Genomic DNA, 69,760 nt, shown 5'->3' with positions numbered 1-69,760 from the left:
CCACTCAGAAGGTAAACCAGTGGAAGGGTTGGTCTTTGACCCTTCGGGAAAGAGTTAGCCTGATCAAAACATACCTGCTCCCTTTATTCATCTACCTGGGCAGCGTATGCATTTTGCCAGAACCTCTCTGGACTCGGGTCTACAACCTGTTCTTCCTAATGTTGTGGGGGAATAGGTTGAACCTGATCAGGAGAGATGTTACATACCGCACGAGGAGACTAGGGGGGTTATCTATGGTCAACCCCGTGGTGTTTCTTGTAGACACCTTTTTTAAGATCAACATAGGCAGCCTCTGGCAAGAGAGGGCTCCTCTGTGGGTCTACTCCTGCCGGGGATGGTTTTGGCCCTTCTTCCAGGAATGGGAGACAGGAGGGCGAGTGAAGGACCTTCGCACGCAGCATGGATATCTCCCGGCTTACGCTACCTTGGTTCTGAAGGTGATACGCCGGTGGGGTCTGGGGATGTGGGAGATCAGGACTCTGACGAGGAGGCTCCTCGACGAAAGAGTCCTGTTGACCCGTTTCCAGAAGCCCCTGGCGCTCAAGGACTGCCCAAGTCGGGACCTGGAGGGAGGGTTACGTTTACTGAATTCAACCCGGGTCCCCGTGAAGTTTTGGGACTTGGCTTGGCGCTGCTTTCACGGGAGACTGTATGTAAGGGGTAACTTGAAGAGCAGGCCTCTGATTGACAGGGGTTGCCCCCGTCAGGAGTGCAGCGACGTGCTGGAAAGCATGGAGCATTTCCTGCTTCAGTGCCCCTTTAATACAGAGGTATACCAACGGGTAGGGGTCTCCATAGGCTGGCCTCAGCTGGCCAACCTCTCCTATGCGGAGTGGGCTTATGGAGCCTTCAGAGGTCTTGGTGGCAGGGACCGCTGCACTTTATTTCTAGTTAGCCTAGTGGTCAGGTTCCACATCTGGAGTGCACGGTGTTTAATCTCGACGGAACTGAAAGTCCTCCCCGTGGATACGGTATGTAGGAACATCCTGGGTGACCTGGTGAAGGTGCGTTCTTTGGAGTATGAGAGGCTGGGCACATCTAAGGCTTCTCTCCTATGGAGAGGGCTTGTATTTCGTTAGGGACAGTCTTTTCTTAATTTTCTAGGGGAAGAGTAGGGAGAGAATAGGGACAGGATAGGGAGAGAGGAGGGATAGGGCAGGGACAGGTTTCCATGAAGGGTCAGACTGAGGGGCAGACTAAGGACAGTCTAGGGCAAATTAGGGAGAGAATAGGGAGACCTGTTTTTAAATTCAAGGGATAGTACATTGTGATGTCTGTGCCCGGCTTATCACCTCCAATCCTGGTGGGGGGCTGTGAGTGCACCATGAAGCTTTTTGTTTTGATTTGGGCAAAATGAAATGAAGTAGGGCTGCAGGAGAGCTGACCTTAGGCTTTCGGGTTATGTATATAGTATATATTATGTATGTTGGTATTGGAGTGTATTATGGTTTGTATATATTGTATATATTCACGTTTTGGGTGGTAGGTAGGTTGGGTGGGGGAGTTGGGGGGAGTGGGATTCACGCCTTGAGCCGTAGCCTGGCACGTCTTGAACAATGAACTCTGGGCACGGACTGGTGGAGCGGGCATGGCCCCCAGGCTGCGGCGGGCACTGTGTGGTATTTATTTAAAAAAAAAAAACCCTGGTGTGGCTTGGCACGTCCTGAACTAAGAACTCTGGGCACGGACTGATGGAGCAGGCTTGGCCCCCAAGCTGCACTGGGGACCCAAAAAAAAAAAAAAAATTTTTTTAGTTAGTTTTATGCCAGTTGGCTCGGTCTTTCTGTTTGAATTTGGTTATTTATGTTGCTATTTCAGTTATTTATGCTGTTTGTTATTGTTTACATTTGTGTTGTGTGGGTGCAGTGCGGCACGGCTGGACCTGGAGGTGTAGTTTACAGGGTTTATGTAGTTATAGTTTCCTTAGTTTTATATTTAGGTATATACTTGTATATTGTGTTATATGTAGAGTGTGTATGTGTGTGGGTGTGTACGGCGGGGAGGAAACCCGGATATGGACATTTACTTTGTTTATGGATCACGGACTGTGGGGGAAGGGCCTTATATTGCTTTATACGGTTATTCTTATTGTTACAGTTTGTCTTTGTTGTGTTTTTTACTTTTATAATAAAAGATCTACAGGAAGTAACTCAAGATCAGTACAGGATAAGTAGTGTATGTACACAGTGACTCCACCAGCCGAACAGTGAGTGCAGCTCTGGAGTATAATACAGGACGTAACTCAGGATCGCTATGGAAAGCGGTCACTGCATTCCCCGCGGACGGATTATCGCTGTGGGGAATACAATGAAAATTCACCCGTGGACAAGCAGCCTAATACAGGATGTAACTCAGTATCAGTACAGGATAAGTAATGTATGTACACAGTGACTCCACCAGCAGAATAGTGAGTGCAGCTCTAGAGTATAATATAGAATGTAACTCAGGAGCAGTACAGGATAAGTAATGTATGTACATCGTGACTCCACCAGCAGAATAGTGAGTGCAGCTCTGAAGCATCGTATTCCGCACCTGTTTCATGGTCACTTGCTGCCATCATTACTAGTAGACATACGTGTTTTGCACGTGTCCTGCACTTATGACGATCTTGATCGCTGCAGATGGCTGGATCACCTCCAGTATCTGCTGGCCCCAGCGCCGGAGGAGCAGACACGGCATTGACGTCAGAGGACATTTCACTGCTGCAGGCTTGTCCTAATGACATTACACACTAATGAGCTAGGTGGCAATGTATACGAGGTCAGCGGGGGCCACGGGGCCACCAACCATTACTCATAAAAGATGACCTGAGAAGACATGGAGGCCTCATTTAAGGAGTGTCCTGAGTAGGGAATCTTCTTTATAGGACATGCGGACTGCACCATCCTGTACCGAGGCCACCACAAAACATAGGGTTTTTTATTCAATGACACCCTATAGATGACTTACGATACAGTATGGCTACGTAGGAGGTAATTGCCAGACTGACGCACTCCGCACTCCTGACTGTCAGATCTTGAACCATATACAACCTCATGAAGCGGCGCCACAGATCCACTCGCATCCTGTAATGTGCAGGACTTGTATGTTATAACGTGATACATGGTCTGTGATTAAGGGCAGAGGAAGGGGAAGGGGGTGGAGGCAAAAAACAAATCGGCAAATAAACCCAAACGCAGGAGCGACCCTCATCGTTCCAGGATATACTTGCTGATGACGGCACAACACAGGCGGAATAGACAGGAAATCAATGAGAACTTGACGAAGCCCTGGCAGGAGCTGTGCTCGCTGGTCACAGAAACCAAGTCAACAAGACTCTTGCAGCCTCATGAAGGTCTACATGCCGCACACAAGCAGACACTGGTGAGAGGGGCAGCATGGATTCTCACCAAGCAGGAGTGGAAACTGTCAGGGTGTAGAACACATAGGAGGGTGAACTGAAGTGAAGCAAGCATGAAGCTAAAAAAAGAGGTTACAGCATTAACACTAATACATTACCAGAACTACTTCTACTGAGCCGGAGTTAGATCCTGTATTATGCCCCAGAGCTACACTCACTATTCTGCTGGTGGAATTAATGTGTACAAATGTACATACATTTATGTATCCTGTACTGAATCTGAGTTCCAACCTGCATTATACTACAGAGCTGCAAGATGGGACATTAGCAGCTTATTACCTTAATTTGCATGTAAATGAGCCTCCCTTAGCTGTATGCGGAGAACAGCAAGTGGTCTGCTATCTGCATACAACCCCTTTGTTCTGCTACAGGACTGCAGCTGAATACAATGTTATCAGCACTCCCATGGAGAATCACAGTGTGCGGTCCCTGCTATCAGCTCTCCTGCCAAAGGATGAATTTAAACTCAACTAAAAATCATCATTCGGATGAAAAGCAAGCAATTGTAGTATTTACCCACAACGATTATTGCTCAAAATACATTGTGTGAGTGAATTTTGAGCGATAATCGTTGCGTGTAAATAGGACTTTAGTCTATCTGCAGCTCTCACTAGCTGAGTTTTTCTCTCTGCAGCAGCTCTTAATAACTATGCATCTCTCTATTAGCAATTTTCACCAGCTGAGTCTCTCCCTCTCTCTGCAGCATCCACTAGCTTAGCCTATCTCTCTCTCTGCAGCTCTCTGTAGCTGAATCTCTTTGTTTGCAGCTTCCAATAGCTTAGTTTCTCTCTCTTTCTGCAGCTCTCGCTAGCTGAGTCTCTATCTGCAGCTTGCACTAGCTTCATCTATCTCACTGCAGCTCCCACTGGCTGAGTCACTCTCTCTGCAGAAGCTCTTACTAACTGTGTCTCTGTCTCTTTTAGCAAGTCTCAGTAGCTAAGTCACCCTCTCTCTGTAGCTTCCACTAGCTGAGTGTCTCTCTGCAGTTCTCACTAGCTGAGTCTCTCTTTTTCTCTGCAGCTCCTACCAGCTAGTCTCTCTCTGCAGCTCTCGTTAGCTGAGTCTCTCTCTCTCTCTCTGCAGCTCTCGCTATTTGAGCCTCTCTCTCTATTTATATGCAGCTTCCACTTACTGAGTCTCTCTCTGCAGAAGCTATTACTGAGTTTCTGTCTTTCTTAGCAAGTCTCATTAGTTGAGTCTCTCTCTCTCTGTCTGCAGCTTCTACTAGCTGAGTGTCTCTTTCTCTCTGCAACTCTTACTAGCTGAGTCTCTCATTGCAGCTTCCAATAGCTTAGTCTCTCTCTCTGCAGCGCTCACTAGCTGAGTCTCTCTCTGCAGCAGCTCTTACTACCTGAGTTTTTCTCTTTCTTAGCAAGTCTTACTAGCTGAGTCTCTCTCTGCAACTTCCACTAGTTGAGTGTCTATCTCTCTAGCTGCAGATCTCTTTGCAGAAGCTCCTACTAATTGAGTCTCTTTCTCTCGGCAAGTATCATTAGCTTAGTCTGTCTCTCCATCTGCAGCTTCCACTAGCTGAGTCTCTTTTTCTGCAGCTCTCACTGACTGAGTCTCTCTCTGCAGCTCTCAGTAGCTCAGTCTCTCTCTGCTGAGTTTCTGCTACTCTCACTAGCTAAATGTCTCTCACTGCAGCTATCACGAGCTACTTTCAATCTCTGTAGCTCTCACTTGTTAAGTTTACTCTCTCAGCAGCTGTCAATTGCTGAATATCTCTCTTTGCAGCTATCAGTAGCTAAGTACATCTCCATCTCTTTGAAGCTCTCACTAGCTGAGTATCTCTCTCTGCACTTATCACTAGCTAAATCTTTCTCTTTGCAGCTCTCATTAGTTGTTTATCTAAAGCTATCATTAGCGGTATCTCTTTCTCTCTGCAGCTCTCACAAGCTGAGTTTCTCTCTTTCTCTAAAGCTCTCACCAGCTGGGTTTCTCTCTCTCTCTGCAGCTCTCACTAGCTGAGTCCCTCTCTGCAGTTCTCATTAGTTTAATTTTTTTTTCTCCGCAGCTCTCACAAGCTGAATCTCTTTCTCTGCAGCTCCCTCTAGCTGAGTCTTTCTCTATGCAGATCTCACTAGCTGAGTCTCTGACTCTCTCTGCAGCTCTCAGAGGCTGCAGGCTGCAACTCTCTCTGCAGCAGATTACACTAGCTAAGACTTTGTCTCTTATTGCCACTGTCACTAGTGTCAGTCTCTCTTTCTCTCAGCAAGTCTCACTAGCTGAATCTCTCTGATTCTCTGAAGCTGCCTATAGCTGAGTCTATCTCTCTGCAGCTCTCACTAGCTCAGTATCTCTCTGCAGCTCTCACCAGCTCAGTTTTTCTCTGCACCTCTCACTAGCAGAGTATCTTTCTCTCTCTGTAGCTCTCACTTGCTGAGTGTCTTTCTGCAGATCTCACTTGCTAATACTCTCTCTGTAGCTCTCACAAGCTGAGTTTCTCTCACTTTACAGCTCTCATCAGGTTAGTTTCTCACTCTGCAGCTTTCACTAATTGAGTGTCTGTCTCTGCAGCTCCCACTTGCTAAATATCTCTCTACAGCTCTCACTAGATGAGTCTCTCTCTTTGTAGCTTTCACTGGCTATGTATCTTTCTGTCTGCAGCTCTCTCTAGCTGAGTTCTCTCTCTGCAGCTCTTACTAGCTCAGTCTCTTTCGCTGCAGTACTTACTAGCTGAGTTTTTCCCTCTGAAGCTCTCACTAGCTGACTCTCTGCCTGCCGCTCATTCTAGCTGATTATTTCTCTCTGTGCTCCAACTTACTGAGTCTCTCTCTTTCTCTGCAGCACTTACTAGCTGAGTTTCTCTTTCTGCAGCTCTCACTAGCTGAAGATCTCTCTGCAGCTCTCAGAAGCTGAGTCTCTCATTGCAGCTCCCTGTAGCTGAGTCTATCTCTTTCTGCAGCTCTCACTAGTTGAGTATCTCTCTGCAGCTCTCACTAGTTGAATATCTCTCTGCAGCTCTCACTAGTTGAGTTTCGCTCTCTGCAGCTCCCACTCGCTGAATCTCTCTCTGCAGCTCCCTCTAAGGAATCTCACTCTCTGCAGCTCCCATTAGTTCATTGTTTCTCTATTTCTCTCCCTCTGCAGCTCTCACTAGTTGAGTTTCTCTTTCTGCAGCGCTCTCTAACTTAATCACTGTAGCTCTCACTAGCTGAATCTCTCTCTGCAGCTCTCACTAGTTGATTTTCTTTTTCTGCAGCTCTCACTAGCTGAATCTCTTTCTGCAGCTCTCACAAGCTGAGTCTCTCTCTTTCTGCAGTTCTCAGTAGCTGAGGATTTCTCTGCAGCTCTCAGAAGCTGAGTCTTTCTCTCGCTGCAGCTCCCACTAGCTGAGTTTATCTCTTTCTCTGCAGCTCTCACTAGCTGAATCTCTTTTTCTGCATCTCTCTAGCCAAGTCTCTCTTTGCAGCTCTCACTTGCTTAGTTTCTCTCTCTGCCTCGTCCACTTGTCAAATCTCTCTCTCCCTGCAGCGCCCTATAATGAGTTGCACTCTCTGCAGCTCCCATTAGCTGAGTGTCTGTGTGTGTCTCTCTCTCTCTGCAGCTCTTACTGGCTGAGTCTCTCTTGGCAGCTCTCACTAGTTGAGTTTCTATCTCTGCAGCTCTTTCTAACTTAATCTCTCTCTGCAGCTCTCTTTAGCTGATTCTCTCTCTTTCTGCAACTCCCTTTAGCTGATTCTCTCTCTCTGCAGCTCTCATTATCTGAGTCTTTGTCTCTGCAGCTCTCACTAGCTGATGCTCTTTCTCTGCAGCTCTCACTAGCTGAAGCTCTAGCTGGAGCTCTCACTAGCTGATTCACTCTCTGCAGCTCTCAGTAGCTGAAACTCTTTCTCTCTCTGCTGCTCCCGCTAGCTGTGTTTGTCTGTCTGTCTAGCTCCCACTAGCTTATGGTTTCTCCATTTGCAGGTCTCACTAGGTGAGTCTCTCACTGCAGCTCCCTCTAAGGAATCTCACTCTCTGCAGCTCCCATTAGTTGATTGTTTCTCTATTTCTCTCTCTCTGCAGCTCTCACTGGCTGAGTCTCCCTCTGCAGCTCTCACTAGTTGAGTTTCTCTTTCTGCAGCTCTCTCTAACTTAATCTCTGTAGCTCTCACTAGCTGAATCTCTCTCTGCAGCTCTCACTAGCTGATTCTTTCTCTCTCTGCAGCTCTCACTAGTTGATTTTCTTTTTCTGCATCTCTCACTAGCTGAGTCTCTCTCTTTCTGCAGTTCTCAGTAGCTGAGGATTTCTCTGCAGCTCTCAGAAGCTGAGTCTTTCTCTCGCTGCAGCTCCCACTAGTTGAGTTTATCTCTTTCTCCGCAGCTCCCACTAGCTGAGTCTCTTTTTCTGCATCTCTCTAGCAAAGTCTCTCTTTGAAGCTCTCACTTGCTTAGTTTCTCTCTCTGCATCGTCCACTTGCCGAATCTCTCTCTCTCTCTCTCTCTCTCTGCAGCGCCCTATAATGAGTTTCACTCTCTGCAGCTCCCATTAGCTGAGTGTCTGTGTCTCTCTCTCTGCAGCTCTTACTGGCTGAGTCTCTCTCACAGGTCTCACTAGTTGAGTTTCTATATCTGCAGCTCTCTCTAACTTAATCTCTCTCTGCAGCTCTCTTTAGCTGATTCTCTCTCTCTGCAGCTCTCTTTAGCTGATTCTCCCTCTTTCTGCTACTCTCTTTAGCTGATTCTCTCTCTCTCTGCAGCTCTTTTTAGCTGATTCTCTCTCTCTGCAGCTCTCATTATCTGAGTCTTTGTCTCTGCAGCTCTCACTAGCTGATGCTCTTTCTCTGCAGCTCTCACTAGCTAAATCTCTAGCTGGAGCTCTCACTAGCTGATTCACTCTCTGTAGCTCTCAGTAGCTGAAACTCTTTCTCTCTCTGCTGCTCCCGCTAGCTGCGTTTGTCTGTCTGTCTAGTTCCCACTAGCTTATGGTTTCTCCCTTTGCAGGTCTCACTAGGTGAGTCTCTCTCTGCAGCTCTCAGTAGCTGAGTTTCTCTCTTTGTAGTTCTCACTAGTTGAGCTTCTCTCTGCAGCTCTCTCTAGTTGAGTCTATCTTCAGCTCTCACTAGTTGAGTATCTCTCTGCAGCTCTCACTGGCTGGGTCTCTCTCTACAGGTGTCTTTAATTAAGTCTCTCTGTGGCTCTCAATAGTTGAGTTCTCTCTCTGCAGTTCCCACTCACTGAATCTCTCTCTCTCTCTCTCTCTCTCTCTCTCTGCAGCGCCCTCTCATTCTCTGCAGCTCCCACTAGCTGAGTGTGTCTCTGCAGCTCACCGGCTGGGTCTCTCTCTGCAGCTCTCACCGGCTGGGTCTCTCTCTGCAGCTCTCGCCGGCTGGGTCTCTCTCTGCAGCTAACTAGCTGAATCTCTTTATAGCTCTCACTATCTGAATCTCTCTGCAGCTCACACTAGCTGATTCTCTCTCTCTGCAGCTCTCACTAGATGAGTCTCTTTCTCTGCAGCTCCCATTAGCTGAGTCTCTCTCTCTCACCCTGCAGCTCTCATTAGCTGAGTCTCTCTCTCTCTGCAGCTCTCATTAGCTGAGTCTCTCTCTCTCTCTCTCTCTGCAGCTCTCATTAGCTGAGTCTCTCTCTCTCTTCAGCTCTCACTAGTTGGGTCTCTCTCTCTGCAGCTCTCACTAACTGGGTCTCTCTGCAGCTCTCACTAGCTGGGTCTCTCTGCAGCTCTCACTAGCTGGGTCTCTCTGCAGCTCTCACTAACTGAGTCTCTCTGCAGCTCTCACTAGCTGGGTCTCTCTGCAGCTCTCACTAGCTGAGTGTCTGTCTCTCTCTCTGCAGCTCTTACTGGCTGAGTCTCTCTCGGCAGCTCTCACTAGTTAAGTTTCTCTCTCTGCAGCTCTCTCTAACTTAATCTCTCTCTACAGCTCCCTTTAGCTGATTCTCTCCCTCTCTGCAGCTCTCTTTAGCTGATTCTCTCTATCTCTGCAGCTCTCTTTAGTTGATTCTCTCTCTCTGCAGCTCTCACTAGCTGATTCTCTCTCTCTCTGCAGCTCTCACTAGCGTAATTTCTAGCTGGACCTCTCACTAGCTGATTCTCTCTCTGCAGCTCTCAGTAGCTGAAACTCTTTCTCTCTCTGCTGCTCCCGCTAGCTGCGTTTGTCTGTCTGTCTAGCTCCCACTAGCTTATTGTTTCTCCCTTTGCAGGTCTCACTAGGTGAGTCTCTCTCTGCAGCTCTCAATAGCTGAGTTTCTCTCTTTGTAGTTCTCACTAGTTGAGCTTCTCTCTGCAGCTCTCTCTAGTTGAGTCTCTCTTCCGCTCTCACTAGTTGAGTATCTCTCTCTGCAGCTCTCACTAGCTGGGTCTCTCTCTACAGCTGTCTCTAATTGAGTCTCTCTGTGGCTCTCAATAGTTGAGTTCTCTCTCTGCAGTTCCCACTCGCTGAATCTCTCTCTCTCTCTCTGCAGCTCCCTCTCATTCTTTGCAGCTCCCACTAGCTGAGTGTGTCTCTGCAGCTCTCACCGGTTGGGTCTCTCTCTGCAGCTCTCACCGGCTGGGTCTCTCTCTGCAGCTCTCACCGGCTGGGTCTCTCTCTGCAGCTCTCACCGGCTGGGTCTCTCTCTGCAGCTCTCACCGGCAGAGTCTCTCTCTGCAGCTCTCAGCGGCTGAGTCTCTCTCTGCAGCTCTCAGCGGCTGAGTCTCTCTCTGCCGCTCTCAGCGGCTGAGTCTCTCTCTGCAGCTCTCAGCGGCTGAGTCTCTCTCTGCCGCTCTCAGCGGCTGAGTCTCTCTCTGCCGCTCTCAGCGGCTGAGTCTCTCTCTGCCGCTCTCAGCGGCTGAGTCTCTCTCTGCCGCTCTCAGCGGCTGAGTCTCTCTCTGCCGCTCTCAGCGGCTGAGTCTCTCTCTGCCGCTCTCAGCGGCTGAGTCTCTCTCTGCCGCTCTCAGCGGCTGAGTCTCTCTCTGCCGCTCTCAGCGGCTGAGTCTCTCTCTGCCGCTCTCAGCGGCTGAGTCTCTCTCTGCCGCTCTCAGCGGCTGAGTCTCTCTCTGCCGCTCTCAGCGGCTGAGTCTCTCTCTGCCGCTCTCAGCGGCTGAGTCTCTCTCTGCCGCTCTCAGCGGCTGAGTCTCTCTCTGCCGCTCTCAGCGGCTGAGTCTCTCTCTGCCGCTCTCAGCGGCTGAGTCTCTCTCTGCCGCTCTCAGCGGCTGAGTCTCTCTCTGCCGCTCTCAGCGGCTGAGTCTCTCTCTGCCGCTCTCAGCGGCTGAGTCTCTCTCTGCCGCTCTCAGCGGCTGAGTCTCTCTCTGCCGCTCTCAGCGGCTGAGTCTCTCTCTGCCGCTCTCAGCGGCTGAGTCTCTCTCTGCCGCTCTCAGCGGCTGAGTCTCTCTCTGCCGCTCTCAGCGGCTGAGTCTCTCTCTGCCGCTCTCAGCGGCTGAGTCTCTCTCTGCCGCTCTCAGCGGCTGAGTCTCTCTCTGCCGCTCTCAGCGGCTGAGTCTCTCTCTGCCGCTCTCAGCGGCTGAGTCTCTCTCTGCCGCTCTCAGCGGCTGAGTCTCTCTCTGCCGCTCTCAGCGGCTGAGTCTCTCTCTGCCGCTCTCAGCGGCTGAGTCTCTCTCTGCCGCTCTCAGCGGCTGAGTCTCTCTCTGCCGCTCTCAGCGGCTGAGTCTCTCTCTGCCGCTCTCAGCGGCTGAGTCTCTCTCTGCCGCTCTCAGCGGCTGAGTCTCTCTCTGCCGCTCTCAGCGGCTGAGTCTCTCTCTGCCGCTCTCAGCGGCTGAGTCTCTCTCTGCCGCTCTCAGCGGCTGAGTCTCTCTCTGCCGCTCTCAGCGGCTGAGTCTCTCTCTGCCGCTCTCAGCGGCTGAGTCTCTCTCTGCCGCTCTCAGCGGCTGAGTCTCTCTCTGCCGCTCTCAGCGGCTGAGTCTCTCTCTGCCGCTCTCAGCGGCTGAGTCTCTCTCTGCCGCTCTCAGCGGCTGAGTCTCTCTCTGCCGCTCTCAGCGGCTGAGTCTCTCTCTGCCGCTCTCAGCGGCTGAGTCTCTCTCTGCCGCTCTCAGCGGCTGAGTCTCTCTCTGCCGCTCTCAGCGGCTGAGTCTCTCTCTGCCGCTCTCAGCGGCTGAGTCTCTCTCTGCCGCTCTCAGCGGCTGAGTCTCTCTCTGCCGCTCTCAGCGGCTGAGTCTCTCTCTGCCGCTCTCAGCGGCTGAGTCTCTCTCTGCCGCTCTCAGCGGCTGAGTCTCTCTCTGCCGCTCTCAGCGGCTGAGTCTCTCTCTGCCGCTCTCAGCGGCTGAGTCTCTCTCTGCCGCTCTCAGCGGCTGAGTCTCTCTCTGCCGCTCTCAGCGGCTGAGTCTCTCTCTGCCGCTCTCAGCGGCTGAGTCTCTCTCTGCCGCTCTCAGCGGCTGAGTCTCTCTCTGCCGCTCTCAGCGGCTGAGTCTCTCTCTGCCGCTCTCAGCGGCTGAGTCTCTCTCTGCCGCTCTCAGCGGCTGAGTCTCTCTCTGCCGCTCTCAGCGGCTGAGTCTCTCTCTGCCGCTCTCAGCGGCTGAGTCTCTCTCTGCCGCTCTCAGCGGCTGAGTCTCTCTCTGCCGCTCTCAGCGGCTGAGTCTCTCTCTGCCGCTCTCAGCGGCTGAGTCTCTCTCTGCAGCTCTCAGCGGCTGAGTCTCTATGCAGCTTTCACCGGCTGGGTCTCTCTGCAGCTCTCATCAGCTGTGTCTCTCTGCAGCTCTCACCAGCTGGGTGTCTCTGCAGCTCTCACCAGCTGGGTGTCTCTGGAGCTCTCACCACCTGGGTCTCTCTGCAGCTCTCACCACCTGGGTCTCTCTGCAGCTTTCACCAGCTGGGTCTCTATGCAGCTCTCACCAGCTGGGTCTCTATGCAGCTCTCACCAGCTGGGTCTCTCTGCAGTTTTTCACTAGCTGAGTGTCTGTCTCTCTCTCTGCAGCTCTCACCAGCTGGGTCTCTCTGCAGCTCTCACCACCTGGGTCTCTCTGCAGCTCTCACCACCTGGGTCTCTCTGCAGCTCTCACCACCTGGGTCTCTCTGCAGCTCTCACCACCTGGGTCTCTCTGCAGCTCTCACCAGCTGGGTCTCTCTGCAGCTCTCACCAGCTGGGTCTCTCTGCAGCTCTCACCACCTGGGTCTCTCTGCAGCTCTCATCACCTGGGTCTCTCTGCAGCTCTCACCACCTGGGTCTCTCTGCAGCTCTCACCACCTGGATCTCTATGCAGCTCTCACCACCTGGGTCTCTATGCAGCTCTCACCAGCTGGGTCTCTCTGCAGCTCTCACCAGCTGGGTCTCTCTGCAGCTCTCACCAGCTGGGTCTCTCTGCAGCTCTCACCACCTGGGTCTCTCTGCAGCTCTCACCACCTGGGTCTCTCTGCAGCTCTCACCACCTGGGTCTCTCTGCAGCTCTCACCACCTGGGTCTCTCTGCAGCTCTCACCACCTGGGTCTCTCTGCAGCTCTCACCACCTGGGTCTCTCTGCAGCTCTCACCACCTGGGTCTCTCTGCAGCTCTCAGCACCTGGGTCTCTCTGCAGCTCTCAGCACCTGGGTTTCTCTGCAGCTCTCAGCACCTGGGTCTCTCTGCAGCTCTCAGCACCTGGGTCTCTCTGCAGCTCTCAGCACCTGGGTCTCTCTGCAGCTCTCAGCACCTGGGTCTCTCTGCAGCTCTCAGCACCTGGGTCTCTCTGCAGCTCTCAGCACCTGGGTCTCTCTGCAGCTCTCAGCACCTGGGTCTCTCTGCAGCTCTCAGCAGCTGGGTGTCTCCAGCTCTCACTAGCTGGGTGTCTTTGCAGCTCTCACTAGCTGGGTGTCTCTGCAGCTCTCACTAGCTGGGTGTCTTTGCAGCTCTCACTAGCTTAGTTTCTCTCTCTGCATCGTCCACTTGCAGAATATCTCTCTCTCTCTCTCTCTCTCTCTCTGCAGCGCCCTATAATGAGTTTCACTCTCTGCAGCTCCCATTAGCTGTGTGTCTGTGTGTGTCTCTCTCTCGGCAGCTCTCACCGGCTGAGTCTCTCTCGGCAGCTCTCACCGGCTGAGTCTCTCTCGGCAGCTCTCACCGGCTGAGTCTCTCTCTGCAGCTCTCACCGGCTGAGTCTCTCTCTGCAGCTCTCACCGGCTGAGTCTCTCTCTGCAGCTCTCACCGGCTGAGTCTCTCTCTGCAGCTCTCACCGGCTGAGTCTCTCTCTGCAGCTCTCACCGGCTGAGTCTCTCTCTGCAGCTCTCACCGGCTGAGTCTCTCTCTGCAGCTCTCACCGGCTGAGTCTCTCTCTGCAGCTCTCACCGGCTGAGTCTCTCTCTGCAGCTCTCACCGGCTGAGTCTCTCTCTGCAGCTCTCACCGGCTGAGTCTCTCTCTGCAGCTCTCACCGGCTGAGTCTCTCTCTGCAGCTCTCACCGGCTGAGTCTCTCTCTGCAGCTCTCACCGGCTGAGTCTCTCTCTGCAGCTCTCACCGGCTGAGTCTCTCTCTGCAGCTCTCACCGGCTGAGTCTCTCTCTGCAGCTCTCACCGGCTGAGACTCTCTCTGCAGCTCTCACCGGCTGAGTCTCTCTCTGCAGCTCTCACCGGCTGAGTCTCTCTCTGCAGCTCTCACCGGCTGAGTCTCTCTCTGCAGCTCTCACCGGCTGAGTCTCTCTCTGCAGCTCTCACCGGCTGAGTCTCTCTCTGCAGCTCTCACCGGCTGAGTCTCTCTCTGCAGCTCTCACCGGCTGAGTCTCTCTCTGCAGCTCTCACCGGCTGAGTCTCTCTCTGCAGCTCTCACCGGCTGAGTCTCTCTCTGCAGCTCTCACCGGCTGAGTCTCTCTCTGCAGCTCTCACCGGCTGAGTCTCTCTCTGCAGCTCTCACCGGCTGAGTCTCTCTCTGCAGCTCTCACCGGCTGAGTCTCTCTCTGCAGCTCTCACCGGCTGAGTCTCTCTCTGCAGCTCTCACCGGCTGAGTCTCTCTCTGCAGCTCTCACCGGCTGAGTCTCTCTCTGCAGCTCTCACCGGCTGAGTCTCTCTCTGCAGCTCTCACCGGCTGAGTCTCTCTCTGCAGCTCTCACCGGCTGAGTCTCTCTCTGCAGCTCTCACCGGCTGAGTCTCTCTCTGCAGCTCTCACCGGCTGAGTCTCTCTCTGCAGCTCTCACCGGCTGAGTCTCTCTCTGCAGCTCTCACCGGCTGAGTCTCTCTCTGCAGCTCTCACCGGCTGAGTCTCTCTCTGCAGCTCTCACCGGCTGAGTCTCTCTCTGCAGCTCTCACCGGCTGAGTCTCTCTCTGCAGCTCTCACCGGCTGAGTCTCTCTCTGCAGCTCTCACCGGCTGAGTCTCTCTCTGCAGCTCTCACCGGCTGAGTCTCTCTCTGCAGCTCTCACCGGCTGAGTCTCTCTCTGCAGCTCTCACCGGCTGAGTCTCTCTCTGCAGCTCTCACCGGCTGAGTCTCTCTCTGCAGCTCTCACCGGCTGAGTCTCTCTCTGCAGCTCTCACCGGCTGAGTCTCTCTCTGCAGCTCTCACCGGCTGAGTCTCTCTCTGCAGCTCTCACCGGCTGAGTCTCTCTCTGCAGCTCTCACCGGCTGAGTCTCTCTCTGCAGCTCTCACCGGCTGAGTCTCTCTCTGCAGCTCTCACCGGCTGAGTCTCTCTCTGCAGCTCTCACCGGCTGAGTCTCTCTCTGCAGCTCTCACCGGCTGAGTCTCTCTCTGCAGCTCTCACCGGCTGAGTCTCTCTCTGCAGCTCTCACCGGCTGAGTCTCTCTCTGCAGCTCTCACCGGCTGAGTCTCTCTCTGCAGCTCTCACCGGCTGAGTCTCTCTCTGCAGCTCTCACCGGCTGAGTCTCTCTCTGCAGCTCTCACCGGCTGAGTCTCTCTCTGCAGCTCTCACCGGCTGAGTCTCTCTCTGCAGCTCTCACCGGCTGAGTCTCTCTCTGCAGCTCTCACCGGCTGAGTCTCTCTCTGCAGCTCTCACCGGCTGAGTCTCTCTCTGCAGCTCTCACCGGCTGAGTCTCTCTCTGCAGCTCTCACCGGCTGAGTCTCTCTCTGCAGCTCTCACCGGCTGAGTCTCTCTCTGCAGCTCTCACCGGCTGAGACTCTCTCTGCAGCTCTCACCGGCTGAGACTCTCTCTGCAGCTCTCACCGGCTGAGTCTCTCTCTGCAGCTCTCACCGGCTGAGTCTCTCTCTGCAGCTCTCACCGGCTGAGTCTCTCTCTGCAGCTCTCACCGGCTGAGTCTCTCTCTGCAGCTCTCACCGGCTGAGTCTCTCTCTGCAGCTCTCACCGGCTGAGTCTCTCTCTGCAGCTCTCACCGGCTGAGTCTCTCTCTGCAGCTCTCACCGGCTGAGTCTCTCTCTGCAGCTCTCACCGGCTGAGTCTCTCTCTGCAGCTCTCACCGGCTGAGTCTCTCTCTGCAGCTCTCACCGGCTGAGTCTCTCTCTGCAGCTCTCACCGGCTGAGTCTCTCTCTGCAGCTCTCACCGGCTGAGTCTCTCTCTGCAGCTCTCACCGGCTGAGTCTCTCTCTGCAGCTCTCACCGGCTGAGTCTCTCTCTGCAGCTCTCACCGGCTGAGTCTCTCTCTGCAGCTCTCACCGGCTGAGTCTCTCTCTGCAGCTCTCACCGGCTGAGTCTCTCTCTGCAGCTCTCACCGGCTGAGTCTCTCTCTGCAGCTCTCACCGGCTGAGTCTCTCTCTGCAGCTCTCACCGGCTGAGTCTCTCTCTGCAGCTCTCACCGGCTGAGTCTCTCTCTGCAGCTCTCACCGGCTGAGTCTCTCTCTGCAGCTCTCACCGGCTGAGTCTCTCTCTGCAGCTCTCACCGGCTGAGTCTCTCTCTGCAGCTCTCACCGGCTGAGTCTCTCTCTGCAGCTCTCACCGGCTGAGTCTCTCTCGGCAGCTCTCACCGGCTGAGTCTCTCTCGGCAGCTCTCACCGGCTGAGTCTCTCTCGGCAGCTCTCACCGGCTGAGTCTCTCTCGGCAGCTCTCACCGGCTGAGTCTCTCTCGGCAGCTCTCACCGGCTGAGTCTCTCTCGGCAGCTCTCACCGGCTGAGTCTCTCTCGGCAGCTCTCACCGGCTGAGTCTCTCTCGGCAGCTCTCACCGGCTGAGTCTCTCTCGGCAGCTCTCACCGGCTGAGTCTCTCTCGGCAGCTCTCACCGGCTGAGTCTCTCTCGGCAGCTCTCACCGGCTGAGTCTCTCTCGGCAGCTCTCACCGGCTGAGTCTCTCTCGGCAGCTCTCTCTAACTTAATCTCTCTCTGCAGCTCTCTTTAGCTGATTCTCCCTCTTCCTGCAACTCTCTTTAGCTGATTCTCTCTCTCTCTCTGCAGCTCTCTTTAGCTGATTCTCTCTCTCTCTCTGCAGCTCTCTTTAGCTGATTCTCTCTCTCTCTCTGCAGCTCTCTTTAGCTGATTCTCTCTCTCTCTCTGCAGCTCTCATTATCTGAGTCTTTGTCTCTGCAGCTCTCACTAGCTGTTGCTCCTTCTCTGCAGCTCTCACTAGCTAAATCTCTAGCTGGAGCTCTCACTAGCTGATTCACTCTCTGCAGCTCTCAATAACTGAAACTCTTTCTCTCTCTGCTGCTCCCGCTAGCTGCGTTTGTCTGTCTGTCTAGTTCCCACTAGCTTATTGTTTCTCCATTTGCAGGTCTCACTAGGTGAGTCTCTCTCTGCAGCTCTCAGTAGCTAAGTTTCTCTCTTTGTAGTTCTCACTAGTTGAGCTTCTTTCTGCAGCTCTCTCTAGTTGAGTCTCTTTTCAGCTCTCACTAGTTGAGTATTTCTCTCTGCAACTCTCACTAGTTGAGTATCTCTCTGCAGCTCTCACTGGCTGGGTCTCTCTCTACAGCTGTCTTTAATTGAGTCTCTCTGTGGCTCTCAATAGTTGAGTTCTCTCTCTGCAGTTCCCACTCGCTGAATCTCTCTCTCTCTCTCTCTTTCTGCAGCTCCCTCTCATTCTCTGCAGCTCGCTCTCATTCTCTGCAGCTCCCACTAGCTGAGTCTCTCTGCAGCTCTCACCGGCTGAGTCTCTCTCTGCAGCTCTCACCGGCTGAGTCTCTCTGCAGCTCTCACCGGCTGGGTCTCTCTCTGCAGCTCTCACCGGCTGGGTCTCTCTCTGCAGCTCTCACCGGCTGGGTCTCTCTCTGCAGCTCTCACCGGCTGAGTCTCTCTCTGCCGCTCTAGCTAGCTGAATCTCTTTATAGCTCTCACTAGCTGAATCTCTCTGCAGCTCACACTAGCTGATTCTCTCTCTCTGCAGCTCTCACTAGCTGAGTCTCCTTCTCGGCAGCTCCCATTAGCTGAGTCTCTCTCTCACCCTGCAGCTCTCATTAGCTGAGTCTCTCTCTCTCTCTCTGCAGCTCTCATTAGCTGAGTCTCTCTGCAGCTCTTATTAGCTGAGTCTCTCTCTCTCTTCAGCTCTCACTAGTTGGGTCTCTCTCTCTCTGCAGCTCTCACTAGCTGGGTCTCTCTGCAGCTCTCACTAGCTGGGTCTCTCTGCAGCTCTCACTAGCTGGGTCTCTCTGCAGCTCTCACTAGCTGGGTCTCTCTGCAGCTCTCACTAGCTGGGTCTCTCTGCAGCTCTCACTAGCTGGGTCTCTCTGCAGCTCTCACTAACTGGGTCTCTCTGCAGCTCTCACTAGCTGAGTGTCTGTCTCTCTCTCTCGGCAGCTCTCACTAGTTAAGTTTCTCTCTCTGCAGCTCTCTCTAACTTAATCTCTCTCTGCAGCTCTCTTTAGCTGATTTTCTCTCTCTACAGCTCCCTTTAGTTGATTCTCTCTCTCTCTCTCTGCAGCTCTCTTTAGCTGATTCTCTCCCTCTCTGCAGCTCTCTTTAGCTGATTCTCCCTCTCTGCAGCTCTCTTTAGCTGATTCTCTCTCTCTGCAGCTCTCTTTAGCTGATTCTCTCCCTCTCTGCAGCTCTCTTTAGCTGATTCTCTCTCTCTGCAGCTCTCTTTAGCTGATTCTCTCTCTCTCTGCAGCTCTCTTTAGCTGATTCTCTCCCTCTCTGCAGCTCTCTTTAGCTGATTCTCTCTCTCTGCAGCTCTCTTTAGCTGATTCTCTCTCTCTGCAGCTCTCTTTAGCTGATTCTCTCTCTCTGCAGCTCTCTTTAGCTGATTCTCTCCCTCTCTGCAGCTCTCTTTAGCTGATTCTCTCTCTCTGCAGCTCTCTTTAGCTGATTCTCTCCCTCTCTGCAGCTCTCTTTAGTTAATTCTCTCTCTCTCTCTCTTTGCAGCTCTCACTAGCTGATTCTCTCTCTCTCTGCAGCTCTCACTAGCTTAAAGGGGTTGTCATGCGCCGAAACGGGTTTTTTTTTTTTTTTCAATAGCCCCCCCGTTCGGCGCGAGACAAACCCGATGCAGGGGCTTAAAAAAAAAACGCACAGTACTTACCAGAATCCCCGCGCTCCGGTGACTTCTTACTTACCTTCTGAAGACGGCCGCCGGGATCTTCACCCTCGGTGGACCGCAGGGCTTCTGTGCGGTCCATTGCCGATTCCAGCCTCCTGATTGGCTGGAATCGGCACACGTGACGGGGCGGAGCTACGAGGGCAGCTCTCCAGCACGAGCAGCCCCATTCAAAACGGAGAAGACCGGACTGTGCAAGCGCGTCTAATCGGGCGATTAGACGCTGAAAATTAGACGGCACCATGGAGACGGGGACGCTAGCAACGGAGCAGGTAAGTGAATAACTTCTGTTTGGCTCATATTTAATGCACGATGTATATTACAAAGTGCATTAATATGGCCATACAGAAGTGTATACCCCCACTTGCTTTCGCGGGACAACCCCTTTAATCTCTAGCTGGACCTCTCACTAGCTGATTCTCTCTCTGCAGCTCTCAGTAGCTGAAACTCTTTCTCTCTCTGCTGCTCCCGCTAGCTGCGTTTGTCTGTCTGTCTAGCTCCCACTAGCTTATTGTTTCTCCCTTTGCAGGTCTCACTAGGTGAGTCTCTCTCTGCAGCTCTCAGTAGCTGAGTTTCTCTCTTTGTAGTTCTCACTAGTTGAGCTTCTCTCTGCAGCTCTCTCTAGTTGAGTCTCTCTTCCGCTCTCACTAGTTGAGTATCTCTCTCTGCAGCTCTCACTAGTTAAAGGGGTTGTCCCGAGAAAGCAAGTGGGGGTAAGCACTTCTGTATGGCCATATTAATGCACTTTGTAATATACATCGTGCATTAAATATGAGCCATACAGAAGTTATTCACTTACCTGCTCCGTTGCTGGCGTCCCCGTCTCCATGGTGCCGTCTAATTTCAGGGTCTAATCTCCCGATTAGACGCGCTTGCGCAGAAGGGTCTTCTCCCTTCTCTTGGGTCTCAACTCGCGTGGCGTTCTGGCTCTGCCCCCTTCTACGCGTCATCGCGTAGCTCCGCCCCGTCACGTGTGCTGATTCCAGCCAATCAGGAGGCTGGAATTGGCAATGGACCGCACAGGGCCCACGGTGCTCCATGGGAGAAGACCCGCGGTGCATCGTGGGTGAAGATCCCGGCGGCCATCTTGGTAAGGTAAGTAAGAAGTCGCCGCAGAGCGGGGATTCGGGTAAGTACTAAACTTTTTTTTTTTTAACCCATCCCTTGTGTTTGTCTCGCGCCGAACGGGGGGCCTATTGAAAAAAAAAAAGGCTGTTTCGGCACGGGACAACCCCTTTAAGTATCTCTCTGCAGCTCTCACTAGCTGGGTCTCTCTCTACAGCTGTCTCTAATTGAGTCTCTCTGTGGCTCTCAATAGTTGAGTTCTCTCTCTGCAGTTCCCACTCGCTGAATCTCTCTCTCTCTCTCTGCAGCTCCCTCTCATTATTTGCAGCTCCCACTAGCTGAGTGTGTCTCTGCAGCTCTCACCGGCTGAGTGTGTCTCTGCAGCTCTCACCGGCTGAGTGTGTCTCTGCAGCTCTCACCGGCTGAGTGTGTCTCTGCAGCTCTCACCGGCTGAGTGTGTCTCTGCAGCTCTCACCGGCTGAGTCTCTCTCTACAGCTCTCACCGGCTGAGTCTCTCTCTGCAGCTCTCACCGGCTGAGTCTCTCTCTGCAGCTCTCACCGGCTGAGTCTCTCTCTGCAGCTCTCACCGGCTGAGTCTCTCTCTGCAGCTCTCACCGGCTGAGTCTCTCTCTGCATCTCTCACCGGCTGGGTCGCTCTGCAGCTCTCACCGGCTGGGTCGCTCTGCAGCTCTCACCGGCTGGGTCGCTCTGCAGCTCTCACCGGCTGGGTCGCTCTGCAGCTCTCACCGGCTGGGTCGCTCTGCAGCTCTCACCGGCTGGGTCGCTCTGCAGCTCTCACCGGCTGGGTCGCTCTGCAGCTCTCACCGGCTGGGTCGCTCTGCAGCTCTCACCGGCTGGGTCGCTCTGCAGCTCTCACCGGCTGGGTCGCTCTGCAGCTCTCACCGGCTGGGTCGCTCTGCAGCTCTCACCGGCTGGGTCGCTCTGCAGCTCTCACCGGCTGGGTCGCTCTGCAGCTCTCACCGGCTGGGTCTCTCTGCAGCCCTCACCGGCTGGGTCTCTCTGCAGCTCTCACCCGCTGGGTCTCTCTGCAGCTCTCACCAGCTGGGTCTCTCTGCAGCTCTCACCAGCTGGGTCTCTCTGCAGCTCTCACCAGCTGGGTCTCTCTGCAGCTCTCACCAGCTGGGTCTCTCTGCAGCTCTCACCAGCTGGGTCTCTCTGCAGCTCTCACCAGCTGGGTCTCTCTGCAGCTCTCACCAGCTGGGTCTCTCTGCAGCTCTCACCAGCTGGGTGTCTCTGCAGCTCTCACCAGCTGGGTGTCTCTGCAGCTCTCACCAGCTGGGTCTCTCTGCAGCTCTCACCAGCTGGGTCTCTCTGCAGCTCTCACCAGCTGGGTCTCTCTGCAGCTCTCACCAGCTGGGTCTCTCTGCAGCTCTCACCAGCTGGGTCTCTCTGCAGCTCTCACCAGCTGGGTCTCTCTGCAGCTCTCACCAGCTGGGTCTTTCTGCAGCTCTCACCACCTGGGTCTCTCTGCAGCTCTCACCAGCTGCGTCTCTCTGCAGCTCTCACCACCTGGGTCTCTCTGCAGCTCTGACCACCTGGGTCTCTCTGCAGCTCTCACCAGCTGGGTCTCTCTGCAGCTCTCACCAGCTGGGTCTCTCTGCAGCTCTCACCAGCTGGGTCTCTCTGCAGCTCTCACCAGCTGGGTCTCTCTGCAGCTCTCACCACCTGGGTCTCTCTGCAGCTCTCACCAGCTGGGTCTCTCTGCCACTCTAACTAGCTGAATCTCTTTGTAGCTCTCACTAGCTGAATCTCTCTGCAGCTCACACTAGTTGATTCTCTCACTCTGCAGCTCTCATTAGCTGAGTCTCTTTCTCTCTGCAGCTCTCATTAGCTGAGTCTCTCTCTCTCTGCAGCTCTCATTAGCTGAGTCTCTCTCTCTCTCTGCAGCTCTCATTAGCTGAGTCTCTCTCTCTCTGCAGCTCTCACTAGCTGGGTCTCTCTCTCTCTCTCTCTCTCTCTCTCTCTGCAGCTCTCACTAGCTGGGTCTCTCTGCAGCCCTCACCGGCTGGGTCTCTCTGCAGCTCTCACCCGCTGGGTCTCTCTGCAGCTCTCACCAGCTGGGTCTCTCTGCAGCTCTCACCAGCTGGGTCTCTCTGCAGCTCTCACCAGCTGGGTCTCTCTGCAGCTCTCACCAGCTGGGTCTCTCTGCAGCTCTCACCAGCTGGGTCTCTCTGCAGCTCTCACCAGCTGGGTCTCTCTGCAGCTCTCACCAGCTGGGTCTCTCTGCAGCTCTCACCAGCTGGGTCTCTCTGCAGCTCTCACCAGCTGGGTGTCTCTGCAGCTCTCACCAGCTGGGTGTCTCTGCAGCTCTCACCAGCTGGGTCTCTCTGCAGCTCTCACCAGCTGGGTCTCTCTGCAGCTCTCACCAGCTGGGTCTCTCTGCAGCTCTCACCAGCTGGGTCTCTCTGCAGCTCTCACCAGCTGGGTCTCTCTGCAGCTCTCACCAGCTGGGTCTTTCTGCAGCTCTCACCACCTGGGTCTCTCTGCAGCTCTCACCAGCTGCGTCTCTCTGCAGCTCTCACCACCTGGGTCTCTCTGCAGCTCTCACCACCTGGGTCTCTCTGCAGCTCTCACCACCTGGGTCTCTCTGCAGCTCTCACCACCTGGGTCTCTCTGCAGCTCTCACCAGCTGGGTCTCTCTGCAGCTCTCACCAGCTGGGTCTCTCTGCAGCTCTCACCAGCTGGGTCTCTCTGCAGCTCTCACCAGCTGGGTCTCTCTGCAGCTCTCACCAGCTGGGTCTCTCTGCAGCTCTCACCAGCTGGGTCTCTCTGCAGCTCTCACCAGCTGGGTCTCTCTGCAGCTCTCACCAGCTGGGTCTCTCTGCAGCTCTCACCAGCTGGGTCTCTCTGCAGCTCTCACCAGCTGGGTCTCTCTGCCACTCTAACTAGCTGAATCTCTTTGTAGCTCTCACTAGCTGAATCTCTCTGCAGCTCACACTAGTTGATTCTCTCTCTCTGCAGCTCTCATTAGCTGAGTCTCTCTCTCTCTGCAGCTCTCATTAGCTGAGTCTCTCTCTCTCTGCAGCTCTCATTAGCTGAGTCTCTCTCTCTCTCTCTCTGCAGCTCTCATTAGCTGAGTCTCTCTCTCTCTCTCTCTCTCTGCAGCTCTCACTAGCTGGGTCTCTCTCTCTCTCTCTCTCTCTGCAGCTCTCACTAGCTGGGTCTCTCTGCAGCTCTCACTAGCTGGGTCTCTCTGCAGCTCTCACTAGCTGGGTCTCTCTGCAGCTCTCACTAGCTGGGTCTCTCTGCAGCTCTCACTAGCTGGGTCTCTCTGCAGCTCTCACTAGCTGGGTGTCTCTGCAGCTCTCACTAGCTGGGTGTCTCTGCAGCTCTCACTAGCTGGGTCTCTCTGAAGCTCTCACTAGCTGGGTCTCTCTGCAGCTCTCACTAGCTGGGTCTCTCTGCAGCTCTCACTAGCTTTGTGTCTGTCTCTCTCTCTCTGCAGCTCTCACCAGCTGGGTCTCTCTGCAGCTCTCACCAGCTGGGTCTCTCTGCAGCTCTCACCTGCTGGGTCTCTCTGCAGCTCTCACTAGCTGGGTCTCTCTGAAGCTCTCACTAGCTGGGTCTCTCTGCAGCTCTCACCTGCTGGGTCTCTCTGCAGCTCTCACTAGCTGGGTCTCTCTGCAGCTCTCACTAGCTGGGTCTCTCTGCAGCTCTCACTAGCTGGGTCTCTCTGCAGCTCTCACCAGCTGGGTCTCTCTGCAGCTCTCACCAGCTGGGTCTCTCTGCAGCTCTCACCAGCTGGGTCTCTCTGCAGCTCTCACCAGCTGGGTCTCTCTGCAGCTCTTCCCCAGCTGGGTCTCTCTGCAGTTTTTCCCCAGCTGGGTCTCTCTGCAGCTTTTCCCCAGCTGGGTCTCTCTGCAGCTTTTCTCTAGCTGGGTCTCTCTGCAGCTTTTCTCTAGCTGGGTCTCTCTGCAGCTTTTCTCTAGCTGGGTCTCTCTGCGGCTTTTCACTAGCTGGGTCTCCCTGTGGCTTTTCACTAGCTGGGTCTCTCTGCAGCTCTCACCAGCTGGGTCTTTCTGCAGCTCTCACCACCTGGGTCTCTCTGCAGCTCTCACCAGCTGCGTCTCTCTGCAGCTCTCACCAGCTGGGTCTCTCTGCAGCTCTCACCACCTGGGTCTCTCTGCAGCTCTCACCACCTGGGTCTCTCTGCAGCTCTCACCACCTGGGTCTCTCTGCAGCTCTCACCAGCTGGGTCTCTCTGCAGCTCTCACCAGCTGGGTCTCTCTGCAGCTCTCACCAGCTGGGTCTCTCTGCAGCTCTCACCAGCTGGGTCTCTCTGCAGCTCTCACCAGCTGGGTCTCTCTGCAGCTCTCACCAGCTGGGTCTCTCTGCAGCACTCACCAGCTGGGTCTCTCTGCAGCTCTCACCAGCTGGGTCTCTCTGCAGCTCTCACCAGCTGGGTCTCTCTGCCACTCTAACTAGCTGAATCTCTTTGTAGCTCTCACTAGCTGAATCTCTCTGCAGCTCACACTAGTTGATTCTCTCTCTGCAGCTCTCATTAGCTGAGTCTCTCTCTCTCTCTGCAGCTCTCATTAGCTGAGTCTCTCTCTCTCTGCAGCTCTCATTAGCTGAGTCTCTCTCTGCAGCTCTCATTAGCTGAGTCTCTCTCTCTCTGCAGCTCTCACTAGCTGGGTCTCTCTCTCTCTCTCTCTGCAGCTCTCACTAGCTGGGTCTCTCTGCAGCTCTCACTAGCTGGGTCTCTCTGCAGCTCTCACTAGCTGGGTCTCTCTGCAGCTCTCACTAGCTGGGTCTCTCTGCAACTCTCACTAGCTGGGTCTCTCTGCAGCTCTCACTAGCTGGGTGTCTCTGCAGCTCTCACTAGCTGGGTGTCTCTGCAGCTCTCACTAGCTGGGTGTCTCTGCAGCTCTCACTAGCTGGGTCTCTCTGAAGCTCTCTCTAGCTGGGTCTCTCTGAAGCTCTCACTAGCTGGGTCTCTCTGCAGCTCTCACTAGCTTTGTGTCTGTCTCTCTCTCTCTGCAGCTCTCACCAGCTGGGTCTCTCTGCAGCTCTCACCAGCTGGGTCTCTCTGCAGCTCTCACCAGCTGGGTCTCTCTGCAGCTCTCACCTGCTGGGTCTCTCTGCAGCTCTCACCTGCTGGGTCTCTCTGCAGCTCTCACCTGCTGGGTCTCTCTGCAGCTCTCACCTGCTGGGTCTCTCTGCAGCTCTCACCTGCTGGGTCTCTCTGCAGCTCTCACTAGCTGGGTCTCTCTGCAGCTCTCACCTGCTGGGTCTCTCTGCAGCTCTCACCTGCTGGGTCTCTCTGCAGCTCTCACCTGCTGGGTCTCTCTGCAGCTCTCACTAGCTGGGTCTCTCTGCAGCTCTCACTAGCTGGGTCTCTCTGCAACTCTCACTAGCTGGGTCTCTCTGCAGCTCTCACTAGCTGGGTGTCTCTGCAGCTCTCACTAGCTGGGTGTCTCTGCAGCTCTCACTAGCTGGGTGTCTCTGCAGCTCTCACTAGCTGGGTCTCTCTGAAGCTCTCTCTAGCTGGGTCTCTCTGAAGCTCTCACTAGCTGGGTCTCTCTGCAGCTCTCACTAGCTTTGTGTCTGTCTCTCTCTCTCTGCAGCTCTCACCAGCTGGGTCTCTCTGCAGCTCTCACCAGCTGGGTCTCTCTGCAGCTCTCACCAGCTGGGTCTCTCTGCAGCTCTCACCTGCTGGGTCTCTCTGCAGCTCTCACCTGCTGGGTCTCTCTGCAGCTCTCACTAGCTGGGTCTCTCTGCAGCTCTCACCTGCTGGGTCTCTCTGCAGCTCTCACTAGCTGGGTCTCTCTGCAGCTCTCACTAGCTGGGTCTCTCTGCAGCTCTCACTAGCTGGGTCTCTCTGCAGCTCTCACCAGCTGGGTCTCTCTGCAGCTCTTCCCCAGCTGGGTCTCTCTGCAGTTTTTCCCCAGCTGGGTCTCTCTGCAGCTTTTCCCCAGCTGGGTCCCTCTGCAGCTTTTCCCCAGCTAGGTCCCTCTGCAGCTTTTCCCCAGCTGGGTCTCTCTGCAGCTTTTCCCCAGCTGGGTCTCTCTGCAGCTTTTCTCTAGCTGGGTCTCTCTGCAGCTTTTCTCCAGCTGGGTCTCTCTGCGGCTTTTCACTAGCTGGGTCTCCCTGTGGCTTTTCACTAGCTGGGTCTCCCTGTGGCTTTTCACTAGCTGGGTCTCCCTGCGGCTTTTCACTAGCTGGGTCTCCCTGCGGCTTTTCACTAGCTGGGTCTCCCTGCGGCTTTTCACTAGCTGGGTCTCCCTGCGGCTTTTCACTAGCTGAGTCTCTCTGCAGCTTTTCACTAGCTGGGTCTCTCTGCAGCTTTTCACTGGCTGGGTCCCTCTGCAGCTTTTCACTGGCTGGGTCTCTCTGCAGCTTTGCACTAGCTGGGTCTCTCTGCAGCTTTGCACTAGCTGGGTCTCTCTGCAGCTTTTCACTAGCTGGGTCTCTCTGCAGCTTTTCACTAGCTGGGTCTCTCTGCAGCTTTTTACTAGCTGGGTCTCTCTGCAGCTTTTCACTAGCTGGGTCTCTCTGCAGCTTTTCACTAGCTGGGTCTCTCTGCAGCTTTTCACTAGCTGGGTCTCTCTGCAGCTTTGCACTAGCTGGGTTTCTCTCAGAGTTTCTCTCTCTACAGCTTTTACTAGCTGAATCTTTCTGCAGCTCTTAGTAGCTGAATCTCTTTCTGCAGCTCTCACTGGCTGAGTCTCATATCTTTTCGCATCTCTCACTTGCTTAGTATCTTTCTCTGCAGCTCACACTAGCTTAGTTTTTCTGTGCAGCTCTCACTAGCTGAGTTTCACTCTCTGCAGCTGTCACTAGCTGAGTCTCTCTATCTACAGCTTTCACTAACTGAGTCTCTTCATGCAGCATCTTCTACTAGCTGAGTCTATCTCTTTCCTGCGCTCTTTGAAACTGCTGAGCCATACCAGAGACCAGGAACAGGGCCTCTCTTTTATAACCAACCAATCAGTGTGCAGCTCAGGTCCTGTTAGTCCATTACATCAAAATCAGAGTGAATAAAGTCATGTGACCTCTCTGAAGGTCCTGAAAGGGATATATTTATATATATATATAAATATATATATAATATGCATAGGCGTACTGGCAGGGGGTGCCGGGGTCGCAATGGCGACCCGGCCCCTATGCTTGAGGGGGCCCAGAGGCCGCCCTCCAGCATATATAGCTACACTTTCACTTTGCACTGTCGGCGGCCGCGTTCTAAGTATATATATATATATATCTATCTCATGTCTGTCTGTCTGTCTAGCTCATGTCTGTCTGTGTATCTCATGTCTGTCTATCTATGTAATGTCTGTCTGTCTATCTATCTATCCCATGTCTGTCTGTCTATCTATCTCATGTCTGTCTGTCTAGCTCATGTCTGTCTGTGTATCTCATGTCTGTCTATCTATGTAATGTCTGTCTGTCTATCTATCTATCCCATGTCTATCTGTCTATCTATCTCATGTCTGTCTGTCTATCTCTCCCATGTCTGTCTGTCTGTCTATCCCATGTCTGTCTATCTATCCTATGTCTGTATATCTATCCCATGTCTGTCTGTCTGTCTATCTATCTCATATCTATCTATCTATCTATCTGTCTGTCTGTCTATCTCATATCTATCTATATATCTCTATCTCCTGTCTGTTTGTCTGTCTCACGTCTGTCTGTCTCATATCTGTCTGTCTATCTGTCTCATATCTGTCTATCTATCTCATATCTGTCTGTCTATCTGTTTCTGAATCTCTCTATCTCTGAATCTCTCTCTCTCTCATTTCTGAATCTCTCTATCTCTGAACCTCTCTTTCTCTCTCATTTCTGAATCTCTCTCTCTCATTTCTGAATCTCTCTCATTTCTATGTATCTATCTCTCTCTCTTAGGCCTCATGCCCACTTGCACACACAGATTTCACTGCTGAATCCTGCAGTGAAATCCGTACATACCCGCGGACATGGAGAGGGAAAATACATTATACTCCCCTCTGTGCAACTCGGATCTTTTTTCTTCCGGTCGGTGGACGTGCTTGGCCCGCCGGCATCGTGCCGCATGCATGCGCACTGATATTTTAAAAAAATCTCCTGTTCTCCCGTGTATCCGCAGCACAGCACATAAACAGCTGCGGCTGTGCCGCGGATACGAACGGCTTCTATAGGCTTCAATGGAAGCTACTGGAGCCGTCCGATCCGCAGATCCGCAGGAAAATGGAGCATGCTGCAATTTCTTCCTGTGCGTGTGACCCACACTCCGGGAAGGAATTCCATCTGCATGCTTTTAGCTTCCCTACCGATGCCAATGCATCCCTATGGGCAGCAAGATGCACGGATCTCTCATGCGGGGGCCACGTGCGGATTTTATAAATAAAATCCGCACGTGGACATTGGCCCTGAGGCATAGGTACGGGGCAAGGGGGAAAAAAGGGCCCGAGCTGAACTTTTGCACCTGGGCCCCTGTGCCTTTAGGTACGCCCCTGTGTGTATGTGTGTGTGTGTGTGTGTGTATATGTATGTATGTATGTATGTATACATACACACACATATATATATATATATATATATATATATGTTTTGTTACAATACGGGGGTTAAATATCACCACGGGGGTTACATATCACGCCAAACAGTCTTTTTCCTTCTTGTAGCTCACTTTATTCATACACAATCTTTAACCAAAACATAAATGACTGGGTCTCCAGGGCAATAAAAAACGTTTGGCAACAACAAAGTCTCTTATAAACGTCCCTTCACAGTCCTTTTCAAAGTCCCCTCAGTACAATCCTCCACAGGGTTGATTTGCACAGACATGTGGATGTCCAGATCGCAGCTGGTCCTAAGTCTGTAGTGCCTTCAGACCCTTAGTCCAAAGGCAGGCGTACTCCAGGGGTCCTGCTGGAAGCACGTAGTTCCTGGTCCATAATGTCTACTGCATACAACAGGAGTTTTCTTTCAACAGCAGTCTGGTCCTCCCAGACACACACCTCTCCTAGGTGTTGAGGTGAGAGGCGTCTCCCTCTCAAGACACTCGCTTTTCCATGTTTCTTTCACTTTTTCAAGTTGCTTCAATTGCTTGGACAGTTTCCCAACAACTACAGTATGACTCTGTTCCAGCTCCTGGATTTGGGCTCCATGTATTTCCGCTTTCTCATCCAAGCTCATCTGTAGCTGGGACACCAGTCTCTCATGCAGCGCTTCCTGGTTTTCTTTGTCACCCAGTAAGTCTTTCAAGATCTCTCCTTGCTTCTCTACCTGACTGCAAGCAGCTTTCTGTATTCCCAGCTCTTCCTTGAGCTGACTTACTTGGCACTCCAAGTCACCATTCTTCTTTGCTAACAGCATTTTCAACTCTGCATCTTGATTCTGCACACCTGTAGTTTGATTATGTGCATCTGTAGAAGCTCTTTCTAACTCGCAACACGTCATCTCCAACTCTTTGGTTTTCATTTGCAGTTTCTTACAGTCCTGTTCACACTGCACAGCTTGTTCTAATCGTTGGGACAGTTCACTCTTAGCTAGCGCATGAGTTTGCTTAAGGTTCTGGATCTGAGCTTCATATAGCTCTATTTCTTATCCCTGCTTATCTGTAGCTGGGTCAGCACCTGCTCCTGACGCTGTTTTCCCAACAAAGCCCTGTGATCAGTTTCAGTCTCTTTTATGAGGTGCTCATTCTCTGTAGTTTTGACTGACTCTGTCAGTGCAGCCAACTGCTTTATTAGGAGTTGCCTTTCCTCCAGCTGAACTTGCATTGCCTCCTGTTGCTGCACCCTCAACTGCTTCAGCAATTCCTCCATACTCATAGAGGTTGTCTGCCTCTTCATTGGCATCTTTGAGCTGGGACCTTCACCACTTGTGCCAGCACATCCTCCACCATATGTGACAACACGGGGGTTAAATATCACCACGGGGGTTACATATCACACCAAACGGTCACTTTCCTTCTTGTAGCTCACTTTATTCATACACAATCTTAAACCGAAACATAAATGACTGGGTCTTCAGGGCAATAATAAATGTTTATACATAACAAAGTCTCTTATAAACATCCCTTCATAGTCCTTTTCAAAGTCCCCTCAGTACAATCCTCCACAGGGTTGAAGGCAACAGCAACAACAAGTCCACTTGATTTGCACAGACCTGTGGATGTCCAGATCGCAGCTGGTCCTTAGTCTGTAGTGCATTCAGACCCTTAGTCCAAGGGCAGGCGTACTCCAGGCGTCCTGCTGGAAGCACGTAGTTCCTGGTTCATAACGTCTCTCTACTGCATACAACAGGAGTTTTCTTTCAACAGCAGTCTGGTCCTCCCAGACACACACCTCTCCTATGTGTTGAGGTGTGGGGCATCTCCCTGTCCACCTCTGGCCTTCTCAGCCACACACTCTGGGCTAACAGCCCTGCAGCTCCACTGAGCTGTCTTCCTGGCCTTCTCAGCCAGACACTCTCCTCCACTGCAGTAGGAACAACCCTTTTTATATCACTGACCACACCTGTGGGTGTTTTCCCTCTTACTTCAGGCACCAGACTGATTGTCTGTTGCCCCCTACAGGCCATCCTCTGTAGCGCACCCCTACAGTCTGTGTATATATATATATATATATATATGCATTTAACCCCTTACAACCAATGTGGCTAAGTATTCTGTACAGTATGGAGAAGTCATGCTACTGACCACATATCATGAGCATGTATGACTTCCTAGTCAATAAAACATGTGAAAAGTTGGGACAGGAGACACATGTATCAATCCCATCTGTATGCTGATGACACCTAGGTATACACCTGCTCCCATGACTTCACAGCACCGTTCCTTCAGAATACCTCCAACTGTCTGTCCGCTGCCTCTAGCACTGTGTCCACTCTCTACCTAAAACTGAACCTCTCAAAAACTGACCTACTGGTATTTCTGCCCTCTACTAACCGACCTCAACCTGACATCTCAGTGTGTGGCACCACCATTAATCCCAGACAGCATGGCCATTGTCTTGGGATTATATTCGACTCCGATCTCTCCTTTACCCCCTACATCCAATCTCTTGCCCAAACATGTCACCTACACCTCAATAACATTGCAAGGATCCGCCCTTTTCTCACCGTGGACATGCTAAAAACGCTTGCCGTTGCCCTCATCCACTCTCGGCTTGCCCTCCACTCCGCTAACGAAATCAGATTATGCGCCCCTTTATTCTGAACCTCTAATTCACGCCTCCAAGACTTCTCCAGAGCAGCATCCGTCCTCTGGAACGAGCTACCCCAAACTATCCGGACAATCTCTTGACACACAAAACTTCAGGCATGCCCTAAAAACATACCTTTTCAATGAGGCATACCATATCTCTTAAACCAAACCCCTCTTTACTCTGCCTGATAGCATGCTCCCTGTCTTACTGATTGCAATTCCTGCTAACCGCCATCAACCGCCCCCTGCAGTCATACCGATTCAGCCACCAAGTCTGACCATTGTCTATGAGAATAGCTTCCCTCACTCTCCACCTCACCATACCGTGCACATCTCCAGACCCTTTACCTTCTGTATCACCCCATTATTTGTAGTATTTAAACTTGTTGGAGCAGGACCCTCACCCCTACTGTTTCCATCAACTGGTTATTACATGTAAGTGTGGTTTTGTATCTGTTCCCCCTGTCTTGTGAACACTGCGGAATATGTTGGTGCTAAATAAATAAAGAAGTTTATTATGTATCCTCGGAGTGCAGAGGTCAGTATGTGGGACATGGCTCCCCGGTATCCAGGATCGGCTATGATTAGGAACTCAGGTTATATCAGTGAGGGCAGTAGATTATAAGTTTATTACACTCGCAGATCCTCATTATCTGCAGTACAATATCCTACAAGGCAGCAACCAGGAAACGGCCCAGAAGAGGGACATCATTCTAGAGCCGCTGTGTCAGCGCAGGAGGAAGCAATCTATTCATTATTACACAAGTGTGTCCTGATAACATCTCTTCTGTAGACTGGGTGGAAACAATCCTGTCTGCGACTGCAATCGACGCTTCCTGACTGAGAAAATCCATGGAGACTGCGGCAGAACATCAAGGTCCTGTGTGTAAGGGGCCTAAATGCTAGACTCCCCCATAAAATAACAAGACTTTCACTTAACAGACTTTTTTGAAGATGCTTTACATCCCTATTAATGCCAGCCTGCCATGATGTGTCGTATCGCGCAGGTCCAATACTGGGCGCTGCCACCATGTGCTGTTGCGGAAGCTAGCAGAGAGGATTGTGGGTTCCCAGACAAGATGAGTCAAGCACAGATAACAGCTTCACATGGATTCTGGTATCTCTGGTTAGTGATTGCTCGCTTCGAGTGTCACATGACCAGACATGATGTATTGAGCCCGGCTAACATTTTTTTGTGGTTTCTGGTATCGCAGGTTATTGATTGGCTGCGGTCAGTGTAGATTTTAGCCTTTGGGCCGGGGCAGCGGCTCCTGATGACGCACAAACCACACAGACAATTAAAACTGAGCTCCGAGCCAAATGTAAATAATGGAGGACACGTCCTCCGAGCAGACGCCATTAATCTGGAGCGGTGATCTGGAAATAACAGGAATCTTGTGGAAGGTTCGTTCTTTCATTCCCCGAGGCGCAGTCATGTGACATGTCACAGAACCAGGACACTTATTACATCTTGTTATGTCCAGGACTTGATGAGGACCTTGTGCAGCCCAGACTGACCTGACATTGCTCTATCTACACATGACTGGACCCCATGAATGCTGCCAGCCCCCCATTCCCGAGACTCCCACCTTCTCCCCCCTCCAAACACCACAACTCCTATCTGCCCGGAAATCCAGCGCAGCCCCCCCTACCCCAATTCCTGCATGGAAGAAGCTGTTAATGAGAAGGGGAAAGGCAGGGAGGGACATTGCCAGATAAAGTGACTGCGCTTAAGACAGACGGCTACACAGCACTACATAGTGTCGGGTCCATAGTGGTCTCTTCCAGTAGATGACATGGCTTAGGTTAAGGTTCCCAGAGGTCTATGGCAAGGAGGGGGTTAAAGAGACATTCACATAAATGTCTGATAGCTAGGGGGGGCCCACCTTTGGTCCACTTGTCTATATAGCCAATGTGAATGGGGGGATTATGGGGACACCTGAGCCTGCCTGCTTGTATCCCTGGTGGCCTGGGGCCACTTGCTTTGTCAAATGAGGCCCTTCCAGTAAATGGGCATTCCAGAGGAGGGTCCCCACCTGTCTCATGAGTCGAAGTCTGTGCAGGTTGGGTGACTGGCAGTTGTACTGGTGGCCATACTGGTTGTCAACACGCCATAGGATCCGTACTGGGGGCCATACTGGTTGTCACCCCCCATGAGATTCGTACTGGTGGCCATACTGGTTGTCACCCCCCCATGAGATCTGAACTAGTGGCCATATTGGTTGTCACCCAGTTTTTCAAGAAACAGGTATAATTGGGATGCGGCTGAATAGAAGGATGTGGCACACAGACTGTAATTAGTCAGATGATTACTTATGATAAGCGTGTCCTCGGCGTAACCATCAGAATGGATTAGCACAATGCTGACTGACAGCTGACTGTGACTAAAGCTGCAGGATAGTGGCCATGTAATGACAGATGATACGCGCTGTAAACATTTGCGCCATCGCCGTATAATGATCAACTGTAATTAAATATTAATATGCTCATGGAAAATTATTATTCAGCAACCATAGTTCGGGATGAAATGGATAAATGAGAAACGAGTGGCGCTCAGAACATTGCGCTCATCATAACATTTTACCTCTAATTCTATCTTATCAGCAGACCATCTAAACTACCCATCCGATGGCTGTATACCCCTGTGCACTGTTAGCTCCCTCTAGTGGTGACTGTATATCTTCTGTGTGCTCCCCATAGTTGTGGCTGTTAACCTCCTGTGTGCTGTGATCTACCCCTAGTGGTGGATATGTATGTCTGTTTGCTGTGAGCTCCTTCTACGGGTGGCTGTATACCACTGTGTGTTCTGAGCTTCCCCTAGTGGTGACTATATATATCCTGTGTGCTGTGAGCTCCTCCTAGTGGTGGATATATACCACTGTGTTCTATGAGCACCCACTAGTGGTCACTGTATACCCGTGTGCTGTGAGCTCCCCCTAGTGGTGTCTGAATACCCCTACATGCTGTGAACTCTCCCTATTGGTAGCTATAGACCACTGTGTGCTGTGATCTCCTTCTAGTGGTGGCAGTATATATGATGTGTGCAGTGAGCTCCTGCTATTAATGACTGTATCCTCCAGTGTGCTATTGGTGGCTGCTTACCTCCTTAGTGCTGTGAGCTCCACCTAGTGGTAGATATATACCGAGGTTTGCTGTGAGCTCCCTCTAGTGGTGCGTGTATACACCTGTGTGCTCTCAGCTCCCCCTAGTGGTCGCTGTACACCTATGTTTACTTTGTGTTCACCCAGTATACCCCTGCATACTGTTTATGTCCGATTTGCTTCGAGCTACTGCTAGTGTTAGTTGTATACCCCTGTGTGTTATGGGCTCCCCCCGGTGGTTAGTAAATTCCCCTGTGTGCTATGAGCTCCCCTTAGTGGTGACTGTATACCACTATGGGAACTTAAAGGAGTTTTCCAGGGAGAATACTATTGATGACCTATCCTGAGGACAAGGAAAGAAAGCAAAACAGTTACAAAAGAATCCTGCGCTCGTAGGATGGCCATAAGATGGTACTCCAGGGTTTTCAGTAGCTATTCCCCAAGCAATAGCTAACACTTACTTCGGAGGGGGATATGGTAACCACAGAAGCCCCCTCCTAGTGTAGACACTTCATATAAATGTAGTGGTATCGCTGCAGTATTCTGACCAGTGTATAGGTGGAAAAGTTTTCTTTAGTGTTGACAAAGTAAGGCAACGCATTTCGGTGCATGCAAGAACCTTTCTCAAGCCCTGTTTTGTTTTCTTTCCTTACTCTATGTGCCGGGAAGTTCTCCTCCTTGAGAGGTCCCTCGTAATCCGTGCAGCTCTCCTCTGATACAGTGGATGCCACCAGCATAGGAATCAGCAGACTGTGACCCATTCATAGGACCATAGGTGAGGCACCTGGTGACCCGCATTGGGTCCAGGCGTCCGCACAAGGTGAGTCCTAACCACATATATTCTGAGGTGCTTTCCCATCTTTTAGTCTTTTTACTATCCTGAGGATAGGTCATCAATAGTATTCTCCCTGAAAAAACCTTTACGTTCCCCATAGTGGTAGCTGTAGACCAGGGGCATAGCTAAAGGCTCATGGGCTCAGATGTAAAAGTTTAACTTGGGGCCCCGCAACTTCTTTTAACCCCTTAACGTAGAGGTGTAACTTGAAGCTCCTGGGCCCCAATGCAAAACTTGTAACAGGGCCCCCAAATGGATTTGCTTTATTCATAGCACTGGGCTCCCTATATGGTTCCCCTGATGCTTCCGGGTGCAACTGCATCCCGTATAGTTATGCCAGTGCTGTAGACCCCTGTATGCTGTGAGTTTCCTAAACTTACAACTGTATATCTCCTGTGTGCTGTCAGGTCATCCTAGTTGTGGTTGTATCCCTGTTTATGCTGTGAGCTCCCTCTAGTGGTGGCTTTATTCATGTCTGCTGTCAGCTCCCCGTAGTGGTGTCTGTACAATCCTATGTGCTAGTGGTAGCTGTATACATTCTGTGTGCTGTTTGCTCCTCCTAGTTGTGGTTGTATCCCCCGCTGTACTGTGAGCTCCCTCTAGTGGTGGCTTTATTCATCATGTGTGCTGTCAGCTCCCCGTAGTGGTGTCTGTACACTCAAGTGCTGTGTACTACTCCTAGTGGTATCTGTATACATCCTGTGTGCTGTGAGCTGAATATCTCCTGTATACTGCAAGTTCCCCCTAGTGGTAGGTATATATTTTCCATGTGCTGTGAGCTCCCCCTTCTGGCACCTGTACAATCCTATGCACTGTGAGCTCCCACTAGTAGTTACTGTATATGTCCTGTATTTTGTCAGCTCCTCATGGTGGTGGCTGTATAACCCTGTGTGCTCCCCCTAGTGGTGGCTGTATTCCTTATATTCTGTGAGCTTCTCCTACCGTAGTGATGGCTGTATCCCTTGTTCTTCCTGGACAAAATGTGCAGACAGTAGAAAATCGGGACAGAATGTAGAATGTCCGGCTCTTGGGTGACACGTTGTCTGGAGACCTAGATCACACCGTTGTAGCCATGCTAATTTTGTGTCTGCAGGCATGGCTAAGAGCATGGTTTATTTGCCCAATCATACTATGATGGGGGATTAGTTAGTGAAAGCTGCAGATCGTCTAGATTATCCACATTTTCACAGTATTGGGGGCTTGCTGGTCAAACTAATTCACTTCAAGCTTAATTGATTGTTGTTACTAACCAACACATAATAGTGCTACATTACTTTTATGGATGTTTTTTACTTTGTCACACTTAGGTAGTCACAAGCATTAACCCCTTAAGAACATGGCCCCTTTTTTTTCTATTTTCAGTTTTTCCTCCCCCCTCCCCTTTTAAAAGATCGTAACTCCTTTATTTATCCATCGACGTCGCTGTATGAGGGCTTGTTTTTTGCAGAACAAGCAGAATTTTTCAATGGTGCTATTTAATGTACCATATAATGTACTGAAAAACTTTAAAAAAAATTTAAGTGGAGTAAATTGAAAACAAAAAACGAAATTCCGCCATCTTTCGGTGCGTCTTGTTTCTACGGTGCAAAAAACGTCAACAAAAATTACATGATAACTTTATTCTATGGGTCAGTCCGATTATTATGATACCAAACTTATATAGTTTTTTTTGTTGTACTACTTTTATTTTTTTTCAAAGATATTTAATTTTTTTAAATTATTTTTTGCCGTCATCTTCTGAGTGCAATAACTTTTTTTTACGTTGACATATTTGTGCGAGGGCTCATTTTTTGCGGGACGTCCTGTAGTTTGCGTTGGTACCATTTTGGAATACATATGACTTTTTGATCACTTTTATTGCATTTTTGCAGGGTGACCAAAAAGGCACACTTCCTTTTTTTTTTCTCTTTCTGATGTTCATCGTGCGGAGTAAATAATGCATTACTTTGATAGATTGGACTTTTTTTCAATAATTTTTGTTACTTTTTTTTCAATAATTAGTAAAACTTTAATGTTCTTATTTCTACTTTTTTTTAGTTCCCAGAGGGGACAACAACTTGCGATGCTTTGATCGCTCCTGCAGTATGATGTAATGCCATAGTATCGGGCAGGCATTCTATCAAGCCAAACAACGGGCATGGCTTAATAGGCATGCTGCCAAGACAGCCCTGGGGATTTTCAGAAGGCCCCTGGCTGCCATAATACCCGCAGTGGGGAAGGCGTACGGGACGCATATATCTATATTCCACAACACTTCTGCTCGATTCACAACCTGATTGGTTGTTTGGGTTGGCTGATTCACAGTGATTGGTTATTTGGGTTGGCTGATTCACAGTGATTGGTTGTTTGGGTTGAATCGAGCAGAAGTGTTGTGGAATATAAATATATGCGTACGGGACTCCTGAACATCAGCGGTACTTAAAGGTTTAACAGCCCTGATGAGCTTCGCGGCTTATTGGAGCTGTTGCCACTGGGTATCGGCTGTAAGAAATAACTAATGGCAGGGTAATAAATGGTATAGCATATGATATGGCAAGAGCCCTTAACCTTACCGCGCAGGCTCTTGACTTGTTACTGTTAGATGTACAAGATACTCAGAAAGCTGCTCTGCAGTGCAGAGTTATCATTGATGGCATTCAATCATGGATGTGAGAAATTTGAGGGTATATGTTGTTTCTACCTAAGTGATACTTTGAAGTCTATTCATAAAAAGAAAAATGTTGGTAGACACTCAGGCAAAAATAAGGACCAGGGATGGTTCCATTGGCTTTCTCGTTCCAGGTTCAGTGCGTCTTGGCTTCGTCTGCTTTCAGTATAGTTCTTGGTGTAGTAGTAAGTTGAATACTCATTTGCTGTTGCATTCAGTACATATCTAATCTAATGTGTTATATAATAATTTGTTCATGGGTTCAGAAATACATAAATTCACTACTCATGTTATTAACCCCTTAATGACGCGGCCCCTTTTTTTCCCCATTTTCGTTTTTTCCGCCCCCCTTTAAAAACAATCGTAACTCCTTTATTTATCCAGCGAGTCGCTGTATGAAGGCTTGTTTTTTGCGGAACAAAATGTATTTTTCAATGGTGCTATTTAAAGTACCATATAATGTAATAAAAAACTTTGGAGTAAAATGAAAAAAAAAAAAACATTTTGCCATCTTTCGGTGCGTCCTGTTTCTACGGCGCACAAACTGCAACAAAAATGACATTATACCTTTATTCTATGGGTCAGTACGATTACTACCATACCAAACTTGTATAGTTTTTTTTGACTGTACAATTTTATTTTTTTCAAAGACATTTAATTTTTAAAAATTATTTTCTGCCTCCATCTGCTGCACGCAATAACTTTTTAATTTTTTTGTTGATGTTGTGCGAGGGCTTATTTTTTGCGGGATGTCCTGTAGTTTACGGTAGTAGCAATTAAAAAAATACATACGACTTTTAGATAGCTTTTTATTGCATTTTTTCTGGGAGACAGGGCAATTGAAAAAGTTCATTTCTGGCGTTCTTTATTTTTTTTTTTTCTGGATGCCGTTCACCGTCTGGGATCAATAATGCACTACTTTGATAGATTGGACTTACGGATGTGGCAATACCAAATATGTATTTTTCTTTTACGATTTAGATTTTTTTATTATAGATATGGCAAAAGGGGGTGATTTAAACTTTTTTTTTTTTTTTTTTTACAATTAATAAAAACTTTATTGATCTTATTTTCACTTTTTTTAAGCTGCCCTGGGGGACTACAACATGCGATGCTTTGATCACTCCTGCAGTATGACAGGCAGTCTATCAAGCCACCCCACGGGGACGGCTTGATATTCAGTCTCCTAAGACAGCCCTGGGGCCTTTCAGGCTGCCATGACACCTGTATGTCCCCCTGTGATCTGACGCAGGAAAGGGGTGGGGGGACGTATGGCACCCCTGAACCTCGTATTCTGCATGGCTCTGGTAGTTCCTCCTGTTCTGATGCTGGATGGTATTCTGTAATCCTCTGGCAGTTCCTCCTGTTCCTGGTGGTGGGAGGTATTCTGTAGTCCTCTGCTAGCTCCTCTAGTCCTGATGGTGGAGGATATTCTGTAGTCCTCTGTTAACTCCTCTAGTCCTGATGCTGGAGGATATTCTGTAGTCCTCTGATAGCTCCTCCAGTCCTGATGATGGAGGATATTCTGTATGGCTCTGATAGCTCCTCCTGTTTCTTCAGTCCTGATGCTGGAGGGCATTCTGCCGTGCTCTGGTGGCTCCTCCAGTCCTGATGCTGGAGGGCACTCTGCCGTGCGCTGGTGGCTTCTCCAGTCCTGATGCTGGAGGGCACTCTGCCGTGCGCTGGTGGCTCCTCCAGTCCTGATGCTGGAGGGCATACTGCCGTGCGCTGGTAGCTCCTCCAGTCCTGATGCTGGAGGGCATACTGCCGTGCGCTGGTGGCTCCTCCAGTCCTGATGCTGGAGGGCATTCTGCAGTGCTCTGGTAGCTCCTCCAGTCCTGATGCTGGAGGGCATTCTGCAGTGCTCTGGTAGCTCCTCCAGTCCTGATGCTGGAGGGCATTCTGCAGTGCTCTGGTAGCTCCTCCAGTCCTGATGCTGGAGGGCACTCTGCAGTGCTCTGGTAGCTCCTCCAGTCCTGATGCTGGAGGGCACTCTGCAGTGCTCTGGTAGCTCCTCCAGTCCTGATGCTGGAGGGCACTCTGCAGTGCTCTGGTAGCTCCTCCAGTCCTGATGCTGGAGGGCACTCTGCAGTGCTCTGGTAGCTCCTCCAGTCCTGATGCTGGAGGGCATTCTGCAGTGCTCTGGTAGCTCCTCCAGTCCTGATGCTGGAGGGCATTCTGCAGTGCTCTGGTAGCTCCTCCAGTCCTGATGCTGGAGGGCATTCTGCAGTGCTCTGGTAGCTCCTCCAGTCCTGATGCTGGAAGGTATTCCATAGGGCTCTGGTAGCTCCTCCCGTTACTCGAGTCCTGATGCTGGAGGGTATTCTGTAGAGCTCTGGTAACTCCTCCTGTATTGATGCTGGAGGGTAATTCTGTAGGGCTTTGGTAGCTCCTCCTGTCCTGATGCTGGAGGATATTCTGTAGGGCTCTGGTAACTCCTCCTGTCCTGATGCTGGAGGGTATTCTGTAGGGCACTGGTAGCCTGGCTGTCTGCATTCTGGGGGTTGTGCTGCTTCTATCAGTAAGTATTCGGTCGCCTTCTGTGTATTTCTAGGAGGATCATCACACATCCAAGCACACATTAAGCAGCATGCCAATGTTTTTCCCCCACCCCTCCATCACACAGATCCAGGTTTTTGGTTTCTAACATTTTATTAAAAAACAAAAATATGACATTCTGCCATTTCTCGTACCGCGGCAGGAGCTAAATAGGCAAAAGTCCAATAACTACAACATAATACAGGCGACGCCACAGGATGACCGGCCGGTCGGGGCAGAAGTGCTTTATCATCTGGCTGCTCCTCATCTGTCCCCCAGTCCGCAGCAGCTATGGGGGCGGGGCTTAGCGTTCTTCCATGTACGAGGGGAGGATCTCATAAATTGTTAGCGCCTCAACGGTAAACCTAAATAATTTGTTTCCAGGTACAAGGTGCTTGTCCTACACAAAGTGATGGCGTCCGTTATTCACGATCACAGTATTTACAGTAAACATCTAAAGAAACAAAACTCTACAGTACACTCCGTAAAACAAAAATATATTACAAATCTGCAGTATGTACAGCGGCATGACTGCGGCGTCAACGGGGACGGGGCATCTGTGGCTCCTGACACAATAGTCACTTAGAGAAGTCTCTGACTTCGGCGCAGTTTATAAATTTCCTATTGGTCGTTCTTAGATGGGAGGGGAAAAAAACCAAAAAAAACGATGCACCTTACAGGAGATCAATGTGACAAGGTGACAGCTGCTGTCGGACCATGTGACCGGCGGTGCGGAATCACATGATGTTGCGACACAATCTACAGTAAATACGATACAGCGGTCGCCATGCACGGGAGGAAGCGCTAAGCGGACACGAGCGCACGACACGTGGACATCACACACTGGACGAGGAGCGGGGGAGTCTCTCTCACGACGTCATCGCCTCTGACCGCTGCTGGGGGACGGCTCTAGGACAAAAGGAGATCAGCATCAGTACACAACACTCCCAACATGCAAAGCAAGTTAGTCAGGCAGTGTGGCTCCGCTCCTCTGCTGAACGCCACCCACCTCTTAGAAAGGAGCCGAGGGTGGCAGATAAAGGACAAAGACACAAGTTTTGCGCAACCGCAACGTTTTCACATTTCGATCCTGGAGATTCTTACATTTGTGTCTCTTCGCTGTTTTCAAGATCTCTGCGTGAATCAGTGAATAGAACATTCATTCTATACATCCAGAGGCGATGCACAGCTGAGGGTCTGATATAATGCATCAGCGTAGACGATCCTAGTCATCCTCCTGATGTAGGTAGTGGCCCCTGATGACATCACTGGGCCCCCAGCTGGGGCAACCAACAAAGGGCCAGTCATTAGGACAGCGATGACTGCTGGACTGCGCTAATTATATGCCTGGAGGTTACTAATATGGCCATCATCACAGCCGAGAGAGCAATAAGATGCCATGACATAGGTCCTGGTAGTATCAGCGCTGGACTGGTGGCCATATTGGTTGTCTGGGAACAGATAGAATGTAGATGACAACTCTTCCTGTGCTCTAACACGCCGCCGCAATGGGGGTCATCATCTTGACTGGGGGATCCAGTCTATGGAACAGCCCCCCCAAACCAGCAAACAGGGCCAATTAGTCCAGAAGGGGAAGGTGAGCAACGCCGAGATGCCTAAACGTGTCTGCAAAAAAAAAAAAGTCCCAACGTCCATCATGTCCCACCGATGATATGACACTGTGTACTGTAATTGGCCACATGGGTCATGTGACATCACAAAGAAGAGGCGGGAAAGGGATCCCTGCTGCAGGCGGGATTGGAGGTTAACAGTTTAGATCAGCAAAGTGAAACCCCCTGGATACAGATGGCCGACCCGATACAGGCGTATTGGCTCTGCTACATATTCAGCATGACATGAACTCAGCATAAAAAGTGTCATACAAACCAGAGGGAGATCCTAAGAGAAGGGATCTGCTGGGGATCCGCTGGGGGTGATCCTTTTACTAGAATCTCTGTGCATCAAGGAAAAAAGGGTCACACACGGGAGAAGTCAAAGAGCAAGTGAGGAGGAGGAGGAGGGGCCCCCTAGTACCTGTAAATGTTGGGGTCCAGGAGAAGTGCGGTGTCTTTAGGGAGCTTGGACAGATGGACGACCTTGGTCTTCAGCTGGTGACGATCACCCTCGTTTACCCAGACGTCAGGAAGACTGCGGAGACAAACAACAAGAAATGTGTAAAAAGAACCAACTGGGGCAACAAACAGCCGCGACATCCATCCCCTCCCGAGACTCCCCTGAACCAGAACATCCCGTCCCGAGACCTCCCGTGGACCAGTGCAGCCACAACATCCCGTCCCGAGACCTCCCGTGGACCAGTGCAGCCACAACATCCCGTCCCGAGACCTCCCGTGGACCAGTGCAGCCACAACATCCCGTCCCGAGACCTCCCGTGGACCAGTGCAGCCACAACATCCCGTCCCGAGACCTCCCGTGGACCAGTGCAGCCACAACATCCCGTCCCGAGACCTCCCGTGGACCAGTGCAGCCACAACATCCCGTCCCGAGACCTCCCGTGGACCAGTGCAGCCACAACATCCCGTCCCGAGACCTCCCGTGGACCAGTGCAGCCACAACATCCCGTCCCGAGACCTCCCGTGGACCAGTGCAGCCACAACATCCCGTCCCGAGACCTCCCGTGGACCAGTGCAGCCACAACATCCCGTCCCGAGACCTCCCGTGGACCAGTGCAGCCACAACATCCCGTCCCGAGACCTCCCGTGGACCAGTGCAGCCACAACATCCCGTCCCGAGACCTCCCGTGGACCAGTGCAGCCACAACATCCCGTCCCGAGACCCCCGTGGACTAGTGCAGCCACAACATCCCGTCCCGAGACCCCGCACAGCCACTGCAAACCAAACCTGTGGCCCTAGTGTCAGTGACAACTTCCTTGGCAGCAGCTACAATTATTCCCCTCTCGCCACAACAACTACGATGGCTGCTGATAAGTCTTTGGCTTTGTGATCTTTTTTTGTTTCTATGGTAACGAATGTTACATCACATGACAGCCTTATGTGTCTAATATACGTTTTCAAAATTGTGTGTTTGCAGCTTATGGCAACAGTGATCCAGGCACGCAGGAAAACAAAATGGCGGAGTCTAAGGCGATATTAACAGCAAAGGAGAGCAGAGGAGTGATAAAATTATTGTTTCTGCAAGGAAAGTCTGCGAAGGATATTCATGGTGATATGTGGCAGACATTGGGGGATCAATGCCCTTCATATTCTACAGTTAAGTACTGGGTTGTCAAATTTAAAACGGTCCACTTCAGCACCAATGATGAGGAACGTCCTGGACGACAGAGAGGTTGTTGTTCCAGAGATTGTCGATGCTGTGCCCAACCTCATACTGGAGAATCGGCCAATTTCAGCTAATCGAATAGCAGACATCATGGGGATTTCTGGTGAAGAAGCTATCTGCAAAGTGGGTCCCCAAATGTTTGACAACAGATCAGAAAAGCATGCGAGTGAAACCTTCCTGGTCCATTTGTCAGCGTTTCCGGACTGATAAGAACTTTGACGATAGACGATACCTTTAGGACATCGCTCCAAAAAAATCTCTTTTAGTGACTCCTGGCGATAACTAGTCCAGTTCAGTCACAGCGCTACATTACGGTGCTGTTGGACTATTAACCCTTTTTACACTAATTAGTGAACTACGGGTTTGGATAGACCATTACTACTATCTTAGTGGGTGGCAATACACACTAATACGTGGGTTTAGCAATATGGCATCATAGGATTACTCTCTATGTGATACTTACAGCAACCCAATTCAAGAGGTCATACAGTTGCTGATAAAATAGTACTCACATCTATCCTATATCAATTGATTACTATGTCAGTCATATTTGACTCCAAACTGTCTTGATAGGTAGCGTCATACCATTATCGCTACATTTAATATTAAAGGGGTTGTCCCGCGGCAGCAAGTGGGTCTATACACTTCTGTATGGCCATATTAATGCACTTTGTAATGTACATTGTGCATTAATTATGAGCCATACAGAAGTTATAAAAAGTTTTTTTACTTACCTGCTCCGTTGCTGGCGTCCTCGTCTCCATGGTGCCGACTAATTTTCGCCCTCCGATGGCCAAATTAGCCGCGCTTGCGCAGTCCTGGTCTTCTGCTCTCTTCAATGGAGCCGCTCGTGCAGAATGCAGGCTCCGTGTAGCTCCGCCCCGTCACGTGCCGATTCCAGCCAATCAGGAGGCTGGAATCGGCAATGGACCGCACAGAAGAGCTGCGGTCCACGGAGGAAGAGGATTCCGGCGGCCATCTTCACAGGTAAGTATAGAAGTCACCGGAGCGCGGGGATTAAGGTAAGCGCTCCGGTAAGCTTTCTGTACGTCCCTGCATCGGGGTTGTCTCGCGCCGAACGGGGGGGGGGGGGGGGGTTGAAAAAAAAAAAAAAAAAACGTTTCGGCGCGGGACAACCCCTTTAATACCCTGCAACACCTTGGGGTATTTTGTACCCAGTAATTTTTTCATTCTAGTGTCCACCCTTACATTCATCTTTCATTCAGATGAATGGTTATATGTTTTTGTCTGTAGCTGTGTGTCTGTTTAGGTTAACCACCCTAGTGGGTTAGGAAGTGGTTTTTTATTCTTATAAATTAATAAAGTTTTCTTTTAGTGTCAAGGCCTTTTCAGTGATAAAGATAAGAACTTCCTGGATTGACTGGTCACTATGGATGAGACCTGGATTTATTTGTATGACCCTGAAACCAAGGAGCAGTCAAAAGAGTGGAGGCACAGTGGTTCTCCTCGCCCAAAGAAGTTCAGCCACTAGGTGATGGCGTCTGTGTTCTGGGATAAGGAGGGCGTGCTGCTAGTGGACTATCTTTAAAATGGTTCCACCATCAATGCAAGGTATTACATTGAACTTTTGGACCAACTGAAGGCAGCTCTGAAGGCCAAAAGGCGCAGCAAGCTGTCCAAAGGAATCTTGTTCCTGCAAGACAACGCCTCCGCTCACACTGCACAAGCGACCACGGCAAAACTGGTGGAGCTAGGCTTCCAGCTGGTTGACCACCCACCTTATTTACCAGATTTAGCTCCCTCCGACTATCATCTGTTTCCAAACCTGAAGAAACACCTCAAGGGTACCAAATTTCACACCATTTCTGATGCCATGGCTGCTACGGATGACTGGTTTGAGGCACAACCAAAATCCTTCTTTTTGCAAGGCTTACAGAACTTGGACTACCGATGTAAGAAGTGTGCTGACATCAGTGGAGAGTATGTGGAATAAATGTAAAGTTTCATCTTCCTATCTCGTTTCTTTCTGGGTAAAGCCAAAGACTTATCAGCAGCCCCTCGTATAACCAGCAGCCCCTCGTATAACCAGCAGCCCCCACTGACTGCAGAATTATTCACCCCTGGGCTGCCTACACGGGTGAGCGCATTCGTGCCATGAACGTGCATTTTACTCGCAGATTAAGAAGTTTTTCAGGCAAAACTGCCTCGCATCTGTGAAGTTCCGATTATCTCGCGCGACGGCAAGTCGGAAGGGTCTCCCATCGATTGGAATGAGAAACCGGGCATCGCACATCACATAACCTGCCAGGAATTAAGTGAGGCTCCTCAGGATGCCATCCACAGCCGGTCAGAACAGCAGGAGGGGCACGTGGACCAAAGACGCCGGTCATGGGGGGAGGGTGGTGGTAATTCTGGGGCAGCAGCAGGAGGAGCTACGAGGATTAAAGATGCTGGTCATCGGGGAAAGGGGTAATTCTGGGGCGGCAGGAGGCGGGCAGCTTGGGGTGCTATCAGTTTTCTGCAGAGATTTATTTTCCCATTTTCTTTTTTGCAAACAGCTGAAATTTAGCAAAACCTGATATGTAATTAGGGCGACGGCAGCTCTAGAGCGCCACCACCTGCAGCACTACCCTCCAAGGCAGCACGCAAAAGCTCAGTCATCCAACCACCAGCCTTTACTTCTGCTAGATTTAATCTTCCAGTAGGAAGATGACAACTGTGCAAGTCTCTGTTATCAGCCAGTGACTGTACAGGTCCCCTCCGGACCGCTTATCACACTGCAGGGATTCCTGCAGGGGGGCTTACATGTCTTCTGGGGTCCAGTGCAGCAGGAGCTTGATCTTCCCAGAATCCTCCTTTCTTTTTGCGATCACCTAGAAAAATACAATGGCTTCCGGTTAAGGTGTTGGCGTCGCATCCGGTGGGCGACATTCGCAGGGGGCAGTAATGGTGGTCCGAGAAGCGGTTGTACTTACAGTACTCTGAAACACCACACTGTGGCCTTTTCCCAGGGACTCGATCTGGGCAGAGAGGTTAAAGCAGATGGCGCGATGGCGGATGGCGTCCAGAGTCTGTGCATCAAAGAAGTCGTGGGGCCGAGCTGCAGTGCAAGAGGAAAGGACAGCATCACTATCTGCAAATACAAAAGCAGCGGCACCTCCATATCAGGAGCCAAGTAAGAGGGGCTACAGCAGGAGGCCACGTATACAGAGCAATGCACAACGCAGGTGCCACGTAAACTAGACTCCGCCCAGAGGACAGGTCACACCCCCGGGGGCGGATCTCCGAGCATTAGGTGTCAGTCACAGTGAGACGTGGGGGGCTCTAATCATCCCCTACATACAGGAGACTGGACGTTGTAATCCAGATGCAACTATAAGAGAATCAGCAGGGGCCTCAGCACTGGGCCTGTAAGGGACGACCCCCAGCTGGGCAGGAGGTGCTGCGGGTCAATGGGTCGCCAGGACCGACTGTGGGATCTTGGGTATGGCCCCTGCAGCGGTAACAGTGGAGGGTGCGCAGTGCTGACCGCGTCTCTTCCTATATGTGACATTGCGGGGTACATACATCACCAGAAACCTCCCCAATCACCACAGCTTGTGGTCAGATGCCTATTATTACATCTGTGGGGAAACCATCTGCTCCAGCATATTATACTGCGCACTACACAACAGCTCAACAGTGAAAAACTGCCGCCCCTCCATTCATACACGCGGGGATCCTCAGACAAAGCTGCATGATGTAAAGCTCTCAGCAAGGTGATGGTGATGCAGAGCGATCAAAAGCAGCAGCCAACAAGCAGACGGGAGCACAAAACACATAGCCTGTATTATACTCCAGAGCTGCACTCACTATTCTGCTGGTGGAGTCACTGTGTACATACATTACTGATCCTGAGTTACATCCTATATTACACTTCAGAGCTGCACTCACTATTTCTCCAGCTTCAGAGCTGCAATCTCTGAGCAGGTCCAGCGACTGCTCTGTCAAGCTGCATTCTGGGAAGTGTACTCCATGCAGCAGGCTATGCAGTCATGTTAGTCTGTCCACCAGCTTGCAGCTCTGGAGGTATTGCAAGCAGTAATTTGGCGTCAGTCCAGGATTCAGGGACGAGGGGGAGCATTCGCCCCTCACACGGCCGGTAAAGTCACAATCTAGAAGAGCGATGATCATGAAGCTGCAGCGGGGACCTCTATAAGAACCCCAAGGATGCATGACATGGAGACTACAAAGCTCGGGTTGTTGCTGTGTATGAAACTACAACTCCCAGCATGCCTACAGCGCCTCCTGCAGCCATCATGCTTGGAGCTGTAATCCGCCTTTGGTGGAGCAGACATTTTCAGGGACTATAAAGTCCATTATGGTAGCAGTGAGGGTGGGGGCTGTGCAGAGGCCCCTCCCATCAGTCACATGACCTGCTCTACAAGGAGCAGCATCACCTCCAAGAACGGCCCATAAGGCAGCGTCGGCTCCACAAAGGGTTAATGGATCCCTGCGGGCGGAGAGAAGACAGAAGTGGGATCTACCTTTCATCTGTACAGGGGCGGAAGGATAAGGAGCGGATCCCAGCGCTGCCGCTGAAGACGAGAGAGAAACCAGTTACCAGGAGGAAGTCACAGGGCAGCCGCCGCCACCACCGCCAGCGGACACTTACGTAGGGAACGCTTGCGCTTATTCTTCAGCTTTCGCCGCTTGTTCAGGCTGGCCTTGGAGGGCGAATCCTCCTTGGACTTCGGGTGACCGGACACTTTAGACGAGTTCTGCTGACTGAAGTGGGTGGGGACGTGACGGGCAAGACCCCCCTGAGAAGCGAAGCTCGCGTTACACCCTCCAACGACACACTGCGGAGACAGGAGAAAGGTGGCGGGGCATCAGCACAAAGGAAGTGGAGGCGTTTATAGACAACCATCTGCAGCTTCACAGCAAAACTGACACACAGTTTCAAACCCCCCCCTCACCCACACAGTAAAATGATAGACTATAGATGGTCTGCAGCCACCACTACGGGGGCCGAGCTGCCCGCGCGCAGCCACCACTTGGGGGTGTTCACTGCATACAGATATATACATCCACCACTAGGGGGAGCTCACTACAAACAGCCTCCTGTAGATGGATCTCACTACATACAGATATCTATAGCCACCATTAGGAGGAGCTCCCGGCGTCAAAGTACTAATGACCATTTGCCCGTGAGTGACTGAGTTACATGCTCTGCCCCTGAGCACATGACGGTGATGTTGCCACAAGTCCTTCAGTGACTTACATGTGATGAGGTCATTCAGTATATTATATTATATTATATTATAAGTGGTGAATTGCGCCACCAGAAACACTGGTACTACTGGTATAAATACTACTACTAACTAGTACAGATATATACAGCCACCACTAGGAGGAGCTCACTACATAGATATATACAGTCACTACTACGTGGAGTGCCCTACATACTGATACATACAGCCACCACTCTGGGGAGCTCATTACATACATACAGGCACCACTAGGGGGAGCCTACTATATCCAACCACCACTAGGTGGAGCTCACTACATACGTACAGATATATACAGCCACAACTAGGGTGAGCTCGCTGTAATATATATATATATATATATATCCATCCACCACTAGGGGGAGCTTACTACATGCAGACCAGAAGAACTAGCTGGTACTAGAAGGCATAGTAGGGGGCTCCACCTTCTTACCTTGAAGGGCTTGTCGCCGCTGTGGGTCAGCATGTGGCGCTGTAACCAGCTCTGACTGGTGGACGGCGTGTTGTAGACTTTACATCCCTTCCAGAAGCAGACGAAGACCTGCAACACACAGTAGAAGGTGAGGAAAAGCAGAGGAGGCGGCGGCAAGGCGCTGCGACGTTCATTACCCCTCCGCGCTGGCCGTCCACGTGAATGGTGCGGATATGCTCAGCCAGGTCGGGGCTGGAGGAGAAGCGGCTCTGGCACTGGTCCCAGCAGCAGGTGTAGGAGAGGCTCTTGCTGGAGGAGGAGGCAGAGTCCCCGTGGCCATTCATCATGGATGGGGTGGAGCGTCCGCTGGAGATGATGCTGTCCACGTCCATTAGGGTGCTGCTGATGCTGCAAGACAAGACACTGACCATCACCCCCATCATCTAACGCCGGAGAGTCAGCATCGCCGGCTGCTACTGGTGGCAAACGCACCCAAGTGTGGCATCATCAGCGCTGCGGCAACCGCAGAGAACGAGCAATCAGAATAAACGGGTTTCATAGCTCACCTCCTCCCCTCCCTGCACAGCTCACAGCATGCACACAACATTCTGCTATAGAAGTCTATAGGTCACAGCTCCCCTCCCAGCACCGAGCATACCCACAGCACTCCTACAGCAGATTCCTTTCATGACACATCAGTGCAGGCGCTCACTGTACAAAGTGGGGAGGGCCTACACCTGGAGAGAGGAGCCCTGGGAGGACCTATAAGACAGGTGCAAAGTAGTGGGAGGGCCTACACCAGGAGGGAGGAGCTGTGGGAGGACCTATAGTCAGGGGTAAAATAGTGGGAGGGTCTACTGCTGGAGAGAGGAGCCATGGGAGGACCTATAGACAGGTGCAAAGTAGTGGGAGGGAGGGCCAACACCTGGAGGGAGGAGCTGTGAGAGGAACTATAATCAGGGGTAAAATAGTGGGAGGGTCTACTGCTGGAGGGAGGGTCTACACCTGGAGGGAGGACTTACAATGGGGAAGGAGGGGGGCAGAGGCGGAGCAAGTGGAAGGACCTACTGCTGGGGAGCAGTAGTGAGAGGATCTACCACTGCGGGAAGGCCTACGGCTGGTGGGTAGGTCCAGTGGGAGGGCCTACAGCTGGGGGAGTAGTGGGAGGGTCTACAGTTGGGGCGGGGAGGTAAGACAAGTGGGAGGGCCTGCAGCTGGGAAGCAGTAGTGGGAGGTTATAGCACAATGGGAGGTTATACCACTGGGGGAGGGCCTGTGGCTGGGGTGTAGGACCAGTGGGAAGGCCTACAGATGGGGGGGGGGGGGGGTTGGGGGGGTAGGACCAATTAGAGGACCTACAACCAGGAAGCAGTAGTAGGAGATTATACCACTGGGGGAGGGCCTACAGCTGGGGGAGTAAAAGTAAGCCCAGTGGGGGGGGGGGGGGGGCTACAGCTGGGGCAGTAAGCCCAGTGGGGGGGGGGGGGGGGGCTACAGCTGGGGGAGTAAGCCCAGTGGGGGGGGGGGGGGGGGAGAGGCTACAGCTGGGGGAGTAAGCCCAGTGGGGGGGGGGGCTACAGCTGGGGGAGTAAGCCCAGTGGGGGGGGGGGGCTACAGCTGGCGGAGTAAGCCCAGTGGGGGGGGGGGGGGTACAGCTGGGGGAGTAAGCCCAGTGGGGGGGGGGGGGGGCTACAGCTGGGGGAGTAAGCCCAGTGGGGGGGGGGGGGGCTACAGCTGGGGGAGTAAGCCCAGTGGGGGGGGGGCTACAGCTGGGGGAGTAAGCCCAGTGGGGGGGCTACAGCTGGGGCAGTAAGCCCAGTGGGGGGGGAGGGGCTACAGCTGGGGCAGTAAGCCCAGTGGGGGGGGGGGGGAGAGGCTACAGCTGGGGGAGTAAGCCCAGTGGGGGGGGGGGGGAGAGGCTACAGCTGGGGGAGTAAGCCCAGTGGGGGGGGGGCTACAGCTGGGGGAGTAAGCCCAGTGGGGGGAGGGGCTACAGCTGGGGGAGTAAGCCCAGTGGGGGGGAGTAAGCCCAGTGGGGGAGTAAGCAGAGTGGGGGGGGGGGCTACAGCTGGCGGAGTAAGCCCAGTGGGGGGGGGGCTACAGCTGGGGGAGTAAGCCCAGTGGGGGGGGGGGGGGGGGGGGGCTACAGCTGGGGGAGTAAGCCCAGTGGGGGAGGGGGGGGCTACAGCTGGGGGAGTAAGCCCAGTGGGGGAGGGGGGGGCTACAGCTGGGGGAGTAAGCCCAGTGGGGGGGGGCTACAGCTGGGGGAGTAAGCCCAGGGGGGGGGGCTACAGCTGGGGGAGTAAGCCCAGGGGGGGGGGGCTACAGCTGGGGGAGTAAGCCCAGGGGGGGGGGGGGCTACAGCTGGGGGAGTAAGCCCAGGGGGGGGGCTACAGCTGGGGGAGTAAGCCCAGTGGGGGGGGGGGGGCTACAGCTGGGGGAGTAAGCCCAGTGGGGGGGGGGCTACAGCTGGGGGAGTAAGCCCAGTGGGGGGGGGGGCTACAGCTGGGGGAGTAAGCCCAGTGGGGGGGGGGGCTACAGCTGGGGGAGTAAGCCCAGTGGGGGGGGGGGCTACAGCTGGGGGAGTAAGCCCAGTGGGGGGGGGGCTACAGCTGGGGGAGTAAGCCCAGTGGGGGGGGGCTATAGCTGGGGGAGTAAGCCCAGTGGGGGGGGGGGGAGGGGCTACAGCTGGGGGAGTAAGCCCAGTGGGGGGGGGAGGGGCTACAGCTGGGGGAGTAAGCCCAGTGGGGGGGAGGGGCTACAGCTGGGGGAGTAAGCCCAGTGGGGGGGAGGGGCTACAGCTGGGGGAGTAAGCCCAGTGGGGGAGTAAGCAGAGTGGGGGGGGGGGCTACAGCTGGCGGAGTAAGCCCAGTGGGGGGGGGGGGCTACAGCTGGGGGAGTAAGCCCAGTGGGGGGGGGGGGCTACAGCTGGGGGAGTAAGCCCAGTGGGGGAGGGGGGGGCTACAGCTGGGGGAGTAAGCCCAGTAGGGGGGGGGCTACAGCTGGGGGAGTAAGCCCAGTGGGGGGGGGGGGCTACAGCTGGGGGAGTAAGCCCAGTGGGGGGGGGGGGCTACAGCTGGGGGAGTAAGCCCAGTGGGGGGGGGGCTACAGCTGGGGGAGTAAGCCCAGGGGGGGGGGGGCTACAGCTGGGGGAGTAAGCCCAGTGGGGGGGGGGGGCTACAGCTGGGGGAGTAAGCCCAGTGGGGGGGGGGGGCTACAGCTGGGGGAGTAAGCCCAGTGGGGGGGGGGGCTACAGCTGGGGGAGTAAGCCCAGTTGGGGGGGGGGGCTACAGCTGGGGGAGTAAGCCCAGTGGGGGGGGGGCTACAGCTGGGGGAGTAAGCCCAGTGGGGGGGGGGGGCTACAGCTGGGGGAGTAAGCCCAGTGGGGGGGGGGGGGCTACAGCTGGGGGAGTAAGCCCAGTGGGGGGGGGGCTACAGCTGGGGGAGTAAGCCCAGTGGGGGGGGGGGCTACAGCTGGGGGAGTAAGCCCAGTGGGGGGGGGGCTACAGCTGGGGGAGTAAGCCCAGTGGGGGGGGGGGGCTACAGCTGGGGGAGTAAGCCCAGTGGGGGGGGGGGGCTACAGCTGGGGGAGTAAGCCCAGTGGGGGGGGGCTACAGCTGGGGGAGTAAGCCCAGTGGGGGGGGGGGCTACAGCTGGGGGAGTAAGCCCAGTGGGGGGGGGGGCTACAGCTGGGGGAGTAAGCCCAGTGGGGGGGGGGGCTACAGCTGGGGGAGTAAGCCCAGTGGGGGGGGGGCTACAGCTGGGGGAGTAAGCCCAGTGGGGGGGGGGGGCTACAGCTGGGGGGGGGGGGGGGGGAGGACCAGTGGGGGAATCTAACATTGGAGAGTAGTGGGAGGGTCTAACACTGGGGAGGAGCAGCGGTGGGTGGACCTATACTTTGGGGGCAGAGTAGTGGGATGGTCTATAGCTTGGGGGCGGGCCCACGTATTTTGGGCGGGGCTGACCTATCCTCGGAGTCCATGCGGCTGAGCGGTTCCCCCTCCGAGGATCCTTCCAGGCTGGTTCTGCGGCCGGACTGGCTTGCGCTGCTGTAGCCGTCGTCGCCCCCGGAGGAGCTGGAGCTGGAGCTGGAGCTGCTGCTGCTGCCGCTGCCAGCGGTGCTGGGGGCGCTGCTGCCGGGGCTCGGCCCATCCTCCGACCGGTTGCTTCCCCGCTCCCCATCCAGGCTGCTGCCGGCCGGGCTGTCGGACCGCTCAGACACGCCGCTGCTCTCCTCGTCCTCCTCCTCGTCGTCCGCCTCCACCTCATCGTCCTCGGGATCGCGATGTGGCTCCGGGGCGGCAGCGGCCTGTGCGGGGCTCTCGGCCGAGGGCGGCTGCGGCTCTGCGCTAAAGGCGGCCATGACTGCGAAGTGTGACGTCACGGGGCGGGGCTGCGACGGACGTGCTCTACGGGGCGTCTGGAGGGACTAACTAGTGGGCTGGCGGAGTGAGGCGGCAGACGCCGCCGACTAGGGTGCTTTCTCGTGTGTCGGATCGCCCCCGTCGGGTTTTTTTTCCCTGGGATTTGTGGCAAATCTGCTGGAGGACGTGAATATGAACAGGGCCACGAGGAACATTCCGCTATTCCCGCTGCAATCCACCGGCAACGTTCTAACTCAGCATTTCCCCAACTGTGAATTTAGCTTAGAGCGCAATTACACCGGCGCTGCTAATGCTCATGCAATGGCGCAAATTGCAAATGCAGCCCCGCAATTACAGGAGAATGTGTGCAATATCGTGAGCTGCCCGCAGAAGAGAACACGTAAGGGCTATTGCCCACGGACGGATTTCTGCCTCGTTTCTGCCTTTCAATGTTCACACTGTGGATCACGGAATTCCGCATTGTGAAAGAAATCACGGCATGTTCTAATGGCTGTGGAAAACTGTGCGGCTGGCTTACATTTTAGTCAGTGGAAGCCTGCCGTCACACAATACTTCCATGTCACCGCCGGCGCGTCATGCGCTGCTCTGCCTATGCGCACCTGCCTAATAGGTTCACTGCAGAAAGTTGAAGCCTTGCTTTGAATCCCGCGAGCGGAGAATCACTATGATTCTCCGCTCGTGGATGTCGGGCTACGCTTTCCATAGTTAGCCTATAGAAAGCATGTCATGCGAGGTCCGCGGGCGAGTTATCGCCACGGATTTCGCAAGGACAACTCGCCCGTTGACAAGGAGGCCTAAGGCGGATTTAACGCAGGTGGAATTATTCTGCCCCAAAATCTAACGCTCAGATAGAATTCCACATCCACATTTAGCCGTGCGGAATACTCCCACCCCTGTGAAGATGCCCCGCCAATGTCATCAAGAGTGTGTGTGATGGGAGGGGTCTGCACCCTCATGGGAGATAAGCAGCTGCGAGGGTGGGGGGGCCTGGAGAGGGACAATAGAATTCAGGAGATGTACAGAGGTGTGGGTGAGGGGAGACACAAGACTGGAGAAGGAGGGGAATAGAGGTGTGGAGATGGTACTGGAGAAGGACAGAGGGGTCAGGCGGAGGATAGAGGTTTGAGACACAGGCCTGGAGAAGTAGGTGGATAGAATGCTGGAGGAGGATAGAGGGGCCGGAAGGAGGACAATAGGAGTTGGGAGGAGAAGGACAGACAACTAAGGAGAAGGATAGAAGGGTTCAGAAGAGAATGGGGAGGGGGGGGGGTAGAGGTCTAGAGGAGATGGGACACGGGACTAGAAAAGGAGGTGAATAGAGGTCTGGAAGAAGGCACGTTCAGGAGGAGGAGGGGAGAGGGGTCATGATGAGTAGGAAAAGGAGGTCTGGAGAAGTTGGACAGAAGGATCAGGAGGAGGAGGGTAGAGGTCTGGAGGAAAGGAGACACAGGACTGGAGAAGAAGGCATAAAGTTCTAGAGGAGTCAGGAGGAAGAGAGGGATAGAGGTCTGGAGGAGGACAGAGTGGTCAAGAGGACAGGGATAGGGGTTTGGAGGAGGGAAGACATGGTACTGGAGAAGGAGGCAGATAGTGGTCAGGAGAAGAACTAAGGGGGTCAGAAGTTTGGAGGACGTGGGACACAGGACTAGAGGTCTGGAAGAGAACAGAGGGAATTGTGGACAGATCAAGAGGGGGAGGAGGATAGAGGGGTGGAGGAGGTGGGACACCGGACTAAAGAAAAAGATAGAGGGGTCAAGACGGAGACCTAGATCAAGATGAGGAGGATGTTAAAGTTCAGGAGGGGGTGGGAAAGGAGTTGGGAAGAGGACAGAGGTGTAGAGGATAGGAGATGTGGAGCAAGGGAGAAGCGTCAGTAGGAGTAGGACAGAGATGTCAAAAGGAGAAGGGTGATACAGATCGGGGGGAGGGCAGATATGTGGACTGGAAAAGGAGGGGGAAAGATGAGTCGGGGAGGAGTGTAATAGAGGTCGGGAGACGGGTCAAGAGGAGGAGAGGGTTAGAACTCGAGGAGGTGGGACACGGGACTAGAGAAGGAGGGAGATGGAAGTCAGGAGGAGGAAAGAGGAGTCAAGAGGAATAGAACAGGTCAAGAGGAGGAGGGGGAAACAGATCTGGATGAGGTGCAGCAGGGGTAGTAAGAAGTCAGCAGGAAGAAGGGGATAGAGGTCTGGAGGAGTGGAGAAAGGTCAGTAGGAGGAGAACAGAGATGTCAAAAGAAGGAGGGAGATAGGTAGGAGGGGAGAAGGAGAGGGATAGAGGGGTGGAGAGGGGGAGTGTTCTTGAGGAGAAAGGGTTCTAGAGGACGACAGAGGGGTTAGAAGGTGGAGAGGGATATAGGTGAGCAAGGGAATAGAGATCTGTGGGACAACAGGGGTTAGGAGGAGGACATCAGAGGGTTCAGGAGGAGGAGGTGGATAGAGGTCTGGAAAAGGACCGAGGGATCAAGAGGAGGAGGGGTATAGATTTCTGGAGGAGGTGGGAAATAGGACTACAAAAAAGAGGGGAATAGATAGGTTAGAAGGAGTGGGGGGAGGGTGATGGAGGTTGACAGAGGGGTCAGGATGACAGGGATCAAGAGAAGGGGAATAGAGGTCTGGAGGAGGAGGCAGGCCAGGAGTAGTGGAATAGAGGTCTGAAGTATGTGGGACACCAGACTGGAGGAGGGGAGGCAGGTCAGGAGGAGTAGGGGAATAGAGGTCTGAAGTAGGTGGGACACCAGACTGGAGGGGAGACAGATAAGGAGGGGTAGGAGTATAGAGGTCTAGAGGAGGTGGGACACTAGACTGGAGAAGGAGGGGGATAGAGGTCTCTGGGAGGACAGACTGGTCAGGAAGAGGAGGACAAGAGTCAGGAAGACGATAAAGGAGTCAGGGTGATGACAGGGATCTAGAAGAGGGGTCAGGAGGAAGAGAGGGATAGAGGTCTTCAGAATGTGGGACCCTGGACTGAGGGAAAGAGATAGATGTCTGGTGGAGAACAGACGGGTCAGGAGGAGGAGGTAGAAGTCTGTAGGAGGAGGATGGCAGAAGGGTCAGGAGGATGAGAGAGAGGTCAAGAGGAGAAGGTGGATAAAGGTCTGGACGAGAGGAGAGGGTTTTAGAAGGAAGATTATGGAGGGGGATAGTAGTCTGGAGGAGGGGAGAGACAGGAGTGGAGAAGGAGGTCACAGAAGTCTGGAGGACAGAGGAGTCAGGAAGAGGACAGAGGGGGCAAAGGTCGACAAAAGGGGCAGGAGGGGTAAAGAGAAGGAGGGTGATAAAAGGTCTGATGGAGGGGTCATGAGCAGGAGGAGGAAAGAAGGGGATAGAGGTCTGGAGGTTAGACACAGGACCAGAGAAGTAGGGGGATAACTGTCTGGAGAGGGATAGAGGTCTGGATGAGGAAAGATGGGTCTAGAGGGGATGGGGTCAAGAGGAGGTGATAGGGGTTAGGAGGAGAAACGGGATAGATGCAAGCATGGGGATAGAGATATGGAGAACAACAAAAGGATCAGGAGGATGACATATGGGTCAAGAGGAGGAGAGGAATAGAGGTTTAGAAAAGGGGAGACACGGTACTAGAGGAGGGTGATAGAGGTTTGGAGAAGGTGGGACAGGTGTCAGGAGTAGGAGGGACACAGGACTGGAGAAGGAGGGGGATAGAGGTCTGGAGGAGAACAGAGGGGTCAAGAGGAGGAGGGGGATAGAAGTCTGAAAGAGGTGGGACACGGGAGTACAGAAGAACAGGGATAGAGGTCTGGAGGAGGACAGGGGTCAGGAGGACGACAAGCATGGGGATAAAGATATGGAGAACGATAGAGGGATCAGGAGGATGACATAGGTCAAGAAGAGGATAGAGGTTTACAAAAGGGGAGACAGGGTACTAGAGAAGGAGGGTGATAAGAGGTTTGGAGGTGGGACAGGTGTCAGGAGGGACACGAGACTGGAGAAGGAGGGGGATAGATGTCTGGAGAACAGAGGGGTCAAGAGGAGGAGGGGGACAGAAGTCTGAAATAAGTGGAACAGGGTTCAGGAGGAGGAGGACAGTGATTAAGAGAAGGGACACGGGAGTAGAGAGGTAGGGGGATAGAGGTCTGGAAGAGGACAGAGGGGTCAGGAGTACAACGAGGTGGACAGAGCTCTGGAGAGGTCATGAGAACCACTACAGAGGTGATAGAGGTCTGGAGGATGTGAGATATGGAACTGGAGTAGGAGGGGGATAGAGGGGTCAAGAGGAGAAAGGGGTCAAGTGGAGGACAGAGGGGTTAGGAGGTGGAGAGGGATATAGGTGAGAAAGGGAAAATATATCTGGAAGATGACAAAGGGGCTAGAAGGATGTCAGAGGGGTTAGGAGAAGGAGGGGTGGGATAGAGGTCTGGAGGAGGGGAGAGAGGTGAAGATGTGAATGACAGAGGGAGCAAGAGGAGGGTGATAGATGTCTGGAGAGATATAGAGCTGTGCTGGAGGGGAGACGGGTCAGGAGGAGATGGAGATAGAGGCCTGGAGGAAGATGTGAAAGTATTAGGTTGACTTGCGTTACACTGGTTATTTATGTAGTTAATACATCTTCATGCAAAGCTCGTGGACACATCATGTCCTTGGGATCCAGGAGGGTATGAGCATAACCCAGAGTACATTATATAGTAATTATTTTAATTAATCAAATAATAATGTATGGAAATGTCATTATTATCAGACTTTTTATAATGATTCGTTTTTTTAACACTGCAGAGGTGTAACATCAGGCGTCGTCCATTCCTGATTGGTCTATTATAGACTTCTTTGTGCTAATTTTTGTAATAAAATCTCTGGTGAAATAGCTCTATTTGAAGAAAGGCTCTGGAACAACACTTAATTATTCTGCGTTGTGTTCTTCTCCGAAGCACCACACAGACCATTGGACCTACCTGGTTGATGAGGCTTCGATACCCCTTAAGTATCACCTAAATTAAGGGATTACTCCAAAAAAGAGATAGAGATCTAGAGGAAGTGGGATTTAGGGATCTAAAGGCTCATTTACACGCAAAAATAATCTTTCAAAATGATTGAAAGATTAGCGATCGTTTTGCATAAGGTACTAAAGGGCACTAATGGCCATTAGTCTTTAATCAGCTACATTTGCATGCAAGTGAGCCTCTGGGAGCTGTTGCAGAACTCAGCAGGTAGTCTGAGATCTGCAATTAGCTCTATTCAGCCAGGGGCTGCTAAGAGAATACAATGTAATCTCTAGCTCCCGTGGCAATAACAGGCTGTGGTCTGCTTTCTCTCATGGGCTGCAGAGAATACAATGTTATCTCCTGCTCATGTGAAGAACACAGCGTGCAGTCTGAACGATGGATTTTAAGCACACCTAAAAATCATCGTTTAGACAAAAAGTGCATGATGATAGCATTTACACGTTTATCGCTGAAAAGCCATTGTTTTAAATGAATTTTGAACGATAATCTTTACACGTAAATGGGCCTTAAGTCCCACCTTAGAGAGGACAGAAGGGTCAGGAGAAGGGAACAGAGAGGTCTTGGGGAAGTGGGGCAGTCATCTGGAGGAGGAGGGGAGACAGGTCTGGTAGAGAGAACAGTGAGGTTTGGAAGAAGGCAGAGAAGAGTACAGAGGGGATAGAACAGATGGGACAAAGAGGCCTGGCTGAAGCTTATTCCTTCCCCACTACTGCGCACCTCGGCTGAGCTCTGTGTACAGGGTCGTTGGAAGTGTGGTGAAATGATGTTAGATAGTCCCCCATCTTTCCGTGTCAACCTGCTATCTTTCTGGTCCTGAGAAAGTTGAATGGATCTAGCCAGATAGTTTAGTATTTTATGCTAAGCAGAGCTTATCAATATTTATTCCATAGCAGTTTACACCAGTACCAGAAGGGTCTTTGATGTCACTTGCTCTTTCTGGGACCAGCAAGGAAACCCTTTGTAGTGATGTTAATGAAGTTACAAGGGGATCTCAATTGTTATATCCCCCAACCATCTTTCCCCATCCTGTGTCCAATATACAAAACCATGACATTGAGGCACTCAGCTTGATACTGTATTAATGAGAGGAGGATTTAATAATGGGGATTGTGGGTCATCTGAAGGTCCCAGCCTAACAATGCAAATATTTTCAAAACAGTGAGTGTACCGCGGACCCAGAGCATTTACTCCTGTCACTGTACGGCCCCTGGAACCCACAGAATTGCATACCTGCAAAGCTAATCATCTGTCACATATATTTAGGATCCACGAGTAGGTGAATTCATGATGTTAAAAACAGCCATAGCTTTTCTATTGGAGGAACTCCTGGGGAAATATATCCAAAATGTTACATTAGTGTCCATCTGGAAGATCTGCACATACTCAGCCAGCCTATCGTTGATGTCACAAAAGGACGGGGAGGTGTAACTCAAAGAAGGCTTTAAAATTAAGGGGATCCTAACCCCAGGTGTGGCACTTAATGCAAGCTGTCCCCTTGTTCCTTGCCCCAGAGCTATTGGAAACCATTTTGTAGACTGGTATTTTCTCCTTACCTTTTTGTCAGCTTACCGTTTATGTATATTTGTAGCCCCTTTCCCCTTTTGTAATATCTCCTTTTGTATATTATGTAAACACTGCTGAACCTTCTTAGACTAAACCTAAAGGTCCCCTGTCCACGGCCGAATATCTCCAATGATATGCCGCCGCGGGGGGCGAGACCTGACAGGTCTCAGCGATGAGCCTAACAGATAGGCTCACTGCGGAGAATCGCTGTATGCCGCAATTTAAATCCCGTGAGCGGAGAATTTCTATGATTCTCCGCTCGTGGACGTCGGCACTGCGCTTTCCATAGCAACGATTTATCGACGGCAGCTCCTCACCCGTAAACAGGCAGCCTAAAACTTAATCGTCCTTGAACGTTTTGAAGGAACCATAATTCCAAAGCTTGTTATTTGTGTGTTGGCTGGTGAAACCGTGGTGGCAAGGGGTGTGTTAGGCTGTGGCGGGTGCGATCTGGGCTCCATCTTGCACCAGTGCAGGATCCACGGAGCTGGAAATGAGTTGACCCTGCGATCGTCCTCTGAGTGCCATATCCACGAGAGGGAATAATTGCTCTGTTGGCTGACTGCTATCTAAGGTGTATGGCCACTTTGCGATGGTAATGGCTCGTCTCGTGGCGGTTTTTACTTTCCTCTGGAACAACACTGCCAGCTAATAGGCTCAGCTGGGTGACCATCTTTATTCAGTGTTACATAGTATATAACCAATTGTCCTCCAGCAGCATCTTCAGCACCCCATATCTAAACATACAACTTTCTGTGGACTGACGTGCCAAAAGTCATAAGACAAGACTACTCTAGCTCGGTGAAGTGCAGCTACTCACTGTGGCATAGATTCCACAAGTGGATGGAATACGGCTGGAGGGGTGTTAAGCTATCTAGATACCGCCCGTGCCCCTTCAGCTCTGGGGTAGCTGAAGGTGCAGGATCTCTGGTGTGAATGGAGCTTTACACCACATCCCATAAATGCTTGATCGGGCTCATGTCGGGGGGAATATGCAGACTACGCCATTCATAGAACTTTCCAGAATGCTCCTTTAACCAATACTGGACAACTTGGACCAGATGGCATGGAGCATTATCCTTATGGAATATCCCATCATTGTAGCGGTGATGAAGTCCATGAAGGGCTGTAAATGGTGATCAAGCAGTGAAACAGAGCGTTTCAGTGGCTACTGATGTGTTCAAGTGTACTGTTGGAGAACACCCCACACCAGTATAGAGCCACCATCAGCCTTATTGACAACTGTGGTGTTAAGGAATATGATACTATTGCATTCACAAACTGTATGCTGTCCAAGTCAGCATTCATTAGTTTCCCGGTGAAGTCATGTGACCTTGGTCCATCATCTCTCCTTTGTTGACAAGGATGCACCATTCAATGTGTATACTTTTCCTGTCCCTAGCCAACGAAAGTAGCTGCTGGCCACAAGAAAATTTACTGCATGGACTCCTCTTATTGTCCAAGCCCTCCAGGCAACTACACAATCTGCAGATGCCACATCTCCAATCACACATGCTGAGAACAATATTCAAACAATGGGAAGCTTAATAACTGGAGATTCTGGGTCATCAGGTGGATGTAGATTGGAAATCATCATATCACCACAATCAGGAGATGAGGTCAGGTCCAAAGCATCCACTTCCACCTGTGTGTGGCCTCTCTCTCAGGCTACAACTGATATCACCTGAGCTAATAAGCTCTCCTAGACCATATTTGATGTCTGGGAGGTAAATAAAATCATGTTATGGAATATGGTGGTCATCGCTTCCCCCAAGGAGTCTCTCATCAGGAGAGATGGCCAAAATATTGAGATGTATATTCATCCTGAAGTTTTCTGCATCCGATCAGCCTCCCCGATGTCACAAGTGGGAGACAGAGGTTGTGGGCTGGCTGGAGGCACCGGGCTACAGAACCCCCTCAGTAAGAACTCCAGTAGAGTATCAGCTATAAGAACTGCCCGCCCCTCCGCCTTCTCTCCTAAGCCCCAGATACAAACCGCTCTAACCCGTAAAACCTAGGATCCTGCTTTTAATTCCTGTAATCGTTTTGTATTCCACTACATTCTTTCCTTTTGTACATTTTGTAATTTTATTAAGTCCAGTCCTTATTGCTCTATAGAAAAACCTAAAGACCTTAACAAGCGTGTAACTGACTGCTGGCGAGTATTGAGGGCCGATACATTACCACAAATTAGGTGGCTGTCCCGCCATACAGAAAAAGTGGGCTAATCAGCCCATTAGTAGCTAACTAGTTTAATTTGCATGTATTTAGAGAACAGCGGGTTATCTGTTCTCTAAACACATCTGCTTTGTTCTGCCGCAGGCAGCAGGATGCATACAATACTACCAGGGCTGCCCGCAGAGAACACAGCATGCTGTCCCTGTTATCTATAAACATTGTGATAGAACATATGGAGAATGGGAGTGGTAATACAAGCACTGTAGAAGATATGTGACAGGCAGCGATAGGACATGGAGACGCTGGAGAAGGAAGATGGCATCTAGTGAAAGCTTGGAGAAGATGGACACCCTGATCCGGGCTCCGACGTACCTGAAATAGAAAGCCTCGGGCCAACGATTGTGATGAAAGAGGGGGCTGTAGGGATCCTTCACCCCTACAGAGGCAACGGCATTAGGCTCCAGCTGGACAGATGATTCTCTCTCACAGTACTACTACCCCCAGCATCTCCCTTCATACCATCAGCTCCATGAATCACTTCTGCTGAATCTGGAAGGATGTACACGCTATGTGGAGCGGATTTAACCCCTTTACAACCATCAACAGTTCATTTACAGTGGGTGGGTATGAAGGGGCGTATGGAGCAGGTGTGGAAGTCGATTCTGCACCATACCCGGCAGCTATCAGCTGTTTCTGACAGCTGCCAGTAACGCTTGGATCACAAAGTTAATCACGGCGGTTAACTCTTTAGATACCACGGTCAAAAAGGACTGCGCATCCAAACAGTCAGTGGGAGGGGGGAGACCCCTTCCCACACCCAATTGTCCCCCCTTTCCCTGCAACACGATCAGAGGCTTCCGATGGGCTAGCATAGCAGCCAAGAGCCTAGTTAGGCATCCGTGCACTACAGTCCTAGGAGCCTTATCAAGCACTACCTGTGGTAACATCAAAATTTGCTATATACTGCAATATTAAAGTATTGCAGTATATAATTGTTATAATCAAAAGTGATTTAATGATCGCAAGTTCAAGTCCCCTGTGGAGCCTAAAAATGTAGAGAAAGAAAAAGGTTATTTTTTAAAACACAAATAAAATAAAGTTCAACCACTTTCCCCTCCCAGTCCCCATAAGAAAAAAATCTGGTGCTGTCGTGTATATACAAGTCTAAGCTATTAAAATAGAAGAAATTATCTATCTATCTCCCACACGATGAAGGCTGTTGGAAAAACAAATACTGCAGTGCTGGCATTTTTTTGTTGTCATCCTGGCTCCCAAAAAATTTGAATAAAAACAAGATCAAAAAGTTGTGTGAACCCCCAAATGGTAAAAACTACAGCCCCCTCTGCAGAAAACTTGCCCTCATACAGTCCAATCGATGGAAAAATAAAGATAGGGGTCTTAGACTATGGGGACAGAAAGCAATTAAGAAAAAAATTCTAAGAATAGAAAAACTATATGAATTTGTAATCATACTGACGCCTACAACAACGCTCTTGTCATGTCTACTCCACCAAAAATGGTGCAATTGCATTTTTTAAAAATTTCTCCGCACTTAAAATTTTTTTGAGTTTTTCCATACATTAAATGGTACCATTAGAAAAATACAACTTGTTCCTCAGAAGACAAGTCCTTGTACGGCTGTGTCAACGTAAAAATTAAAGAGTTCTGGCTCTTAAAAGGTGGCACGAAAAAATAAAATGAAAACTGTGTTCCTGAATGGGTTAAAATGCCCCCTTCATGCACTGCAGGGCATCCCTACTGAGTCCACAGTTTCTGCACCCGCTGGACGTCTACTTACGCCGTGGAGCCCTTGCATTACCAGATCTGCGCCAAAGACCCCGGAGGCTCTCCAGCGTTACCACTGCAGGTCTTCCATTGCAGAAGGCCCGCAGGGATTATGTGCAGTGCGACGGCAGCCTACGGTCGAGCTCACACACCACAGAAGAAAATCCAGGTTGGGATCTGAGTGCGGATTTTGACTTCACGCACTGCAATGAATCCCGCAGTGAATATCCACACCATTTTCACAACACAGAGCATTTCAAAATTCACATCATTGCTGTTCTGGAAGTGAACGTGGTCTGTGAAACCCCCTTCACTTACGCTATACTTTACACTGCTAAACAATTTTGGCATGAAATGCATGGCTAAAATTCCGTTGCTACTGACCCTAACAAACCCCCAACTGCGTAACCTGCTCCCTGAAACACTGTAATAAACCCCCAGCTATGTAACCTGCTCCATGAAACACTGTAACAAACCCTCAGCTGTGTGACTGAGGCAGTATTTACATAGCTGAGAAAATTGTGCAAGTTCTGCTGGTCGCTCCAACGCACAGAACTAGCGCAATGAATTAACCTGTTGTGTGCAGGTCCTACTTGTGTCAGAATAGGCCTTGCACTGTGCGAAGCCTCGCGGATCAGGCGGACAGGGTGTCGTGCGCTGCATCCGGGAACCTGGAATGCTAGCTCTAGCATTCTCCGCTCTCTGACTGTAGATTATCAGCACTGACACATTGCAACAAACCTTCAGGCTGACAGATTTTTTTTTTTGCACTGGATAAAAACAAAAATTCCCACATTCACTGACAGCAAGCAAAGCTCCTGGAAACATGGTTGCGCAGTGACTGCTAGCAGCTCGGTGTAGATGTGTCTCGGCTCCTGAATGATTTCCAGAACCTTTGCTGCCGGTCGGGAAGCTCCGCCAGAAAGTGCGCACTGCGCTGTGCCGTGGATTCCGCCTCCGTTCCAGTCTCATTCACTTTACTGATGATGATTTTGGCAAATCCTCAGGAAAGAGCGGCATTATTTCTGTCCTTCGTGAATTTCACCAGCGGGTTGGCAGCAGGCTCCATCCTCGCAGGGCACGATCAGTTACATCAGAGACGGGGTTAAACAACATTGACGTTTATTTGACACGTTATAAAAGGCGCGAGCGCCGGATGTCTCCTCAATATACAATGGACATAATTACATTTGTACAGCTCGTTATTGCTGGACGCCCCTGGAAGAATCGCAGAAAACATGGCGGCGAGGGTGAGAGTGCAGAGCAGAGCGGGGGATGTGCAGCCGAGAACCTCCACCGTACCTCCACTCCGCCTCGTCATGTGCAAGAAGAACGTAGCAGCAAGCGGGAATCCAAGTCACACGGGGGCGCCATTCCGGATTTGGTTATAAACTGTACAGCGACGACCGTCCTGCAAGAGAAGGGAACCCCGTGTGGAATTATAGGCGTGGATGATGGGGCGCAAATGGAAGCAATGGCAAGTTTTGCAATTAATAAACTTACTACTATTTGCGCCATTTTTCAAGAGCTGTGTCTCATTTATAACATCACCCAGAGACTAAAATGCTCACACAGCTGAGGGTGTGTTACAATGTATTAGCGCAATTATGAGCCTGCCTTGGAGCACAGGAGGAAGATTAGCGCTCACAAAGGATTGTCTGTACTGACACACTGTAACAAACCCTCAGATGTGAGAGCAGGACAAGGAGGCAATCTGCAGCCTCTGTAAATTAGCATCTCCACTCACTGACAGCAAGCAGAGACCAAAGATAGTGTTTAGAGGCGCAGAGCTTGTCTTGACGCATGGGAGATGGCGATGTCTGTCATCCACATCTGGATGTAGCGCCGCCTTGTGCCGAACGTAAAAACTGAAAATTTCTCAGAAAGATTCGTGAATTGACTGCAGGGAGAAACCATCAGCATGACCAGTGGAGGCGCCTGACCGCAGCCTACTCCCCCCCTCACCCTCATCCAAACCCCTGCTTTCTGGATGGACTACCCAACACATCTGTGATGTCATCAGAGGTGGAGCTTATAACCAAGAATACTCACAGAAGACTCCACCCTGGCATGCCTGATGTCATCAGAGGGGTGGAGCTTCACTCACCTTACATTACACACACATGAAGTGTGAGCCTTCAGTCAGTTGTGGCTGAGTCGCGGCGGCAGCCGCCAATGTCTGTGCTTCGGGGAGAGGAGGAAGATTTCCAGCTGAAAGATAGACGAGAAAAATCCTGTAACGGAGCGCAAAAGAGGCGGAAACAGGAGCAGTGGCGCCTGCAGACAGATCAGGTCTTACCGTCCACCGCCGTCTGTCTCCTCAGAGTGTCCGCAGAGAAGTCGTAGGAGAACAGGATGCCACTGCGCTCCACCTCTCTTGCCACACTGCCGTCACTCTCGCCGCTCTCAGACTTGTGTTTTGGAACAGACGCCAGAACTTGTAAACTAAAAACAGAAAGGTGTCAGCAGAAAGTCACTCAGCAGACTACTGCTGGGGGGGGGGGGGGGGGGACACGGAACAGACTACTGCTGGGGGGGGGGGGGAACACGGAGCAGACTACTGCTGGGGAGGGGGGGGACACGGAGCAGACTACTGCTGGGGAGGGGGGGAACACGGAGCAGACTACTGCTGGGGAGGGGGGGAACACGGAGCAGACTACTGCTGGGGAGGGGGGGAACACGGAGCAGACTACTGCTGGGGAGGCGGGGAACACGGAGCAGACTACTGCTGGGGAGGCGGGGAACACGGAGCAGACTACTGCTGGGGAGGCGGGGAACACGGAGCAGACTACTGCTGGGGAGGCGGGGAACACGGAGCAGACTACTGCTGGGGAGGCGGGGAACACGGAGCAGACTACTGCTGGGGAGGCGGGGAACACGGAGCAGACTACTGCTGGGGAGGCGGGGAACACGGAGCAGACTACTGCTGGGGAGGCGGGGAACACGGAGCAGACTACTGCTGGGGAGGCGGGGAACACGGAGCAGACTACTGCTGGAGGTGGAACACGGGGGGGGCAGACGGCTGGGGATGGAGGGGGGGGGGGGGCAGACGGATGGGGATGGGGGGGGGCAGACGGCTGGGGATGGGGGGGGCAGACGGCTGGGGATGGGGGGGAGGCAGACGGCTGGGGAGGGGGGGGACACACTACTGGGGAGGGGGGGGACACTACTGGGGAGGGGGGGACACACTACTGGGGAGGGGGGGACACACTACTGGGGAGGGGGGGCACACTACTGGGGAGGGGGGGCACACTACTGGGGAGGGGGGGCACACTACTGGGGAGGGGGGGCACACTACTGGGGAGGGGGGGACACACTACTGGGGAGGGGGGGACACACTACTGGGGAGGGGGGGACACACTACTGGGGAGGGCACACTACTGGGGGGGACACACTACTGGGGGGGACACACTACTGGGGGGGGACACACTACTGGGGGGGGACACACTACTGGGGGGGACACACTACTGGGGGGGACACACTACTGGGGGGGACACACTACTGGGGGGGACACACTACTGGGGGGGACACACTACTGGGGGGGACACACTACTGGGGGGGACACACTACTGGGGGGGACACACTACTGGGGGGGACACACTACTGGGGGGGACACACTACTGGGGGGGACACACTACTGGGGGGGACACACTACTGGGGGGGACACACTACTGGGGGGGACACACTACTGGGGGGGACACACTACTGGGGGGGACACACTACTGGGGGGGACACACTACTGGGGGGGACACACTACTGGGGGGGACACACTACTGGGGGGGACACACTACTGGGGGGGACACACTACTGGGGGGGACACACTACTGGGGGGGACACACTACTGGGGGGGACACACTACTGGGGGGGACACACTACTGGGGGGGACACACTACTGGGGGGGACACACTACTGGGGGGGGCACACTACTGGGGGGGACACACTACTGGGGGGGGCACACTACTGGGGAGGGGGGGCACACTACTGGGGAGGGGGGGCACACTACTGGGGAGGGGGGGCACACTACTGGGGAGGGGGGGCACACTACTGGGGAGGGGGGGCACACTACTGGGGAGGGGGGGCACACTACTGGGGAGGGGGGGCACACTACTGGGGAGGGGGGGCACACTACTGGGGAGGGGGGGCACACTACTGGGGAGGGGGGCACACTACTGGGGAGGGGGGCACACTACTGGGGAGGGGGGCACACTACTGGGGAGGGGGGGGACACACTACTGGGGAGGGGGGGGACACACTACTGGGGAGGGGGGGGACACACTACTGGGGAGGGGGGACACACTACTGGGGAGGGGGGGACACACTACTGGGGAGGGGGGGACACACTACTGGGGAGGGGGGGACACACTACTGGGGAGGGGGGGACACACTACTGGGGAGGGGGGGGGCACACTACTGGGGAGGGGGGGGCACACTACTGGGGAGGGGGGGGCACACTACTGGGGAGGGGGGGACACACTACTGGGGAGGGGGGGACACACTACTGGGGAGGGGGGACACACTACTGGGGAGGGGGGGACACACTACTGGGGAGGGGGGGACACACTACTGGGGAGGGGGGGGACACACTACTGGGGAGGGGGGGACACACTACTGGGGAGGGGGGGACACACTACTGGGGAGGGGGGGACACACTACTGGGGAGGGGGGGGACACACTACTGGGGAGGGGGGGGACACACTACTGGGGAGGGGGGGGACACACTACTGGGGAGGGGGGGGACACACTACTGGGGAGGGGGGGGACACACTACTGGGGAGGGGGGGACACTACTGGGGAGGGGGGGACACTACTGGGGAGGGGGACACACTACTGGGGAGGGGGGGGGACACACTACTGGGGAGGGGGGGGACACTACTGGGGAGGGGGGGCACACTACTGGGGAGGGGGGGCACACTACTGGGGAGGGGGGGCACACTACTGGGGAGGGGGGGCACACTACTGGGGAGGGGGGGCACACTACTGGGGAGGGGGGGCACACTACTGGGGAGGGGGGGCACACTACTGGGGAGGGGGGCACACTACTGGGGAGGGGGGCACACTACTGGGGAGGGGGGCACACTACTGGGGAGGGGGGCACACTACTGGGGAGGGGGGGCACACTACTGGGGAGGGGGGGCACACTACTGGGGAGGGGGGGCACACTACTGGGGAGGGGGGGCACACTACTGGGGAGGGGGGGGCACACTACTGGGGAGGGGGGGGCACACTACTGGGGAGGGGGGGGCACACTACTGGGGAGGGGGGGGCACACTACTGGGGAGGGGGGGGGGCACACTACTGGGGAGGGGGGGGGGGCACACTACTGGGGAGGGGGGGGCACACTACTGGGGGGGGCACACTACTGGGGAGGGGGGGGCACACTACTGGGGAGGGGGGGGACAGGGCAGACCGCTGGGGAAGGGGGGGGGGGTCGGGACAGGGCAGACCGCTGGGGAAGGGGGGGGGGTCGGGACAGGGCAGACCGCTGGGGAAGGGGGGGGGGTCGGGACAGGGCAGACCGCTGGGGAAGGGGGGGGGGGGGGGGTCGGGACAGGGCAGACCGCTGGGGAAGGGGGGGGGGGTCGAGACAGGGCAGACCGCTGGGGAAGGGGGGGGGGGGTCGGGACAGGGCAGACCGCTGGGGAAGGGGGGGTCGGGACAGGGCAGACTTCTAACTACCTCCAGAACCTTAGGAAGACAGGCTCGTCCACTCTGCTGAACATATTGGTTGGAAGCCACTCGTGATGTAGTCCTGCTCATACAGCTGAGCATGTGTTACAATTCGACATTGCAGGTACAAACCAGGAGTCCAGGACAGGAATTTGTGCTGATGTGGAATGTCTACACTGGTACATTTTAACAAATGCTCAGCTGTGTGAGCCGCACTGGGTCAGGATGGGGTGAAGTCTTGCAGCACCAAGCCCAATAAGGGTTGCAGAACCTTTTGATGAA

General features: G+C 52.5%; 2 protein-coding genes across 4 annotated transcripts in view; both read right to left on the bottom strand.

Annotated features, from left to right (window-relative positions):
- Window positions 1–40,097: 40,097 nt before the first annotated feature.
- Window positions 40,098–54,558, bottom strand: AEBP2 (AE binding protein 2). Of its 3 annotated transcripts, XM_066590731.1 has the most exons (10): window positions 52,909–54,553; window positions 49,141–49,351; window positions 48,965–49,072; window positions 47,916–48,102; window positions 47,788–47,838; window positions 46,237–46,361; window positions 46,067–46,134; window positions 42,037–42,150; window positions 41,890–41,956; window positions 40,098–40,911 (listed from the first exon to the last, which is right to left on the bottom strand). In XM_066590731.1, exons 1-9 carry the CDS (start codon window positions 53,304–53,306, stop codon window positions 41,902–41,904), a joined length of 1,317 nt encoding a protein of 438 aa, XP_066446828.1. In that variant the 5' UTR covers window positions 53,307–54,553; the 3' UTR covers window positions 40,098–40,911; window positions 41,890–41,901. The 3 variants fall into 3 exon arrangements, with proteins under 3 accessions (XP_066446828.1, XP_066446830.1, XP_066446831.1); XM_066590733.1 differs by lacking the exon at window positions 41,890–41,956 and having other exon boundaries at window positions 52,909–54,558; XM_066590734.1 differs by lacking the exon at window positions 47,788–47,838 and having other exon boundaries at window positions 52,909–54,552.
- A 10,358-nt stretch (window positions 54,559–64,916) lies between these two features.
- The window catches only part of PLEKHA5 (pleckstrin homology domain containing A5), a 45,402-nt gene continuing 40,558 nt past the window's right edge, over window positions 64,917–69,760 (bottom strand). Inside the window, exons 26-28 of the mRNA XM_066589246.1 lie at window positions 66,111–66,256; window positions 65,919–66,022; window positions 64,917–65,222 (exon numbers count right to left, since the gene is read on the bottom strand). Of these exons, the coding sequence (XP_066445343.1) occupies window positions 65,925–66,022; window positions 66,111–66,256 (244 nt within the window). The 3' untranslated portion in view covers window positions 64,917–65,222; window positions 65,919–65,924. The remainder of the gene's footprint in view (window positions 65,223–65,918; window positions 66,023–66,110; window positions 66,257–69,760) is intronic.

The sequence above is a fragment of the Eleutherodactylus coqui genome, chromosome 2, assembly GCF_035609145.1.
Source record: "Eleutherodactylus coqui strain aEleCoq1 chromosome 2, aEleCoq1.hap1, whole genome shotgun sequence".
NCBI classification, from domain to species: Eukaryota; Metazoa; Chordata; class Amphibia; order Anura; family Eleutherodactylidae; genus Eleutherodactylus; species Eleutherodactylus coqui.
This window is presented reverse-complemented; position numbering and strand designations above follow the sequence as displayed.

Coding starts and splice junctions, on each gene's coding strand:
- AEBP2 (XM_066590731.1), bottom strand. CDS start 53,306: ATGGCCGCCTTTAGCGCAGAGCCGCAGCCGCCCTCGGCCGAGAGCCCC. Junction 48,103..48,964: donor GCGGCGACAAGCCCTTCAAG/GTAAGAAGGTGG, acceptor CTGTCTCCGCAG/TGTGTCGTTGGAGGGTGTAA. Junction 46,135..46,236: donor GTGTGGTGTTTCAGAGTACT/GTAAGTACAACC, acceptor GTATTTTTCTAG/GTGATCGCAAAAAGAAAGGA.